The sequence below is a fragment of the Helianthus annuus genome, chromosome 5 (genome assembly GCF_002127325.2).
Source record: "Helianthus annuus cultivar XRQ/B chromosome 5, HanXRQr2.0-SUNRISE, whole genome shotgun sequence".
In the NCBI taxonomy this organism is placed as follows: Eukaryota; Viridiplantae; Streptophyta; class Magnoliopsida; order Asterales; family Asteraceae; genus Helianthus; species Helianthus annuus.
This window is the reverse complement of record NC_035437.2, coordinates 44462296-44532091: the sequence shown is the minus strand read 5'-3', so window position 1 is coordinate 44532091 and position 69796 is coordinate 44462296. Positions and strand designations below refer to the sequence as shown.

At 37.9% G+C, this 69796-nt stretch overlaps 1 protein-coding gene and 4 long non-coding RNA genes across 9 annotated transcripts; 2 read left to right on the top strand and 3 right to left on the bottom strand.

Annotated features, from left to right (window-relative positions):
• Positions 1-1794: 1794 nt before the first annotated feature.
• Positions 1795-6740, bottom strand: LOC110938963. 2 transcript variants are annotated; one of them, XM_035990477.1, is made up of 3 exons: positions 6264-6740; positions 3108-3174; positions 1795-1991 (listed from the first exon to the last, which is right to left on the bottom strand). In XM_035990477.1, exons 1-2 carry the CDS (start codon positions 6733-6735, stop codon positions 3110-3112), a joined length of 537 nt encoding a protein of 178 aa, XP_035846370.1. In that variant the 5' UTR covers positions 6736-6740; the 3' UTR covers positions 1795-1991; positions 3108-3109. The 2 variants fall into 2 exon arrangements, 1 of the variants encoding a protein (XP_035846370.1); XR_002591853.2 differs by lacking the exon at positions 6264-6740 and adding an exon at positions 3688-3824 and having other exon boundaries at positions 1801-1991.
• An 815-nt stretch (positions 6741-7555) lies between these two features.
• On the bottom strand, positions 7556-9527 carry LOC118492452. Its single transcript, XR_004893779.1, has 3 exons — positions 9401-9527; positions 8821-8887; positions 7556-7704 (listed from the first exon to the last, which is right to left on the bottom strand). It is a non-coding gene; the product is annotated as an uncharacterized LOC118492452 (long non-coding RNA).
• Positions 9528-11724: 2197 nt separating this feature from the next.
• On the bottom strand, positions 11725-13728 carry LOC118479277. The gene is made up of 3 exons (XR_002591854.2): positions 13592-13728; positions 13012-13078; positions 11725-11895 (listed from the first exon to the last, which is right to left on the bottom strand). It is a non-coding gene; the product is annotated as an uncharacterized LOC118479277 (long non-coding RNA).
• Positions 13729-26185: 12457 nt separating this feature from the next.
• Positions 26186-28650, top strand: LOC110938964. 2 transcript variants are annotated; one of them, XR_002591855.1, is made up of 3 exons: positions 26186-26791; positions 27807-27860; positions 28419-28650. It is a non-coding gene; the product is annotated as an uncharacterized LOC110938964 (long non-coding RNA). The 2 variants fall into 2 exon arrangements; XR_004893778.1 differs by lacking the exon at positions 26186-26791 and adding an exon at positions 27207-27341.
• Positions 28651-58726: 30076 nt separating this feature from the next.
• LOC110940849 lies at positions 58727-63869 on the top strand. Of its 3 annotated transcripts, XR_004893777.1 has the most exons (3): positions 58759-59090; positions 61059-63119; positions 63456-63869. It is a non-coding gene; the product is annotated as an uncharacterized LOC110940849 (long non-coding RNA). The 3 variants fall into 3 exon arrangements; XR_004893776.1 differs by lacking the exon at positions 63456-63869 and having other exon boundaries at positions 58727-59090; positions 61059-63382; XR_002593584.2 differs by lacking the exon at positions 63456-63869 and having other exon boundaries at positions 58752-59090; positions 61885-63382.
• Positions 63870-69796: the final 5927 nt, after the last annotated feature.

Below are 69796 nucleotides of genomic sequence, written 5' to 3'. Positions count from 1 at the left end.
ATCTATCTAAGCGAATACAAGACTCGATACAAGACAAAGTCGACAGACGTATGCACCAACAGACTCCCCCTCGAATGTTGACGAAGTCTTCGATGTCGAGTTTTCAATCTTCAGTCTTTATCAGTCTTCTCGAACTCTTTTGAAATATCTGACACTGTAACGCATCCTCAATCTTCTCTCTTCTCTTCATCTCCAGGATCTTTACCTGGCTCTTCCCTCACTCTAATTCTCTTGATCAGATCTCTTGATTCCTTTAGTTCATCAGCATCAGCAGCTTGCGTGAACACATCTTCCAGGATCAAAATCTGACTCTTTTCATCTACAGACTCCCCCTATCAATACGCTGGGATCAGGATTGTGACCTGGCACACACTCTGCTTTTAGAAATCGAAATCTGGCTTACCTGCACATCCTCTACCTCACAATAAATTTCACAAAATTAAAATTTGACAAATTTATATTCTCTGCTTACCACTTGTAAAAGATGAATTCAACAGACGAATTAAAACCACTTGCAGGTATCAACCAATTAATGATTTTACAATGTTAATCTCTGATGAACCACTTGTAGAAATAGAATGATTTAATATTTAAAAGCTTCTGATGACCACTTGTAGATCAAACATTCAAAATCGTTTCCTATTATGCACATACTCCCCCTTACAAAATGCCCATCATGTTTAGCACTTGAATTTTGAAAATCAGCTCTTTAACATTAGTTTTCAAAAATCTTTTTGGATTTTTCAAAAGTTTATGCTAAAACATACTAAAATCTTTTTGGATTTTTGTTTTGAAAGAAATACAGAAATATTTACAGATAATATTTTTGTGGGTTTGTGTAAGAGGATCATATCAGTTTTTGAGACAAATCACTAACACCGTTAAGCTTTATACATTTTAAGTTTTAAACAATTCGCTTAGATTGTCAGTATACTGATCCACTTAAATTTTCATACAAAGTTCAACTGTTTTGAGATACGAGATTAGTGTTTTAAGCACTTAAACATATTCGTGTGTCCCACCTCAGAATATACTCCCGTATCCAGACTTCTATATTCAGTCTTACAGGTGAATGTACACTAATGATATCTGTAAACGGGTAAATGCGAAACCGTGAGAGCTCAGGCTAGAACTTCCGTTCGTACAAAGAGATGACGGCTCAACTTTCGGTGTGTCCCATTTGGGGATCTTTTCTTCAACAGCACATGATTAGCATTTTTCAATGTTTCATCATTTTTGTACTAAGGGCTGGCTTTAAAATTAAAGCTATTGCAAAGTATTATATGAGGACTAGACAATTGCTCCCGCAAAATCAGAAGTCCAGGTATAATACCCCAGATATCACCACGCCCAAAGACCTAGTATGTCAGAAATAGAAAATCTTTCAAATAAGATTTCGGGGGTTACCCATATATTCGAGAGATGTTCCCCACGATATAAGTAAGCCTTTTGTATTTAGATTTATATCCCGAAAACAATCTACTAAATGTATAAAAACCTACTGGCATATCCTCAGTGAGATTGTTTATCATATTTTTGACTTTCCAATTCTTTAGCATGTTGTGATAGTCCACTGATGTACTATCATTTCCTCTTTTTACAACAAAACTCTTTTTCATTTTTTCTGATGTTTTTGGGATTTACAAATTTTCTAATGTTTTTGGATTTTCTGAAATTTCTTACTCCCCCTAAAATTCAAAAACATTTAAAGAAAACTGTAACACCTGTCTAATTTTACTTTAGTTTAATAATGAATCATGCCATTTTTTTTAAGGATATCTAAATTAAAACCTTAGTTTCAAGAACTAAGTTCTAAGGTAACAAACATAGTTGTCTACCAACTAATTAAAACATCCATAAGTTGTTTAACAAACGGTTTACATCACAACATTGTTTAAACAGAGTTAATTTACGCGGAAGCTTTAAAAGTTTGTGTTCGGTTCTTCAAAAGCTAGCTTGACCATCATCCGTAGTCCTTGGATACCTAAAAACTGAAATGTTTTCATTAAACATTAGTGTTAGAAAACTTAGAAATAATACATATTCGAAACTACGTCTAAAACGGATTCGATTTAACAAAGAAATACAAAATTCATCATAATTTTTAAAGCTCTACCGTAACTTACGGTAGGTACCGTAAGTTACGGTAGCTTCTGGGAATTTCTAGTTCCGCCGTAACACAGGGGAAACCCACCGTAACTATTTGTAGTCTACCGTAAATTACGGTATGTGCCGTAATTTACGGTAGACTCTGGGATGTTATGCCTTTGTTTGATTTGCTTATTTACTTGGAACAATTTCTCGGATTTCATTCCCACAACCCGACATGTTAAATCCTCGTATCCCAATATGTCATTTGTCTATAATAACAAGACTGAGTAATCATACTACAATGTATTTCCATGCCTTATTTGGTTATTCGACCCGTTTGGCTCATCTAAGGAATTCTCCATTTTGATGACTACCAACGAGGTCTGACCAGATTCTTGGCCTATTATTCAATATAGCGACTGTCATCGCTTTAATCCAACTCAACTTTTAATACTCAATCCAACTACAGATATGCTAAATATCAAAATTTACCCAAATGTAACGAATCAAGTACATACCTTCATAATTCGTCGACATTGCTTTCTAATCATTATTACCCATTCCCGGGCTTGTCGACCTTAGCGTATCCCTTCTAATCCTCGGTTTCTGCTTTTATAACTCTATTTAACGATTAATGTTCGAGTCACTCCAAACACTACCATTTCGACCATTATTTTATCACCTTCTTCATCTAGTGAATTACATCACTTTACTTACGTCCCATTATGACTAATTAAGCGGCATTATCAATTAACATATTTAACCAACTATTTATTTTGACCCGATTGGTTTGTCGAGTGAATTCCATCACTTCTTAGACTTACCAAAAAGGGTTTCAATTCCACTATTTCGACATCATACCTATTTCAACTATTTCTTTTGACCCGTTTGGTTTGTCGAGTGAATTCCATCACTTCTTAGACTTACCAAACGCAACTATTTTCGCTATAACAACATTAGACATATCTACGACTAGGCTTATCTACGTAAATGTAACGAGACGACAAGTCGCGTACCTTTAGTGCTTTTCCTTCAAGCGTGTATCAACTCCGGCTCGCCCGCTTAAAGATTCAATTCTTTTGCCTATAGAGTTCAATCATCAACTTGTTTAGAACTCTTATTATTTCGTATAACGCATAATTCACTATAACATTCAAATATGTGTTTTTACTCAAAATTTCAACATCTAGTTTTCTTTTAGGCATTTCAACAAACACCTAGAGGGCATGATTTTACCAAAATCAATAATCAAGTTCCTTGACTAGTTATTTGGCCAATTTTGAGTATTTTTCACAATTTCAATATCTAGTTTACACATCAACACTTAGGCTTATTTCATTGAGTTCGAATAACACTAGATTAATAGTTATAATTCTAGTGTTCATCATCTTTCTACAAAACCCATTTATCTCATAAATGGATGATTATGAATCTCATGTTTATTGACACTAATGCATCAAACTATTGACTAGGGTTTGTTCTAAATCATGAATTTATCATAACTTCATTCAAAAAATCAAACATGCAAGTTCAGATTTCTACTTCATGTGTTCATCAAGTAATCAAATCGAAACCAAAAGACTAAACTCGACATACCTTGTGATCCCCTCACTTGAGTGATCACTAGTTTGTGCTTGGTTTTTGATTTGAACTTGATTTGGCTTCTCAATTTGAAGAATTTGTAGATTAGGGTTTGGGTTTTAGGGAGCTCTCCTGGCTTCTGTGTTGTACGCGACCAGAACACACACTTTGTGTGTGTTTTGGTGTTAAATCTTTAATAATTAAAATCCATTTTAACTTTTGTCAACTTTAGCCCCTTTACTTGTTCAAGTTTTATTAAGGACCTTTCTTAACTAGATTTCTTATTAAATCCAAGAACTCAAAACTAACTAGGTTATTTTTCCTAGTTATTTTATCTTGGCTTTTACCGAGTTTTATTGCGTATATATATAATCTATATTTTTGGGGTGTTACAAGTCTACCCCCCTTAAAGAGGTTTCGTCCCCGAAACCTTCTTTTAAGTAGTTATTTGGCTTGGATTAAAACAACCTAGTTTTGTTTTTAAGGCATTCTTTCTTTTAGCCAAAAGCTATCCCTTGCCTTGACGCATGCGTCTTTTACGTGTAAGTCCTCACGGACCATAACTTGTGTCTCGCATTTCTTATCTTGTCGCCTATTTGTCCCGATTGCCACTTGATTACCCAATAGTATGAGTTTGCCAATATGCTTATTCCATACTACCCTATGTTGACAAGTGTTTTATATAATTCACAACACTATTTTGACTTTGGATGATCTGATCAGCTAGACTGGCTAGTCACTGTCACCTCATGCCCCGTTAATTTGGGTATATCCCTTTTGCTATATTCGGATTTACGCGAGTTTATGATCTCCTATCCCATAACTCACGCTACAACATGATTATATTCTATATCACTCCTTGTGACCATGATTGCCTCGCATCACGTCATGTTTAAGTTTTTCATAAACTTTTCATTATCAAAATCTTCTTTCTAACGTATCGCATTACGTATTACACCTATTGGTGTTAAGACCCACATTTTTTTTATTTATTAACTGTTTCCTAATTTGCCTCATAGTATTCATATTCGTTAAATGTTGTCTCTCACTAAAACTGAATTTTAGTTTAACGTTTATCTCTTCAACTTATGCCAATTACTCATACCCATGAATTAATGACGAGAATTTATTCTCTTCCGCTATTGTATTACGCGGGGGATCGTAACAAGTCCTCATGCTTAATCCCAAAGTGACCCGTAGGTTCCTTTACTTAGTCTCATAGGCTATTTTATTAGATTTTTACCCTTTTTAAGGTGAGGCCCTATAGTTTGTTTCTTTGTATTTGTGACCCGAGGGTCAATTTGGTCTCGTAGACCTTTATATTGTTTATAACCCAAGGTTATAGTGATCCCATAGGTCATCCTCTACTCGTATCTTTATTTAATTGTATATATGTATATACACATGGCGTCTAGGCACCCCCTTTTTATGTTTAGAATAATTTATTTTCGCTTTTGAAACTCGTTTGACCTTGACCGTAGTCTAAGGCTACATTCTTTTTCTTTCGAGTTATCTTTCCGACTCTTTGACTTCTTACATCGCTTTCGCATCGGTTTATCCTACTCATTCCGTCATTTGGTTTATGCCCCTACTTCCTTTCAACCCGTTACCCGGGTTCGTTATCATAATGTTTTTTTTTTAACACTTTTGTTTCACTGGTTTGCATTTTCCTTTCTATAATCTTTTACGACCTATCACGTAGATTCACTAATATTTTGCACTTTCACTATTTGGTTTGCGCTCGCTTGAAATAGCAAGTACTATACTTTATTCTAGCCCGTCCAACATTGAAATAGTTGAACACAACTATCTAAATTTCTGTTTTGCAGAATTTCAGCATCTTTTAGTCATAACTCTTAATCTGAGTCTTTTAACTTTTAATCTGCATCACCGTCTCTTTTATTAATGTCCTGAGGGTTCATTTCTTAGGCCTTGTTTGGTAAAACCATTGCTACCGTTATATAGCTCTTGGGGTTTACCCGTTTTCGCTCTAACACTTCTAATATTTTTATTTTACTAATCTTTTATTCAACTACACTTAACAATGTAATTATTGTTCTTCCTCATACGGTTTTGGTTAATAATATGTTACTTGGATGGTTACCCATACCCAATTTTCTAAATTCGCATTTGACGATACTTTCTTATTCGTAGTGGCGAATAATATGTATCGTTTATTTGGTTTAACCAAGTGTACAACCTTGCCCTTGCCATTCGCTACTAATACAATTTCCGGGTTCGGGTGTAATTACACTCCTTCCCAACCCAACATTTATTCACTTCATTAAGTTCTCGGGTTCGAGTGTACGCACACTCCTTCCCGTTATGACACTTGTCTTTCATTGCATTCCCGGGTTCGAGTGTACATGCACTCCTTCCCGTTGAAATATTTACCGAGATTACTTTTACCTCGGTTTCACATACTCTCCATTATTTATTTTCTTATCTATATATATATATATATATACCTTCATATAGGTATTTCTTTTACATAAGTTTCCCAATTCATTACCCATATATGCCTTTATGCAACTATCATTCGCACTCGCATCGGATAAATTTGTGTTAAATTAAATTTACAAGAAACATACCTGAAATGATATCGGGTTCAGTTTTAGCCTCTGCGGCTGTTATATAAAACGACCTTGTCCTTGATTTCTGGGCATCAGACATTGTGTCAGTTGCGTCTTTGGTTCCAAGCCTTTCTGGACGTTTAGACTTCTTGTGTCTTGGCTTACCACACGTGCCCTTGTGAATTTTTCCGCAAAATTTGCACTGATGTAACACAGTTTTTGTAACTCCTCTCTTGGGAGCTTTATTAGACTTGGACTTCTTTACGGAACTTGGATTCATATCCAATACCCTCCTCTCTTCTATTTCTTGTAATATGATGTCTTTCAATTCAGCCATCATACCATCCACCACCGGTACGATTGTGGTTTGTAATCTATCAATATAATGTGATAGACTATTTTCCAGAGCTTTTCCGACTGCCTCGGAAATCTTAGCTTTCATTTGCTCAGTCAACTGAGATGCCGAATCATCTCTGGTTACTGCAGACATTTCTTTAACTGAAACATCCATAATGGTTAATCAATACTTATTTAATTCATTTCCATCTTATTATACGGAATTTATATCACACTCACTTAGTCATAAGTAATGTGTTATTTTCCTTCGGTTTGGTCAAGTACATATCTTGCCTTACCTTTCTTACTTAGTGTATTTCCCAGGTTCGAGCGTATTTATACACTCCTCCCATACACTTTTCGCATATTTCATATTGTTTAATCTCAATTATAAGTAACTCTTACCGGATGTCTTGAAACTGAAATGTTTACATCAATTATTAAACATCTCATTTATAACATAACTTTGTTTGCTTCGGTCTAGCCAAGTTCGTAACTTGCTTTGACCGTTCTCATTTAGTGCACTTTCCGGGTTTGAGTGTATTAACGCACTCTTCCCATGCACATTAATTTCCAAGAAATGTTTACATCAATTATTAAACATCTCATTTATAACATAACTTTGTTTGCTTCGGTCTAGCCAAGTTCGTAACTTGCTTTGACCGTTCTTATTTAGTGCACTTTCCGGGTTTGAGTGTATTAACGCACTCTTCCCATGCACATTAATTTCCGTCTCTTTCATTTAAATAGGATAAGATCTACTAACATGAATAATTAATCCTTACCGGACGATCGATCAAGCTTGAACCGAACACTTTGTTGACAACCGTAAGCTCTGATTACCAACTTGTAACACCCGTCTAATTTTACTTTAGTTTAATAATGAATCATGCCATTTTTTTTAAGGATATCTAAATTAAAACCTTAGTTTCAAGAACTAAGTTCTAAGGTAACAAACATAGTTGTTTACCAACTAATTAAAACATCCATAAGTTGTTTAACAAACGGTTTACATCACAACATTGTTTAAACAGAGTTAATTTACGCGGAAGCTTTAAAAGTTTGTGTTCGGTTCTTCAAAAGCTAGCTTGACCATCATCCGTAGTCCTTGGATACCTAAAAACTGAAATGTTTTCATTAAACATTAGTGTTAGAAAACTTAGAAATAATACATATTCGAAACTACGTCTAAAACGGATTCGATTTAACAAAGAAATACAAAATTCATCATAATTTTTAAAGCTCTACCGTAACTTACGGTAGGTACCGTAAGTTACGGTAGCTTCTGGGAATTTCTAGTTCCGCCGTAACACAGGGGAAACCCACCGTAACTATTTGTAGTCTACCGTAAATTACGGTATGTGCCGTAATTTACGGTAGACTCTGGGATGTTATGCCTTTGTTTGATTTGCTTATTTACTTGGAACAATTTCTCGGATTTCATTCCCACAACCCGACATGTTAAATCCTCGTATCCCAATATGTCATTTGTCTATAATAACAAGACTGAGTAACCATACTACAATGTATTTCCATGCCTTATTTGGTTATTCGACCCGTTTGGCTCATCTAAGGAATTCTCCATTTTGATGACTACCAACGAGGTCTGACCAGATTCTTGGCCTATTATTCAATATAGCGACTGTCATCGCTTTAATCCAACTCAACTTTTAATACACAAACCAACTACAGATATGCTAAATATCAAAATTTACCCAAATGTAACGAATCAAGTACATACCTTCATAATTCGTCGACATTGCTTTCTAATCATTATTACCCATTCCCGGGCTTGTCGACCTTAGCGTATCCCTTCTAATCCTCGGTTTCTGCTTTTATAACTCTATTTAACGATTAATGTTCGAGTCACTCCAAACACTACCATTTCGACCATTATTTTATCACCTTCTTCATCTAGTGAATTACATCACTTTACTTACGTCCCATTATGACTAATTAAGCGGCATTATCAATTAACATATTTAACCAACTATTTATTTTGACCCGATTGGTTTGTCGAGTGAATTCCATCACTTCTTAGACTTACCAAAAAGGGTTTCAATTCCACTATTTCGACATCATACCTATTTCAACTATTTCTTTTGACCCGTTTGGTTTGTCGAGTGAATTCCATCACTTCTTAGACTTACCAAACGCAACTATTTTCGCTATAACAACATTAGACATATCTACGACTAGGCTTATCTACGTAAATGTAACGACGCGACAAGTCGCGTACCTTTAGTGCTTTTCCTTCAAGCGTATATCAACTCCGGCTCGCCCGCTTAAAGATTCAATTCTTTTGCCTATAGAGTTCAATCATCAACTTGTTTAGAACTCTTATTATTTCGTATAACGCATAATTCACTATAACATTCAAATATGTGTTTTTACTCAAAATTTCAACATCTAGTTTTCTTTTAGGCATTTCAACAAACACCTAGAGGGCATGATTTTACCAAAATCAATAATCAAGTTCCTTGACTAGTTATTTGGCCAATTTTGAGTATTTTTCACAATTTCAATATCTAGTTTACACATCAACACTTAGGCTTATTTCATTGAGTTCGAATAACACTAGATTAATAGTTATAATTCTAGTGTTCATCATCTTTCTACAAAACCCATTTATCTCATAAATGGATGATTATGAATCTCATGTTTATTGACACTAATGCATCAAACTATTGACTAGGGTTTGTTCTAAATCATGAATTTATCATAACTTCATTCAAAAAATCAAACATGCAAGTTCAGATTTCTACTTCATGTGTTCATCAAGTAATCAAATCGAAACCAAAAGACTAAACTCGACATACCTTGTGATCCCCTCACTTGAGTGATCACTAGTTTGTGCTTGGTTTTTGATTTGAACTTGATTTGGCTTCTCAATTTGAAGAATTTGTAGATTAGGGTTTGGGTTTTAGGGAGCTCTCCTGGCTTCTGTGTTGTATGCGACCAGAACACACACTTTGTGTGTGTTTTGGTGTTAAATCTTTAATAATTAAAATCCATTTTAACTTTTGTCAACTTTAGCCCCTTTACTTGTTCAAGTTTTATTAAGGACCTTTCTTAACTAGATTTCTTATTAAATCCAAGAACTCAAAACTAACTAGGTTATTTTTCCTAGTTATTTTATCTTGGCTTTTACCGAGTTTTATTGCGTATATATATAATCTATATTTTTGGGGTGTTACAAGTCTACCCCCCTTAAAGAGGTTTCGTCCCCGAAACCTTCTTTTAAGTAGTTATTTGGCTTGGATTAAAACAACCTAGTTTTGTTTTTAAGGCATTCTTTCTTTTAGCCAAAAGTTATCCCTTGCCTTGACGCATGCGTCTTTTACGTGTAAGTCCTCACGGACCATAACTTGTGTCTCGCATTTCTTATCTTGTCGCCTATTTGTCCCGATTGCCACTTGATTACCCAATAGTATGAGTTTGCCAATATGCTTATTCCATACTACCCTATGTTGACAAGTGTTTTATATAATTCACAACACTATTTTGACTTTGGATGATCTGATCAGCTAGACTGGCTAGTCACTGTCACCTCATGCCCCGTTAATTTGGGTATATCCCTTTTGCTATATTCGGATTTACGCGAGTTTATGATCTCCTATCCCATAACTCACGCTACAACATGATTATATTCTATATCACTCCTTGTGACCATGATTGCCTCGCATCACGTCATGTTTAAGTTTTTCATAAACTTTTCATTATCAAAATCTTCTTTCTAACGTATCGCATTACGTATTACACCTATTGGTGTTAAGACCCACATTTTTTTTATTTATTAACTGTTTCCTAATTTGCCTCATAGTATTCATATTCGTTAAATTTGTGTTAAATTAAATTTACAAGAAACATACCTGAAATGATATCGGGTTCAGTTTTAGCCTCTGCGGCTGTTATATAAAACGACCTTGTCCTTGATTTCTGGGCATCAGACATTGTGTCAGTTGCGTCTTTGGTTCCAAGCCTTTCTGGACGTTTAGACTTCTTGTGTCTTGGCTTACCACACGTGCCCTTGTGAATTTTTCCGCAAAATTTGCACTGATGTAACACAGTTTTTGTAACTCCTCTCTTGGGAGCTTTATTAGACTTGGACTTCTTTACGGAACTTGGATTCATATCCAATACCCTCCTCTCTTCTATTTCTTGTAATATGATGTCTTTCAATTCAGCCATCATACCATCCACCACCGGTACGATTGTGGTTTGTAATCTATCAATATAATGTGATAGACTATTTTCCAGAGCTTTTCCGACTGCCTCGGAAATCTTAGCTTTCATTTGCTCAGTCAACTGAGATGCCGAATCATCTCTGGTTACTGCAGACATTTCTTTAACTGAAACATCCATAATGGTTAATCAATACTTATTTAATTCATTTCCATCTTATTATACGGAATTTATATCACACTCACTTAGTCATAAGTAATGTGTTATTTTCCTTCGGTTTGGTCAAGTACATATCTTGCCTTACCTTTCTTACTTAGTGTATTTCCCAGGTTCGAGCGTATTTATACACTCCTCCCATACACTTTTCGCATATTTCATATTGTTTAATCTCAATTATAAGTAACTCTTACCGGATGTCTTGAAACTGAAATGTTTACATCAATTATTAAACATCTCATTTATAACATAACTTTGTTTGCTTCGGTCTAGCCAAGTTCGTAACTTGCTTTGACCGTTCTCATTTAGTGCACTTTCCGGGTTTGAGTGTATTAACGCACTCTTCCCATGCACATTAATTTCCAAGAAATGTTTACATCAATTATTAAACATCTCATTTATAACATAACTTTGTTTGCTTCGGTCTAGCCAAGTTCGTAACTTGCTTTGACCGTTCTCATTTAGTGCACTTTCCGGGTTTGAGTGTATTAACGCACTCTTCCCATGCACATTAATTTCCGTCTCTTTCATTTAAATAGGATAAGATCTACTAACATGAATAATTAATCCTTACCGGACGATCGATCAAGCTTGAACCGAACACTTTGTTGACAACCGTAAGCTCTGATTACCAACTTGTAACACCCGTCTAATTTTACTTTAGTTTAATAATGAATCATGCCATTTTTTTTTAAGGATATCTAAATTAAAACCTTAGTTTCAAGAACTAAGTTCTAAGGTAACAAACATAGTTGTCTACCAACTAATTAAAACATCCATAAGTTGTTTAACAAACGGTTTACATCACAACATTGTTTAAACAGAGTTAATTTACGCGGAAGCTTTAAAAGTTTGTGTTCGGTTCTTCAAAAGCTAGCTTGACCATCATCCGTAGTCCTTGGATACCTAAAAACTGAAATGTTTTCATTAAACATTAGTGTTAGAAAACTTAGAAATAATACATATTCGAAACTACGTCTAAAACGGATTCGATTTAACAAAGAAATACAAAATTCATCATAATTTTTAAAGCTCTACCGTAACTTACGGTAGGTACCGTAAGTTACGGTAGCTTCTGGGAATTTCTAGTTCCGCCGTAACACAGGGGAAACCCACCGTAACTATTTGTAGTCTACCGTAAATTACGGTATGTGCCGTAATTTACGGTAGACTCTGGGATGTTATGCCTTTGTTTGATTTGCTTATTTACTTGGAACAATTTCTCGGATTTCATTCCCACAACCCGACATGTTAAATCCTCGTATCCCAATATGTCATTTGTCTATAATAACAAGACTGAGTAATCATACTACAATGTATTTCCATGCCTTATTTGGTTATTCGACCCGTTTGGCTCATCTAAGGAATTCTACATTTTGATGACTACCAACGAGGTCTGACCAGATTCTTGGCCTATTATTCAATATAGCGACTGTCATCGCTTTAATCCAACTCAACTTTTAATACACAATCCAACTACAGATATGCTAAATATCAAAATTTACCCAAATGTAACGAATCAAGTACATACCTTCATAATTCGTCGACATTGCTTTCTAATCATTATTACCCATTCCCGGGCTTGTCGACCTTAGCGTATCCCTTCTAATCCTCGGTTTCTGCTTTTATAACTCTATTTAACGATTAATGTTCGAGTCACTCCAAACACTACCATTTCGACCATTATTTTATCACCTTCTTCATCTAGTGAATTACATCACTTTACTTACGTCCCATTATGACTAATTAAGCGGCATTATCAATTAACATATTTAACCAACTATTTATTTTGACCCGATTGGTTTGTCGAGTGAATTCCATCACTTCTTAGACTTACCAAAAAGGGTTTCAATTCCACTATTTCGACATCATACCTATTTCAACTATTTCTTTTGACCCGTTTGGTTTGTCGAGTGAATTCCATCACTTCTTAGACTTACCAAACGCAACTATTTTCGCTATAACAACATTAGACATATCTACGACTAGGCTTATCTACGTAAATGTAACGAGGCGACAAGTCGCGTACCTTTAGTGCTTTTCCTTCAAGCGTGTATCAACTCCGGCTCGCCCGCTTAAAGATTCAATTCTTTTGCCTATAGAGTTCAATCATCAACTTGTTTAGAACTCTTATTATTTCGTATAACGCATAATTCACTATAACATTCAAATATGTGTTTTTACTCAAAATTTCAACATCTAGTTTTCTTTTAGGCATTTCAACAAACACCTAGAGGGCATGATTTTACCAAAATCAATAATCAAGTTCCTTGACTAGTTATTTGGCCAATTTTGAGTATTTTTCACAATTTCAATATCTAGTTTACACATCAACACTTAGGCTTATTTCATTGAGTTCGAATAACACTAGATTAATAGTTATAATTCTAGTGTTCATCATCTTTCTACAAAACCCATTTATCTCATAAATGGATGATTATGAATCTCATGTTTATTGACACTAATGCATCAAACTATTGACTAGGGTTTGTTCTAAATCATGAATTTATCATAACTTCATTCAAAAAATCAAACATGCAAGTTCAGATTTCTACTTCATGTGTTCATCAAGTAATCAAATCGAAACCAAAAGACTAAACTCGACATACCTTGTGATCCCCTCACTTGAGTGATCACTAGTTTGTGCTTGGTTTTTGATTTGAACTTGATTTGGCTTCTCAATTTGAAGAATTTGTAGATTAGGGTTTGGGTTTTAGGGAGCTCTCCTGGCTTCTGTGTTGTACGCGACCAGAACACACACTTTGTGTGTGTTTTGGTGTTAAATCTTTAATAATTAAAATCCATTTTAACTTTTGTCAACTTTAGCCCCTTTACTTGTTCAAGTTTTATTAAGGACCTTTCTTAACTAGATTTCTTATTAAATCCAAGAACTCAAAACTAACTAGGTTATTTTTCCTAGTTATTTTATCTTGGCTTTTACCGAGTTTTATTGCGTATATATATAATCTATATTTTTGGGGTGTTACAAAAACTTTGAAAATAAACTGTACAAGTAAAATGACAACTTGATGTGAATTGCTTCAATTCACCATTCACTCGGCGTAAACAATCAGAACGCCCCCTTACAACAAACTATTTTCCCATTATGATTTCAAAACACTTAGGTTTGTTTTAATCAAAATGGTTTTTCCGGAAAATAAGTTTTGTTGAATTTACCACTTGTAGGTTGGGGATTACTCATCACTTTGTTCTTTTCAATCCTCTTGAAAAATTTAACAATTTTAGACTTTTATCAACACAACCACATGTAGACAATCAAGTACAACTTAATGTCCCTGATTAACTACTTGAAAATCGAAACACCACAGTTACCAACCTGTGAATTTCTCAATAAAGATGCCGATTCCTACTCCCCAATTACCAACCTGGGAGTTCCGGCAAGCCAGGTTTTTCAGTTAAAGAGGTTCTCCCAAGCCTGACGGACCTTGGGAGATTCCGAGTTACCAACACTCGGTTTCTTTCCTTTCATCTTCTTCTCATAATATTCCTTTACCCCTTTGACTTTCCCATCAATCATTTTTCCAAAAATATGTTTCACTTTGGGGTTAAAGGCTTTTTCAACATCAAATTCTTTCGTTTCAGAAAAGAATTGATTTGAAATCTCAACTTTACCAACTTTTTGTTTAAAATTTTCAGCCCTCAATGGTGGAAAATTTGCATCATCCATTGGAGGAACTGATTTTTCACCTTTTGATTCAATTTGTGGCTCCTCTGACTTTGTGGAATCAGATTCATCGCCAGAAGATAGCTCCTCTGATTTTGTCGAATCAGAATCATCGCTAGAACTATCATCAGATCTCTTAACAACCCATTTTTGGTTGTCAAGGTTTGCTTTTCTCTTGTAAAATCTTTTTGAACATTCACTAACCTCAAACTTTGAGTTTTTGAAAACTATAAATGGTTTAGTTGGTGGTTCATTTTCAACCATCTTTTCTTTCATTTTGAGAGACACTCCCTGTTTTGATTGTATTGCCTTGGGACAATTCTTGGCAATATGACCAACTGTTTTACATTGAAAACAGGTTCTTGTCTCTTTCTGTTGAACAACTTCATTCTTCATTTCATCTTGCTTCTTCGCAAGGAATTCTCTGTTGGTCTGCTTCCAGAATGAACTTTTCTCCTCTTCTTCCGAGCTTGCTCCTGAAACAAATACTGTATTTGTTTTAGAAATTTTCTCATTTTTATGATTTTCTGGTGGAATAAATCTAAGACCTTTCTTTTTGAAATTACCGTTATGGTTTGGTTTCTTTCGATAACCTGAACCAAAACTATAACCTTTTTTTCTTGTTTTCTCTTTGTTGAACTCTTGAGGTGTATTTTTTAGGTTTATCAGTAAGATTTACATCTTTTATTTCAGAAATATTGATTTCTGTTAGTTTGAAAACCTTTTTTATCATTTCAGTTTTGACACCTCTTATTGGAAATTACTCATCAGAATATAATTTGTTAGAATCATTCAAAGTATATGCCACTTTGAATGTTGCATCATTCAAATTAGATTTTGATAACAGAAATTCTTTATTGTAAACCCGTCTGTCCATTTTGACTGTTGGACTAGGAGTGCTGGACTCAGACTTTGACTCTGACTTTGACTCCTCCATATCATCTTTATCTAACACATGATCCACCACTTTCTTCATCAATTGAGATTGTTGATCAGTGTCAGACGATGTATAAGTGACATCTATGTTTTCTGGCAAGTTTTCTGATGGATCAGACTCCCACACTAAGTTGGTTGCCTTTTCGACTCTTTCATAATTTGGATTTCGTGGCGAATATCCATTTTCAAGCGGGGGTGGACACTTGTTGTAACTGACACTCTGTTTCTTACCAGAAATCTTCACTTCAGTATCCTTTTTCTTTTCAGAAGTCTTTTCTTCAGATGTTTCTTCTTCAAAATCCTTCATGCCTTCAACGGTTGGATAAATCCTGTCAATGACATAAGAAGTACATGAGTAACTTTTTAACAACCTATTTACTCTTTCTGTTTCAATTTTTTGGGTTTCCAGTTTTTGTTCCAACACAGCACATTTTTCAATGTAATGGTTGACAACTCTCTGCTCTGTCATGAAAGCTCCTTGAAGTGTTTTCATGGTTGTTGCTTGTTCACTGCTTGATTCGTTGTACTGATTCATTGCTTTATTAAGAACATCATACGATTCTTTCAATCTGTTCATGTTGTGAATCAAGGTACTGTTATGCTTCTTCACTGCTTCACAATTTTCACATATCATAGGAATCTTTTGAGCATCAACTTCTGTATCAACCTTAAAAACTGGAACTTCTTTTGCCTTTTTCCTTATCACAGGAACTTCTTCATCATTACTGCTAACTTGCTTTTTAACTTTCTTCTTTTTCTTTTTAGCTTTTTCATCATCACTGTCACTCTCCTCCATCATTCTTAAATGCTCTTCCATTCTTCTTACATAATAATCATCATCATTATCACTATCTTCAACAACTCTAGCGACAAAAGCTTTGGCTTCTAAAATCTCTTTATCCGGACAATAAGTATCCCAACTAAAGTTTTCCCAGCTAAAACCTTATGGTAATCTTTCATCATCTTGATCTATCAGAAATGCTTTGCTGTCAGCTGAAATATATTTATCCCAACTGGATCCTTTTGTTGATTTTTTATCATCTTGATTCACCATACAAGCTCTCTTTGAAGACTCCTCTATTGCCTTCTTAGCATGTGCAGTTTATGGTTCTTGTTGTTGTTGAGCAACTTGATGATAGATCGCTTTCCAGTAATAATCGTTGTTGTTGAACGGATTTTGAGCTCCACTTGCTTCGCGGTTTGTGCACTCTCTATTGAAGTGTCCTTTTTCCCTGCAACGAAAACAAGTAACTTTAGATTTATCAAATCCTAAAGTAGAAACATTAGCATCACGGAAATCATCTCTTCCTGTGATCTGTTTAAATTTCTCAGCTCTTCTTAGCACACTTGCAAAACACCACTTTATATCCATCAATTCCATCTCCTCAGCATCAATTTGATCGTAATCCTCTTTTGTCAACATTGGATTTCCGATCCTTCCTGCAACTAGACTCCCATATGACTCCAACACAGTTCCCAACAAAGACATGTGACTTTTTGCAACTTCTTCTGAATAATCCTGATCATTCTCAAGATTTAATACAATGTTGCATTGTAACTTCTTGCCATTCTTGGTTGCTGACAAGTTTGGATCAAATGACGGATATAACGAAAAACTTGTTTTGCTGTTTGATCCTTTAGATAAACCTCCCGGTGAACTCTTTGCATTGAATGCAGTCTCAACCTTTGGTGACATGTTGGTTTTATCACTGATACCTCCTTTGTAATAAAGACCGATATCTTGTTCACCATCAAAATCCTTCATTCTTGAGATCTTTCTCTGTTCCATTTCTTGAGCTTCAAGCTTTTCAATGAACTTCCTCGGTGTTAGATTCTCAAAATCTTTCTTGTTTCGCAACATCATGAGGTATGTGCCCCAAGTTTCATGTGGCAAAGCATCGGCCAGCTTCTCAATCAACTCTTCATTATCCTTTGTAATGCTCACCCTTTTCATGTTGACTAACAAATTGCAGTATCTTTCAATGATCTGCTTGGTGCTCTCAGTTCTTAAACCACGAAATAAATCGAATTCCTTTTTCAAAAGTGATTTTTTGTTCTTGATCATTTCTTTACTTCCAACAAACTTTAATTTTAATGCTTTCCAGATAGAGTATGCAGTTCCATTGTGTTGCAATAAAGCCATGATATCTTCCTTCATAGCTTGATGTAATAAACTAGTCACAATTTTCTCATCTTTGTATTTCTTTTTCTCTTCAGCACTAAGATCTTTAATTGCAATAACCTCCTTATCATCATTCATTGGTCTAACATATTTCGTTTCAACACATTCCCAAGCATCCAAGTAATTTGCTTGTACCCAATTCTCAAATAGTTCTTCCCATCCTTTATACTCCTCAATATTCATGAGCTTTGGCGGTTTCTGCATGGTGCCCGTTTCATTTTCTAACATTGTGTGTTGTGCAATGGTAATCGGAGTAGCAAAGGCGTTGTAACATTCCTCTTCCATGTTTCGGTTTTAAAATTTCACAAGATCAGACTGTTCAAACGAAATTAACTTTCACGCGGAATAGCCTTTAATGCGAAATTACCCTGTTCAAACGAAAACAACCGGCAGGACAACTTCAAATGAAATTAGTTCACACGAAATACCTTTTTCACACGAAATGACTAATTTCGTGCGGAATCACCAAATGAAATATCACTTAGATGCGAAATAGGCTGATTTCGTACGAAATGCTCACACGAAATACTAATTTCGTGCGAAATCAACAAACTTTTCACACGAAATACTAATTTCGTACGAAATACTCAACAATTTCAAGCGAAATCAATTACAAAATGTAATTTCATGCGAAATCAAAGCTCTATTTCGTACGAAATACTGCTGATGTCATCATCTCGAACTGATTTTGTCAAAAATGATCAGGTTTTTGCCCGATTTTAAGTCTGAAACTTTCAAGGCTTTGTTAAAAAACACTATTATGCGTATAATGTGAGAAATTCAAGACATTTTGACCGTGAAAACTTGTTAATTGTGAAAAAGAAGGTGTAGAATTCAGAATTTGCAGCTGAATTGGTAAGAACTCTTCCTCCTGAGCTCTGATACCACTTGTAGGATCATCTTCTGACCCGAATGAGTCGATCAGAAGAGTTTTTGCTCGATATGAAAGGCGGAAACAGACGTATCAAGTCAATTCAGCTAGATATTCACTTTAAATTGTCTTTTGATTGATTTGACAATGTTTTACAGCGAGTCGACACTTCGGCAGCAGTTCGGTACTGAAACCGGAAAGTTACAAATGACTTGGCACGAAGGGTATTTATAGAGATGATGATTTCGCACGAAATACCCCAAGCGAAATCAAGTTTCACACGAAATCAGATTTCGTGCGAAATAGCCATGTAATTTCGTACGAAATAGCTGTTTGCTATTTCGTGCGAAATACCTTCACACCCACATTTCTCGTTTTGCGTGCCCTGATCTTTCTAAACGAATACAAGACTCGATACAAGACAAGTCGACAGACGTATGCACCAACATCCGGCCACATAGGTTAAGTCATGAGATCCTTAGGCATGGGTGTGACCATGATGTGTAAACTTGCAAGAAGTCTAAAGTTGGTGAAAAGTCAATAATTTGATAAACAAAAATTCAAAGGGCAAAACTAGTATTTTGCCTGCCGCGCGTTGCGGCGGCGTGCGACGGGTGGAAACATATTATAAGACAAAACATGATTCGTAAAACACCGTGCGTAAAAGACAATTACAAAAAAAAAGTGTAAAACACATAGGTAGACACAAAATGTAAAACATAATGCATTTGCATTTGCAAAAGTAGGAGTTGTAGTCTAGGGGTTACAATGGCAATTTTTTAAAGTTGGACGGGTGTAAAAATGGAGTAATAGTGCAAGGGGTAAAAAAACAAATTCTAAAAAAGACAATGTGTAAAAGTATAGGGGTGGTGGGGGAAATATGTAAAAGATGAGGGGGTGTTGGTGGAAATGTAAAAGAAGAGGATTGGTAGCGTAACTATGTAAGAGCTAAGAGGGTAATGGTGGAAAACCAAAGTAGAGGGTTGGTGCTTTCAAAGTTTGAAAGATGAGATTGTGGTTTTGGAAATTCAAAGTAGAAGGTTTAGGGATTAAATTTTCCATTTTATGAAACTTTGAAGGTTACAAAGTCAAGGGGCTAAAATTGCAAAATCATGAAAGTACGGAGGCAGGGAGGCAAAGCCGGTGGGAAAACCTACCGACTTTGTCCTTTAAGATTGTATATAATATCATATCATGGGACAAGAAGGCTCTTTTTGTGATTTCCCTTTATAAAATATATACTTGTTACTCTATTTGTGTGCCTTGTATTTCTGTGACATATTTACTTATCAGATGTCTGATTTATTAGCATCTATATTCGTAACCAAAGTCGTGTATGCAAAATGGTTGTGTATAGTGAATGAAAGTGAGAATACCAAAGTCATGTGTATGCAAAATGATTGGGTATGATGAATGAAAGTGAGAATAGAATAGGGATGATAATGGGATGGTTTGGAGCGGGTATGCCTAATCCCAACCCTATACCCAGTTATGAAAACTTATCCCATACCAGGCCCAAAACCCGTCGGGTATCTATCGGATAATTACCAGTCGGGTATTGGGTATACCCGCGGGTTTCGGGTATGCTTGTTGGTTTCGGATTTCAGGCATATCCATCGGGTATCAACAAGTAAAAATTGATGTATGTTAAGTATTATTCTTAGTGTGGCAAGATTTAATAACATGGGTGAGGATCAAATAGGAAGTTTATTTTGGCTAGGAAGGATAGGAAGCAATAGGATTAGGACATGTGGCAAAATTTAAAATAAAGAGGAAGGGTATTTTAGTCAATCTTATCCTTTTCTTCTTCCTTCTTCTTCCCAGTAACATCAAAACCTACCATTTTCAAAACCCACCATCTTCAACCATTTCTTCACTTTCTATCTCAATAATCACTACATTATAGTCTGATTTTTGTCACCAATCAATGATTCAAACACCCGGTCAACGTGTTCTTCAGCATTTTTGAAGAAAACCCAGTTTAATTTCATACAAAATCTCGTTTTTCCCAGTGATTTTGAAGATAATCACTCGATCCATTCGATTTGATCGCTGATAAGTGTTTCAATCATTCAAATTTCGTCAATCGTTGAAGAAATCGGTTTCGATCCATGTAAGAAATTCTTTAATTTCATTTTTACGATCTGGGTTTTTGATTTAGTCATTGCGTTTTACGATCTTGGCGGGAGTCCGGGGGCAGCGCCCCTGGTAGCAGGGTCCAAGGGGCGGCAGCCCCTGGCGGGGTCCAAGGGGCAGAGTTTTAGAAAATTTAATTTTTTCAGAAATTGGCTCATTTCGAAGACAGTAATTCGTAGACAATTCAGATAATTTTCCAGAAATTGGTCCATTGCGTTTTAGAAATAAGAGAGTTTTATGTGTTTCCTGGTCATTGCGTTTTAGAAAAAACACATTTTTTAACTGTTTTAGTCATTGCGTTTTAGGTAAAACACATTTTTAGATGTTTTCAGTCCATTGCGTTTTAGAGAGAACAATTTCTTTTGTTTTTTTAGGCCATTGCGTTTTAGAAATGAGACATTTTTAAGTGTTTTCTGGCAATTGCGTTTTATAAATAAGACATTTCTTTGTGTTCTTTGTGCATTGCGTTTAGGTAAAACACATTTTTATGTGTTTTCAGACCATTGCGTTTTAGAAATGAGAAACTTTAAGTGTTTTCTGGCCATTGCGTTTTAGAAATAAGACATTTTTATGTGTTTTCAGTTCATTCCGTTTTAGAAAGTACACTTTCTTTTGTGTTTTTAGGCTATTGCGTTCTAGAAATAAGACATTTCTTTGTGTTTTCTGGCCATTGCGTTTTACAAATAAGACATTTCTTTGTGTTTTTAGTGCATTGCGTTTTAGAAAAATGTCATTTTTTAGGTTTTTTTTTTTTTCATTGCGTTTTACGCAACTGGGTTTTTTCCATTGCGTTTTACGCAACTGAGTTTTAGAAAAAAAAATTTCGAAAATATAGCAATAGTGTACTCGTTTTAAAGATAAAAAACGCTCGGTTTTTTGGTGCAATTTTTATAAAAAAATAATGTTGTACGAAAGAGTTATTAACATTTAAAAAATTGGGGGAGGGGGAATTGGAGGAGAGAGAAACTATTGCCTTGAATTGACTAGAATGCCCCTAAACAAACTCACGCGCCTCTTTTCTTCCTTTCAATTTCCCTCATTTAATCTTAGCCCTTGATTAACTAAATGGATGGTCAAGATTACTTTCTAGCCTTCTTAGCCAAATAAACTTCCTATTATATCCTAACCCACATTGATAAAATAGTAGGTTTCTACCGTCAACTAAAGTTCAATTTTAAAATGAATACATATTAATAAAAAGCTAAGAAAATTCTTGAAGCTAAAACATATCCAAAATACCAAAACATTCTTAGTTTTAATCCTAAACAAATATACATTCAAGAACACGTCCATCCTTATTTCTTCAATTCAGTCTTTTGCTTTCAGCCAAAAAGAACATGTCCAACCAAAACACTAGTCCAACAGCTACATCTCATTTCCTTAAATATTTTTCTTGCAACTAAATAAATAAACAAAATTTTACATTAGCATCTCATTTCCTTAAACATTTTTCTTGCAACTAAATAAATAAACAAAATTTTACATTAGCAAAAATAAGCATATAAATAAACAAAGATTACAATAAGCATATAACAAATTTATATAAGATTACAATATGCATATAATAAACAATATAACAAATATAAATATAATATATAAGTAAAAACAAATTTATTTTGGTAAACGGCACATATAATCGGGTAATTGGAGCGGGTAAACGGGTACATATTATCGGGTAATCAAGGCAGGTAAATGAGTGTAACATGAAATCTCATACCCGTCCTATATGTTTTGAGTATCAGGTTTTCCCATCAGATTCGGGTTTCGTTGTCATCTCTAGAATAGAAGGTTTACATAGCCACAGCCTATTTTTAAATTATGGAGTTTGCACCGTTCAAGAAAGAAAAAGAATATCATAATTTATAGGATCAGAGTGTTTGCGAGTAGGAAGAAACATCGAGGGATGCTTAGAATCTAGTGAGTGTATTTGGAGCTGTGAACATGTATTGTGAGTGTGTTTCCACTCATAGCCCATTTCTTGAGTTTTTTGTGACATTATGAGTCCAAGATAGCGGTTGCTGAAATTAAGCATGTTTACAAAACTATACGGTGTGGGAGGGTATGAAGTGTTATATGACAGCCATGTCAACACCTGTCAGACTATATGATGTAGGAGGGCATGAATCCAGTGGCAAAGTTTAAAAAAAAAAAAGTTCATGGGGCCGGAAGGTAACGGGTCTAAAAAAAATTTTATCTCGTAGTTTCTAGTTGTATGTCCGGGTTGGATGTCGATGATTCGATTAGGGTCGGGTCGAGTCGGGTCAAACATTAATATCAAATAAAAAACGTTTTCATACATTAAAACGTAAACATTGTTTAACAAACAAACGAACAAAGACACTACAACATTAAAAAGGAGATTGGAAGGTGGGTACACGGTTCTCTTCGATGAAGAATTATAGTTTTGCCCGTCTTCCCCATAGCATAATCTAATAACAAAACAAGTTAACAAATCACCCTAAATTTCAAACTCTAATTTCTATCTAAATCAAATCACAATAAAATTAAACAAATAAAATTAGACATAGTTACAGAAAGATTCAACAAGGTTAGGGCAAAAATTCGGACCAATTTCACCCCTAATTTAAACCTAAATCACATAAATTGCAGCCTAAATTAAACCTAAAGATAAAAAACACATACCTTTAACCTTTGAAGATTGAAGAAGTCGAACAAGAGTACAAGACCACAACAACGAGCAGTGTTTTGGCTTTTGTTCTCGAACAAGAAGCTGAAGGCGAACAGTTCTGGAACCTGTGTTTTTCTCCTCTTCTGCAGTTCTGGCTTGTGACTTCTGTTCTTCTGGTCGATGTCCCAAAGTAAACGAATTTGGGTTTTTTTTATAGGGTGTGATTTTAAGTTGAGCTATATAATGATTTGATTTGAGTTATATAATGGGTTTTTTTATAGGGTGTGATTTTAAGTTGAGCTATATAATGATTTGATTTGAGTTATATAATATACATTACAGTATTCTACCAAATATAATGATTTGGGCTAATTAAATATTTTATTTGGGCTATGTAAATAAAAAAATAAAACAGGGGGTCGAAAACATATATACCTAAATTTTTTTATAAACCGGGGGAGGGGGGTCAAAAACGTATATACCTACAAAATCCTATACGAAACATACATATATAACACTACTGACCGAAAAGTTCAAGGGGGGAGGGGGCGCCCCCTCCCGCCCCTTAAATCTTGCGCCCCTGCATGAAGCACCACGTGACAACCACATTAGCACCTGTCAGAAGGGTGGCGTGGTGGGATAGGGTGTGGAAGGATAACGTGGTGTGACACGTGGCATGCGCTTTTTATATTTAAAAAATAAAACAAATACCTCCACCCAATTAAACCTCGCTACATCATCATCACCAATACTTCCACGCTGGGCAAATATGTGCCGCCCCCTCGCCCACGCCAACATCAACGCCTAAGACGGGGTGGTGTGCAGCGTGGTTGAGGCCTCCAAGCCTCTTCCACGCCACCCACACCGCATGGTCTCAGAAAGGTGGCGTGGTGCCAAAAAGTGTAGGATGGGATGGAGCGTGAAAGGGCGGTGTGGTGTGACATGTGACATAAACTTTTTATATTTATTTTATATTTTAAAAATAAAATAAATCTGATAAATTAAAAAATAAACATTAATATTAATTAAATAAAAATATCATTAATAAAAAATTGCCAATCTTAAAAAACATTACATAATCTAAAAAAACAAAACTAATAAAAAAAGCGAAACTAAGTACGATGTTTTGCCTTAATTTCTTCTTTCATTTTCTCGTACATTTCTCTTTCTTTGTCGTCAAGGTGCTCGGTTTTCATAGTGAGAAATTTCATATCAGCTCGCTTTTCTTTCACCAAATTATTCTCATTTTTCAAATTTACTTTTCGTTCAAAAAACTCTCGATAACCTTTTTTTGGGTCTTTCTTTGTTGTTGGAATCTTTTGAACATAGTAATTTGTTCATTTAGGTCGGCTAAACCTTCGGTGTATTCCCCACCGAAGTATGTGATTTTTGCGCCATCTTTTTTTATTTGTCTCTACCAAGTGGGCGTTCCGCTTCAACCTCATTGTCAAGTTTATCTCAAACTCGGTATGAGCATCTGAGCGATTAGTAGAGGAACTTGTTTTCGTTCTTTTGGACAACGATTCGCTTGAGGTACTCTTGCCCATTTTGAGGAGTACCTCACGACATCCCAACAATGAATAAATTTAAACGTCGATCCTTTCTTTGCATCCGAATACATACTAAACGACCGCGTCAATATATCGGCATCGGTTTCATCGCTCTTTGGGTTGTTTTTTATGTTGCTGTAGTGCCCGTTGAAAGCGGTCATCGCGGGACTATCATTTTTCCTATATTACTCTCGTTGTATCGTTGTGTGATAAAGCTCGTTTATCCGATCCCAAAACTCGCCACCGTGTTGATTTGTACCTATTAAAAAAACAAATTATTAATATCAAGATAAAAAAATACATAATTTTTTAACCATATCCAGGTTTTAACAATAAATATAAAATAAAATGTACCTAAAACTCAGTCCTCCGAAATGGAAAGCAAAGCTTTGGTTAACACCACTCTTTGCTTTGTCTATGTCTTTCCGCAAGTGCTTTTTCCTTCTCCACTTCTTTCTCCTAACCTATATTTGTGACTAGTATGCCTTTGAGCTTGTTAATTCTAAATTACATGTATTAGGTAATATGTGTTAGCTATTTATTGGTTGTGAATTTCAAAGGTTTTTAAAATTGGTGTGTATCTTAGGCATGATAGCCATCAAGTATAAGAAACCTTTGGTTGAAAGAACGCAATCAATATACGATCTGACTGTGAATCAAGTGTAACATGTTTGTGACCATGATGATAAAGTCAATACAATGCAACCATGAATTGGCCATGCTACGTCTATCAAACTTGGTTTATTATATTACAAACATTTCTGTGCATACTTGGTTGTAAAAGCATTTATATATGGGTTATTAGATTTTGTCACCCCCAACTATTGGCTATTGGCCGCTGCCACCCTCAACTATCACTTTGACGCCTGTTACCCCCAACTTAACACTTAGTGTGTTCTGTCACCACGTCGTTAACTGATCACTAACTTTTGATCCTTGACGAGGTATGGTACTGGACCCGACCCAAGTGGTCGGACTTTCCTACTATTTATCACTTTTATATTAATATTATTATTATTGCGCATTAACCCCCGAAGCCCAGCACGTTGTAGTTTATACTACACTAGGCTGTGGGCTCGTAGAGACAACCCCTAACTGGGCCTGGCCCATTGAGGTTAGGGTTTTCCCATACCTCATATATAAGAAGGTCTCCACCTCCTTACTAGGGCATGAGATATAGGGCAACACTTTGGTAGCTGGAAATAGGAGATTCTTCCTCTACCGGCCGTCTCTACATTGCCCACGTTTCTCTCTTCTTGTTTACAGGTCTAGGATGAAGTGGAGAAGACGAGGTATGGCTGTTCATCACCGTAGAAGTACCGACCCGCTCGGTTAATGCTTCTTCATTGGCGCCATCCGTGGGACCGCACGAACCACATCTTGTTTCTTCTCCTCCCTATTTTTTAAATATGTTTTGTTGAAGTTTCGAATATAAGAATTTCGTGGGTTTTGTTCCGGTTCTGGATTTAAAAAAAAAAGTCAGATCTGGGCTATCTTTTAAAGTTTTATGTGGTTTGTACTTTGGGATATGTGCTCACCCATACTTTAAAAACTAATTTTGAATCGGAAATCTTGATATGTTTACTCATTTCAGTTATTCGTCAAGATTCATAAATTAGCTTTCCAATAAACATATTTTCGGATGAGGAAAATTGTCCACGAACCATTTTTACATAAAGTGCTATTTACGTACAAGGAAAAAGCATATTGAGTAGCCCCCACTTCTCATCTTTATATCCATGATTATCGTCATGCTAGGAGGCTCTGATGACCACGCTTCACACCATCGGCTGTGTCCGCCCCCCGCGTCCAGAATCCAGGTGTGCAAGGTTATTTTGTGTTTCACATATGTACAATGCCAAAGAAACACAATGTTTAAAAAATATATTAGAAAGGAGATATTATTCACTTGGAGTCCCTTAACATTTAGGGCTGCCATAATAAGTTGCACTGGAGGAGAAAAAAGAGTCTTGACTATAGCACACGGACGACACAAGTATTAAAACTGAAAACAAATGGCAGCTATCTGTAACGCCCCAAAAATGTTAGTAGGATAATAAGTACAAATAATAAAGAATGTAACTTGGTTAATAAAACATGACTAAATGGTAGCTAGTTAATGGGTAAAGCCTAAATTAAAACACTCTCTCAAAGTAGGAGGGGCTAAGGTGTAATTAATAAACAAAAAGGGGTTTTAATTAGTAAATCAAGAAAACACCTATGTCTGGTGTTTGGGGTCGATCGAACAAGGAGCAGGAAGGAGGGTGAAAAACCCTAAACTCAAGAAATCAAGAAATTGAAGCTTAAATCACAAGAAAATTCGATGCATGAGCCCCTTTTTGCGAAAATCTAACCCTAACTAGTGAAGTGGTAAGTTTAATTTTCTGAAATTGGGACTTGTTGAATGAGGGGTCAACCCAAATTCGATTCCTTGTATCAATTGTAAGAAATCTGAGTTAAGATTCCTTTTTTGAACAAGAATCATGCTTGATTTTGGGATTGTATGATAGGTATAGTGAAAACCCACTTTGTAGAGATGGTGTAATGGGTAGGAAGCTTATAATGATTGTGATCATGAGTTAGATTGATATATGATGTTGTTGTAACACTTGAATGTTAGATAAACTGATTCTAGGATAAAATAACTATGTAAATTCAAGGGAATGTGATGGTCGTGAGATGATAAACTAGTAGGAGTATGCTTAATAGACTTGTACCTTGAACCATAATTATGATGCCTACAACGTGTTTGATGAAATGCCTAAAAGATGAATGTATATGAAAATGGTATAATGAAACGATAAACTAAGTGAAAGAATGAATGTTCTAATGTAGGCGTAAAGGAAGAACGTACAAGCACCACGAAACCGGAAGGAGCACAAGATCGAGGTATGTTTTGTTGCATACAAATCCTTGTTATACACTCTTTCTTTTATAATTTGATGTAGGACTATTCTTGCATAATAAATGTGACAAGTAGCATGTAAGTGACAAATCCTTTGTGGATTTGGGTATGCTAACGAAAGTTGTGTTAAGCTATATATGTTGACCGATTGAAATTAAATCGTGTCAAGTAAAGATGAGCGCCATCCGTTCTAACGGATAGCTTTGAATGCCATAATGAATGTGAAATTTATAATCCATTATGCGGATATAACGAAGAGTAATGTGTATGCCTAACTCTCAATGAGAGTGTTTATGCTAAACCCAATTAAACGGGTTGAATGTGTATGCTTAACTCTCAATGAGAGTGTTTATGCTAAACCCAATTAAATGGGTCGAATGAGTATGCTTAACTCTCGATGAGAGTGTTTATGCCTAACCCAACTATTGGGGTAGTCGAATGCGTAAAAGTAAGAATATTTTTGTATGGATAATGCTAAAACGAAAGGATTATGACTTACTAGGGTGATAACTAACTTTTTAAAATTTGGATTGTTAATGTAGGTAAAACTCCACTATAGGCGATTTGGAGATATGGAGCGAGCACGTGTTCAAGCCTTATTATACCAAGCGCTTCCGCTAGGTTATATGCATACTTTTGGGTCCATGTCTTGTTACTTTGTTAAATTATGTTAGAAGTCTTACATTTGAAAACTTGTTGTTTTTGTTGGGGTATTTTAATGCTAATAGGGTCGTAGGTGAATGTTGTCTATTATGTCAAAAACAGGGGGCATGTCCGTTTTTCGAACGGGTCATGCCCAAATTTTGTAAAAATTTTTATTATATGTCAAAGTGGCTATTTTGATGTCCGAAAAATTACTCTTTTGTAAGTAATCTAACATTTTGAAAAGCGGACCTAACAAGTTGGTATCAGAGCCAAGGTTTGAGGGATTCGAGTCTTTAACGCGATGCTTGAACTCAAACCGATGGCTCGTTCGAAAGTGTGCTCGCTCCAGGATCGCCGATGAGGTAATAATGTACGTTTTCGATAAATGCTAGTAGATGTCATGAGTTTAAGATGTAAGGTTGAGTTAAATATGTGAAGTAACAATTATGGGTAGCAAAGCAAGAAATTCCGGAACCCGAGCAGCTGGTAACGGACCTGGAAATGGGTCAAAACATAAAAAAATGAAGTTACAGCAAAATGATCAGGGGAAGGCCGTTGCCGACGCCCTACACGTCCGTCGCCGAAGCCCTACACGTCTGCCGCCGACGGCTAGCGTAGGTCCAGTTCGCTGATTTGTTTTGTTTTCCACATTCTAAGTTTTCGTATTGTTTGAAAGCCTATTAAATTGTTACGAGAAGTCCATATAAGGCTTCATAGATGTGGGAAGCCATAAATAGTAATTATAAAGGGATGGACTCGAAGGAATCAAAGGTGACGAGTCGAATGATATGAACGAATAAAAAAAATTATTATTAAAAAGCAAATAAAGTCTAAAATATGGGAATGTGGATGAAGTAAACATGGATTAATGAACTATGACGTAATGAAAGCTTGTTATTTATGTTAAATGTAAACATGATTTCGTGTAGATGGCTGATGCAAGAAATGTTAATGATGATAATGATGATAATAATGACGTGGCTAGACAAGAAGCATTCGAGAATAAAGTTACGGAAGTAGCGGAAGGGGTTATGCAAGCCAATCTCCCACGATTGGCTCAAGAAGTAGAAAGCCGAGTTTTGGGAGTTGTGGATGCCATGATGACTAGCAAGATTGAAGAACTGAAAGAACTGATAGAGGGATCTAAGGGCAAGAGCAAAGAACGACGATGCACATATAAAGATTTTATGGCGTGTCATCCAACGACGTATGACGGTAAAATCGATCCAATCGAATGTCAAAGATGGATCTCGAATATAGAGGCGGTGTTTATACGAAGTCGGTGCGATAAGGAAGATCAAGTGATGTTCGCTACCGGTCTACTAACCCATCAGGCGAAAGATTGGTGGGATGCGCACAGTAAGGAAGTAGGTGAAGATAGACTGCAAATTATGACTTGGCAAGAGTTCAAGGGGCCCTTCATGAGATATCATTGTCCTCAGTCGGCTATCGACAAGATTCAGGAGGATTTCTTGCGCCTCCGGCAAAAAAATGAGTCAGTAAATGAAATATCAAATGCTTTCATGGATAAGATGAAGTTCTGTGGGGAATTGGTGACAACCGAAAGAATGAAGATAAATCGTTTCTATGGCGTGTTAAAGGCAGAAATTAGAGAGTTCATCACTCCCTCAAAATGTGAAACCCTCAATGAGCTCATCAATTTAGCTCGGGATAGAGAGATTGAAATTAAAAGGCAAGAAGAGCGAGGTGAAAAGAGACCAAGCGAAAAGGGTGCAAGCTCTAGTCCAGCTAAAAAGGGGAAATTTCAGGATCAAGGAAGGAAGGGTAAGTCGAAAGGTGGAATTACTCCATGCAAGACTTGTGGGAAGCTCCATACCGGAGAATGTTTGTTAGGCAAAAAGGGGTGCTTCAAATGCAGTAAGGAGGGGCATTCGTCTTATCAATGCCCGAACAACCCGAAGACTTGTTTCAATTGTTTCGAAAAGGGGCATATCAAATCGGAATGCCCGAAGCTGCAGCAAGAGTCAAAGAAAGAAAATAAGAAGCAAGGAGGTTCTAGGGCGAAAGGGAGAATGTTTCAAATTACATCTGAAGAAGCAAAATCCCAGCCGAATGTGGTCTCAGGTATCTTTCTAATAAACTCAATACCGGTTTATGTTTTGTTTGATACCGGGGCCACTATGTCGTTTATCTCTAGTGAAATAGTACAACATCCTTCCTTCAAGATTGAACGAATGTCGATGCCCTTAGAAGTAGAGATAGCCGATAGTAAAAATTATTTGTTGCATGAAATATGTAAGAATTGTAAATTAACCATTGAGGATGAGGAGTTTGCTATTGATCTTATACCCATGATCTTGGGGGAATTTAAAGTAATAGTGGGTATGGATTGGATGTCTCAAAACCACGCGGAGATAAATTGTGAAACCAAAACTATATTTCTCCAAACTCCAAGTGGAAGGCAATTAAATATACAAGGCGAAAGAAAGATGGAAGCGAAGTTATGTACCCTCGTTCAAGCTATTAAGTATGTGCTTAGTGGGAACAGAGCATATTTAGCTTACGTGGTAAATACTCAACAAGGCTCCCCGAAGCTTGAAGATGTTGAAATTGTGAACGAATTTCTGGATGTATTCTCGGAGGAATTGCCGGGACTCCCTCCCGAGCGAGAAGTAGAATTTAATATCGAATTGAGTCCGGGTGCGAAGACTCCCTATAGGTTAGCTCCCACGGAAATGCGGGAATTAATGACACAATTACAAGACCTCCTAGATAAGGGCTTCATACGCCCAAGTGTGTCGCGTTGGGGAGCACCTGTCTTATTTGTTAAGAAGAAAGACGGGTCGATGCGCATGTGCATCGACTATAGGGAGTTGAATAAGCTGACCATAAAGAACCGCTACCCTTTACCTAGAATTGATGACCATTTTGATCAATTACAAGGGGCGAGTTGGTTCTCCAAGATAGATCTGCGATCAGGGTACCATCAAGTTAGGGTACGAGAAGAAGACATTCCGAAGACCGCATTTAGAACCCGTTATGGACATTATGAGTTTTTAGTTATGTCCTTCGGGTTAACTAATGCGCCGGCGGCATTTATGGAGCTTATGAACCGTGTATGCCGACCCATGTTAGATAAGTCTGTGATCGTATTCATAGATGATATTCTGGTTTATTCACGAAGCAAAGATGAACATGTAATGCACTTGCGTGAAGTACTCGAAGTTCTCCGTAATGAGAAACTCTACGCAAAATTCTCAAAATGCGCCTTTTGGCTCAGGGAAGTGCAGTTTCTGGGGCACGTGATCAATTCGGAGGGTATTTTAGTTGATCCTTCAAAAATCGATGCTGTAATGAAGTGGGTTTCTCCGAAAAACCCAACAGAGATAAGAAGTTTTCTGGGTCTTGCGGGATACTATAGAAGGTTCATACAGGATTTTTCGAAGATAGCCTTACCCTTAACAAAATTGACAAGAAAGAAAGAGAAGTTTGTGTGGGGTAAAGAACAGGAGGAGGCCTTTCAAATGCTGAAGGAGAAACTATCCCGTCCCCCGGTCTTGACATTACCGGATGGAACTGAAGACCTGGTGGTCTATTCAGACGCCTCACACCAGGGATTAGGCTGCGTTTTGATGCAAAGGGGAAAGGTTATCGCTTACGCTTCACGACAATTGAAGCCACATGAAGTGAACTACCCAACCCACGATCTAGAATTGGCAGCGGTAGTATTCGCCCTAAAAATATGGAGGCATTATCTATATGGCACGAGATGCACAATTTACTCAGATCACAAAAGCCTCAAGTATTTCTTCGAGCAGAGGGACTTAAACATGAGGCAACAGAGATGGCTGGAACTTATTAAGGATTACGATTGTGATATCCTATATCACCCGGGAAAAGCAAATGTGGTGGCCGATGCGTTAAGTCGAAAAGAATATCCACCTTCCATCCAAGTGAAGTCCATGAAGATGATTGTTACGCCCCGTTTATTTGATGTGATAAGAAATTCCCAAATAAAGGCTCTCGGAGCAGAAGATTTAAAGAAGGAAAGACTAAAAGGTGTGATTGATAAGCTAGAAGAAAATTCGACCGGACTCCAGACACGATTCGGCCGAATTTGGATACCCCGATTCTGTGAAGTCAAGGCCGCTCTACTCGACGAAGCACATAAGTCACGATATTCGGTCCACCCTGGGGCTACAAAAATGTATCGGGACTTGAAAACCAATTATTGGTGGCCGGGCATGAAACGTGATATAGTCAAGTATGTCGCGAAATGCTTAACATGCTCCCAAGTGAAAGCAGAACATCAAAAGCCGTACGGGAAATTACAACCCTTGGAGATACCGGTATGGAAGTGGGAGGAACTAACTATGGATTTGATAACCAAGCTTCCTAAAACAAAGAAAGGGCATGATACAATATGGGTTATCGTAGACCGACTTACAAAAAGCGCTCACTTCCTGCCCATCAAAGAAGCTTACTCTTCAGAGAGGATGGCAGAAATTTATATGAACGAGATTATATCTCGTCACGGGGTGCCCGTGTCGATTGTCTCGGATCGGGACACTAGATTTACTTCTCGTTACTTGCAAAAGTTTCACGAGAGTGTGGGTACAAGATTGCACATAAGTACCGCCTACCACCCTCAAACTGACGGCCAGTCAGAAATAACCATTCAGACACTTGTTGATATGTTGAGGGCGTGTGCCTTAGATTTTGGGGGAAGTTGGGATGAACATTTACCACTAGTGGAATTTTCTTATAACAATAGTTACCATAGTGGTATTCAAATGGCACCTTACGAATTACTGTACGGAAGGAAATGTAGAACTCCCGTATGTTGGGGTGAAGTGGGGCAAAGGGAGCTTGCACCAAGTGATTTAATAGTAGTAACGAATGAAAAGATTGAATTGATTAGAACAAGGTTGAAAGCAGCCCAAGATTGGCAAAAAGCTTATGCAGACAAGAGAAGGCATCCTATTGAATTCCAAGTCGGAGATGTTGTTTTGCTGAAAGTGTCCCCATGGAAGGGTATAATCCGTTTTCGCAAACGGGGTAAGTTAGGTCCTCGTTACATCGGACCGTTTAAAATCTTAGCTCGGGTGGGAAGGGTTGCATATCGATTAGAATTACCGCCTGCTCTAGACAGGATTCACAATACCTTCCACGTGTCGCAATTGAGAAAGTGTCTTGCGGATGAGACAGCACTAGTACCTCTCGATGATATCGAGTTGGACGAAGGGTTAAATTATGTCGAAAGACCCATAGCCATTAAGGACTTCAAGGTGAAGAATCTCCGCAACAAAGCTGTTAGACAAGTGTTGGTACAATGGCAGCACCGAAAGGGTTCAGATCTCACATGGGAAGCAGAAGATGAAATGAGGAAACACTATCCTTTTCTTTTCGGTATGTCAAAAATTTAAACTAGTTATGTGCTCAGGTTTCGGGGACGAACCTCCTTTAAGGGGGGGTAGACTTGTAACGCCCCAAAAATGTTAGTAGGATAATAAGTACAAATAATAAAGAATGTAACTTGGTTAATAAAACATGACTAAATGGTAGCTAGTTAATGGGTAAAGCCTAAATTAAAACACTCTCTCAAAGTAGGAGGGGCTAAGGTGTAATTAATAAACAAAAAGGGGTTTTAATTAGTAAATCAAGAAAACACCTATGTCTGGTGTTTGGGGTCGATCGAACAAGGAGCAGGAAGGAGGGTGAAAAACCCTAAACTCAAGAAATCAAGAAATTGAAGCTTATATCACAAGAAAATTCGATGCATGAGCCCCTTTTTGCGAAAATCTAACCCTAACTAGTGAAGTGGTAAGTTTAATTTTCTGAAACTGGGACTTGTTGAATGAGGGGTCAACCCAAATTCGATTCCTTGTATCAATTGTAAGAAATCTGAGTTAAGATTGCTTTTTTGAACAAGAATCATGCTTGATTTTGGGATTGTATGATAGGTATAGTGAAAACCCACTTTGTAGAGATGGTGTAATGGGTAGGAAGCTTATAATGATTGTGATCATGAGTTAGATTGATATATGATGTTGTTGTAACACTTGAATGTTAGATAAACTGATTCTAGGATAAAATAACTATGTAAATTCAAGGGAATGTGATGGTCGTGAGATGATAAACTAGTAGGAGTATGCTTAATAGACTTGTACCTTGAACCATAATTATGATGCCTACAACGTGTTTGATGAAATGCCTAAAAGATGAATGTATATGAAAATGGTATAATGAAACGATAAACTAAGTGAAAGAATGAATGTTCTAATGTAGGCGTAAAGGAAGAAGGTACAAGCACCACGAAACCGGAAGGAGCACAAGATCGAGGTATGTTTTGTTGCATACAAATCCTTGTTATACACTCTTTTTTTTATAATTTGATGTAGGACTATTCTTGCATAATAAATGTGACAAGTAGCATGTAAGTGACAAATCCTTTGTGGATTTGGGTATGCTAACGAAAGTTGTGTTAAGCTATATATGTTGACCGATTGAAATTAAATCGTGTCAAGTAAAGATGAACGCCATCCGTTCTAACGGATAGCTTTGAATGCCATAATGAATGTGAAATTTATAATCCGTTATGCGGATATAACGAAGAGTAATGTGTATGCCTAACTCTCAATGAGAGTGTTTATGCTAAACCCAATTAAACGGGTTGAATGTGTATGCTTAACTCTCAATGAGAGTGTTTATGCTAAACCCAATTAAATGGGTCGAATGAGTATGCTTAACTCTCGATGAGAGTGTTTATCCCTAACCCAACTATTGGGGTAGTCGAATGCGTAAAAGTAAGAATATTTTTGTATGGATAATGCTAAAACGAATGGATTATGACTTACTAGGGTGATAACTAACTTTTTAAAATTTGGATTGTTAATGTAGGTAAAACTCCACTATAGGCGATTTGGAGATATGGAGCGAGCACGTGTTCAAGCCTTATTATACCAAGCGCTTCCGCTAGGTTATATGCATACTTTTGGGTCCATGTCTTGTTACGTTGTTAAATTATGTTAAAAGTCTTACATTTGAAAACTTGTTGTTTTTGTTGGGGTATTTTAATGCTAATAGGGTCGTAGGTGAATGTTGTCTGTTATGTCAAAAACAGGGGGCATGTCCGTTTTTCGAACGGGTCATGCCCAAATTTTGTAAGTTTTGTCCTTTATGTTTAAATTTGACGAGTTTTGTCCTTTATGTTTAAAAATCAAGCACGTTTTACCCTTTATGTTTAAAAATCAAACACGTTTTGTCCTTTATGTTTAAAAAATCAAGCACGTTTTGTCCTTAAAAATCAAGCATAAAGGACAAAACGTGCTTGATTTTTAAACATAAAGGACAAAACTCGTCAAATTTAAACATAAAGGACAAAACTTGCAAAGTGGCCTAAAGATAAAGGACAAAACTTGAAATTCACTCAAATTTTTATTATGTGTCAAAGTTGCTATTTTGATGTCCGAAAAATTACTCTTTTGTAAGTAATCTAACATTTTGAAAAGCGGACCTAACACTATCTCGGGTTAAACCCATAACTCAGATATAGCTCACATTCAAAATTTTCTTGCCAACTCGTGCTCTTGTCGTAACACCACGTGTTCGGGCAGAGATAAGGCGCGCATCATCCCGGAGCATCACGTGTGTAAACCGGGTCATGCAGATACACTCCGCCGCCGCACGAGTAATCTCCGCCTGCCGGACACACTCCGCTGCCGCCCGAGTACACCCGCTGATGCGCGAGCACACACTCCACCGCCGCACGAGTAATCTCTGCCTACCGGTCACTCTCTGTCGTCGCGCGAGTACACCCGCTGATGCTCGAGAACACACTACCTCGCCAGACAGGCAACGAACCACGCTTCATTATTCTCTACTCGATCTCCAGATCTGTGCACTTCTTGGTCCAAGCATGGCTAGATTAATAATCTTCATATATGTGCCATCAATTTCCCCTCATGATCCGGGTTACCAGAAAGGGAAAAAACGAACACAAAACAACTCAATTACTCAACGCCGTAATTAAACAACCGGAATCCGATTATCGTTAGGGTTCTACCACCGGTTCCATCGTATGGATCAACACAACAATTCTCCGCGGTCCTACGACAACTCCGCCCTACAACGACGGCAGCCCCTTCAATCACGGCGGCCACTACAATCGCCGCCGTAGATACCAAAACAATAACTACCAGGACGCCGGTAGTGAAACAAGTGACTTATTTGGATACTCCAATGGCACTGCATTTTCGGGACGAGAGAGACCGTTCTCTCAATCTGTTCACGGACCTCCTGAATTCTTTGATGGTGGGAAGTGTAACAAGCTTTATGTTTCTAGTGTTCCAAGAGAAGGCACAGAAGAAGATATCTGTTCCTTATTTGGTGAACATGGAACCAACACCGAAGTTGTTCTTTTCAAGCAATTTAAAAATCTCCAACAGCATGGCTGCTGTTTGGTTAAATATGCAACGATAAAGGATGCTTCACAAGCTATAAAAGCTTTAAATAATCAATATACTTTTCCTGGAAGATTGCGCCCCATTGAAGTTAAATATGCCACAAAGAAACCAGAACGTCTAGCTCCAGTTTTTTTGAAGACACGTGAAAACAAGTTGTTGAATGGCGGCCATGAATATCAAGTTTTTGTTAGTTTCTTGAGCAAGCATGCATCAAAAGCCGAAATTGCAGAAGTATGGTCGCGCCATCACCAGCGGATAACTGCATCTCCTGCCACCTCTGGCGGACCATCATCTTTTTCCGCCATCTCTGGCAGGGTACAGTCATGTTATTTAGAACTTGACTGCCTTCCCTCCGCCATATATGCCACCCGCCTTTGCGTCACCGGCGTGTTTACGCACCCGCCATCGACAACCCTATTATATTCTTCACCGGCGTGTGTCCCCTGTCACCGCCACACGCAACACATCCCGGCCACCTCCGGTGGACACCTTTATTTGTCGCGCCACCCCGGCGGACACCTTTTCTTAGTCGTGCCACCTACGGTGGACATCTCTCTTGGCTGCGCCACCTTCGGTGGACATCTTTCTTAGTCGCGCCACCTCCGGCGGACACTTTTCTTGGTCGCGCTACCTCCGGCGGACACCTTTATTTGTCACGCCATTTTGGCAGACACCTTTATGCGCCGCACCATCTCTGGCGGATGAAACCTGCTAAGGGACAACAATCCGTAACCACATGTTACCCCTGTATATACTCTTTTTATTTTCAAAACAATGTTGCACCTGGGTAAATGCATAGTGAATCATTTGCCGTTGTTCAAAGAAGATGCCAACATGAAAATTACGGGATCTTGTACAAGACAGGGAAATAGAAGATTATTTCGAGGTCTACATATGAAAAGGCGCGCAAAGCACACATATAAAAGGTGAATGACATATGTCGTGCCAACGCCTTGATCTATATATATAACCTAAAAAGACAAGCAGGTTAGGTCATCACCGGTGGAGTACGTCGTATAAAGACAACTGACCAGCCATAATGTCGCTTCCTTCACATCGTCAGCATTTACGCAACACCTTTGTTGGGTTACGCTTACTCGCCGTGATCTCTTGGACACACAACCTATTTTGCGGGAAGCCCTGCGTTGCGCCATTACCTATCAGCCAGCCTTCAAAACAGTCACACACTCGAGATGACTCGATGCTGCATTTTATAAGCCATATTTGTCTTCAAAAAAGGATTTATCAAGTTTATTTAAATTCAATGCTACTAACATTATTTACCAACAATGAACTGGGGGGCTAGCAGGGTACAACGCTGCTACAACTCAAAGTTCAACAAATACCAAAACAAGGATGGGCGATTCAAATCGTGTAGACGTTCAACTCTGTATACAGCTAGACGACCCTAAGCGTTTGTGGGTTTTGCTATAGATTGAATCATTCACCAGGTACGCAACATATCACTATTTGCTTATCAGCAAGTAAAACAAACGATGCCACGAAATTTGGAAGGCATATTTGAATTACTCACCAGGTACGGATATGTAAACCCACACGCCATAAGCGACAGGGATTACATTACTCAGCCATAGGAAAAACAGGTGATAACTCAAGTAAAGTGTTTATTCACGCCAACCGCGTAAAACACTTTATTATTTTGGGCAAGTGTCTCAAACGCCCTAGCGTGATAGAGAGGTTTACTTGTCGAAGTTTAGATAAACATTCTCCACACGCCACTAAGAAGAGCATACGTAAATCATTTTCTTCAAGTCATCTCGAGACTACATAAATATTATCGTCGCAGTATAATACCGCCATGGGCAAGATATCTTAAATAACAACCAAGCTCGATCATTTCGACTCGTACATAAAATAGTCCTTGTCTAAGTAGGACGCGCTTTGGTAAAACTTATGTATACATGTCGATTCTATGCAAATAATGCAATTTTCTACCTTGTTATTTCAATACTACTAATGTTTATTTAAGCAGCAACAGACCGGGAGACTAGCATAGCGGGCTAATCATTCATGCCCCAGCTACAATTAAGTCTTGAAAGCTGACACTTAGTAAAACCGAGTGGCACAGCGGTAGGAGTTAACATCCTCAAGCTAGACAGTCTTCTTGATAATGTTCTCGCCATATTTCGGATAGACCTAAGCTGAAGGTCACTAAGCTGAGCTATATAAATATTTTGGAACGCAATTCCAGATACAATCCTATTTTATTGCTTTATTTAGTTGGGCGATACACTTTTATTTGTTCAAACGCGCTTGGCATCTCATTGCACGCCTTTGGTTCACTTGACTATATACATATATCTATATGATGATCCGTGTATAACCTGATATGACAATGCTACCTTAAACATACAAAATCCCAAACGCATGAACAGAAGGTTTCATTACCACACATGCATTGGGCAACGCTCGATCGGCCATCAGGCATGTCGTATGCGCCTATATCATTACTTTGGATACTTAAGTCCTAACATGCTTAACATTATTGAACTGGGCAATCTTCTCGGGACAACACGGCTATGAGCGAACATGGTCACAATATTTACACGTGTTATACTATACGTCGAATAATTCTTATGCAAGCACGCGGACCTAGCTAGGTAATTTCTCACCATGTCGCCTCGATCGTTGGATTATTAAATTCGATAGACAATCTCAAACTCGGCATAAGCGTTATGTCAGACAACTAAGCACAAGACTCGCGGGTGACAGGTTCTTAATCTCATCCTTAAATATGATACTCATTCATAACCTGATAGCTTGACGGAATACTCCATAAGTTATATATTTGCTTTTCAAAATGACCTGATAATTCTTGCATATATTAAAAGGGTACCTATTAGAATGGCCCACTAAACAAAAAGTGTCGATAAAGGTTTCACCCCTATTGTACGCACACTTATCTACAATACGTTTAAATCGATTAATAAGCATCTCAGAGTCTTCTTCGCATGTTATACTTGCTTGTCGATTTCTTTTTAGTACTTATCAAGTTCAAAGCTACTAACATCCTTTAGCAGCACTGAACTGGGGGGCTAGCAGGGTATAGCGCCTGTACGCCTTAAAAGTGATCATTTTCTCTCAGGCGGCCCATTAAGGTGATATCCACTACACATTAACCCGCATCGGCTCTTATATAATGTGGATGTTTCAATATGCCAGACAATATTTATACTTTTCACATCATTTGGCCTATGACTATACCACTTGACACGCATATGCAATTTGGTAGTCAAGACAAACGCACGACAAAACTAGTATACTTGATTATTCGAATAAGTATTCCACACTCTATGCGACAGGAAAAATACTTATTCAGATATGTATTCTCCACACCAGTCTGCGACATGGATAAAAGAAAATCCTCACGCCACAGTCGGCGAGGTAAACAGACATGCCACCTACTATAAGCATTCCACACGCCAGTGCGCGTCCAGGAAAAGCACGTAGTAGCTTACATAAAGTGCTCATTCACGCCTAACGCGTATAAAGCATTTTATTATCTCAATGAGTGTTCACTCACGTCAAGTGCTTAGAAAGCACTTTGTTGTTCAAGTCTTCATTAACGCCGCACGGGTTATAAAGCACTTTCTGATATCTACAAGTGTTCATATAAACATTTGTAAACACAACATACCACCGCATTTAAACTGCATATTACGGTACAAAATATTACCACCGCATTTGAAATGCATATCACGGTAAAAAACAACTCTGACACGAAATATTTTTCATAATAACAAAGTCAGATAATCAAATTATACAGCGCTAACAGTGGGCATCTTGGTAATAGGTGTATTCAACCACTACTACTTCAGTGGGTATCTTGGTAATAGATGCACAACCACTGATGAAAAACCAAGTACTTGTCCCACAATTATAAAAACATTGTGGGGAACATAAATAACGCTCTAAGCACCCTTCCGATGTCACTGAGCATAGCAAGCACCTCTGCAGGGGTGCATTGTCACACACCGATTTCCACGTGTATCACCGGTGGGCCCGGTGGGGGATTACCGTGACGTAGTTGGCAACAATATAGTCAAACCACACAATTATATGAATGCACAGCGGAAGCAAAAAGATAAATATAATTCAACCTTTTGAATGTAATATCAAGTGTATTACAGAAGTCGAATTGTATCCACAGGGGATCAAAATAATAATAAAGTATTGTTCAGTCAGATACAGCATCAAGCTTGCGAGACTTATCACGATGCTAGGAAGCTACTACCAGCCAATTTCGTGTAGTACCTGCACTTAATCTTTTTGGGAAAATACGTCAGTTTACACTGGTAAATACGTTCAACTGACACATTTGAAAATGTTTATTAAAATTGATTTGAATGCACGAGGCACAAACTCTTTTATAACTTGGGAAAATTATTAAAATCTTGTGAACGAATTACATGTCCTTTTATGCGTTCAGTAGCCCGGATCCTGTCCGGGTTAAAGATTAATAGACACACCACATTGCGTAAAACCGTAGTGTAAAAACCAACGGCTACGTCTTTTATTAATAATAATGTCGACATAATATACCGGGTGTACGCCTACACCGGGATGTCGAGGTCGTGGCCATTTCGTAAAATGATGCCAAGGATATCCGGGACAACGGTCATTAACCCCCCAAAGGCTTTTAAGTAACAAGACTGTTTAAATGAGCCGATCACATTATTCAATTAACCACCTAAGCGATGGAAGATATGATGCTCAATCAAGCGGTATTAATATACCGTATCCCAAGCCCGTATAAGGGAAAATAAGTTAAAGTATTTACCTTTGCAAGTATATTCCTTAATGGATTACGTCACAAGTAGCTTTTACTGGGGCTCCTATTCTGGAACGAAGGTTTTAATTAACCTATTAGAATCCTAACGGGTCCTTATATTGGCCGTAGCCTAGACCGGTTGGTTCCGAAATATAAATATGGTTTAATCGCGCGAAAAGGCGAAAACCGAGAATGGAGTGTGATTCCGGCCCAACAAGTTCAGAGACTTGTTTTATATGGGTTCAAGGTTCACACTTTGGATTTTGGGGTCAAAATAATATGGTTTGACCCATGTCGGCTAATTTATGAAAACTAGTTCCATAAGCCGAACCATGCGCACAATAGGCGAAACGGTTAACTATGAGAGTCTTATGCTTATTTCCTAAGTCAATATGCCTTAAAGAGGTTGTGGTATCAGTAGGATACCTTCCGTGATGCCCGTAACGAGTTTTAGTTAATATATCGCCCCGTAGGGGTTTTTCGATCATTTTAAAGACTTTTAAAGAGCTTTTCGAGTTCTACAGGAAATCTGAGTTTCCCGAACAGTTTATAAGGTCTAAAATACTTTATTTATTATTTAAAATCAGTAGCAACTGGAATCGGGTCAAAAGACCTTGTAGAACTCAAGTTTTGGCCGAAAAGGGCATATTCGGTATTTACCGAACCGTAGCCATAACCGCAGGTTATGAGCAAGGTAAAAATTATTAAAAATCTTTAAAATTCCAAAAATGTTATTTTACAACAGTGGGTAAAAGTTTTGGTGACGAAATCTTGGTTTAGATAGGCGTTATGCTAATTGCGCCGTTTATTACAAAAGTTTCTTATAAATGCGCCTTTTAGCATAACTCTCCTTCTAGACCTCGGATTGACGTGAAACTTTAAGGACATGCTTATAATTTAGTAAGCACGGTTATGGTCCGTTCACGTGTCCGAAATACTCGTTTTATTTTAAAAAGGCGTTACGGTCAACTTTTAGGCGATTAACGGAAATGCGTAAAAGACTCGGACAATTCATGAACCGGTCACAGAGGGTTAAACCCTCATGTAACCTGGTCCTAAGAGAGTCCTAAGGCATATCTATACCTCACTAAAACGGGTCAGAACTGAAGTCAAAGCAAAAGTCAAACTTTTGCGACATTCGGCTCCGAACCGGGTTAATATAGCAAATGGTCGATTCAAACGAGCGCAAACAAGTTTGTATACTTAATATCATGTTTTATGAGTGTCTAAACAGGTTCCATAGCATATGCATTACAGATTATGTAAGAATCGCAAAAATAGTTTTCTGTTGACTTTTTAAGCATTCGTTTGACTCGACATTTGAGCTAGTTAGAGTGGTGATCAGAGGGAACCCTTTTAGAGGTTTATTACCCACATAAATACCAACTCATAACTACTTTTGATCCGTCATAAGCCTGAGCCATTACGGATTTATTTTGAAGTCAAACCGTATTTACGACGGTTTGGTTTTTAGCTATTTACTAAGTATAAATTGAACTACAAAAGATCTAAACGACTTACAGAAGTTGAGACTTGCTTATAGAACAAAGAAGAGTGCTTGAGAGCTTTTAGAAGTGACCAGAGAAGTGTTTTGAGTTGTGATGAAAGTTATGAACACAATGTGCCTATTTATAGTCAAAGGCAAGGTCCAAGATCATCACACACCATTCTACAACTGATCATGGATGGATGGCATGTGTCCTAGAGAGTTATGGGTCGAGTAGGGGGCACCCATACTTCTGAGAAACCCATTACTCCTTGTTTGGCCGTTTAAATCAGCCAACAGCCAACAATCTGTCGCTGGGCGTCGCTTACGGACCGTATGGCTTCGGCCTTGCGGTCCGTAAGCCATAGGCGGATCATCAGCAATCATTCCCCCTCCTTACGGTCCGTAAGGCATACCCTTTACGGTCCGTAAGGGGTTAAAATAAATCTTTTTAAATCTTTTAGTAATGATTATAAAATCTTGGTAATTAATTACCTGACCTTTTGGGTTTGAAGGGGTAACTTTGCGATATGGCCCTTGATTAATTACAGTTAAGGACCTCGCGTTATTTACCCACATTGTTAAGCCCTCGGTTAAATTTATTTATTATCCGGAAGGCCTTAAATTATATTATTGACGCTTTTAACCCTTCTCACACGAATTCGATCGTAACTTTCTCGTTTTAAAACGGAACTTCGCAAAATTTATATATTGCATTCTAGTGAGTGTATTATACTGTTACAAAGCCTCGGGAACGTTAAAGGGTCACTCAGAGGTATAATTAAACATGTTGACACAGTTAACCCCTGTGGTTTGTAATCTCTCACTTTCTTCCGCGTTTCGCTTCCGTACGATCTATGATTTATTCGTTTGAAGGTACAAGCATTATTTAGGGTTACTATACAGAATATTTACCCTTGGTTGACATTTATAACCCTCGAATTTACATACTTTCAAGGTTTGTCAAAATTAGTCCTTTATTTAATGTAGATGCCACGTGTAATCAAATGACACGTGTTAACACATCATTGGACACAAAAATTCGAGGTGTTACATCCTCACCCCCTTAAAATAAATCTCGACCCGAGATTTACTCAAATAAATAGGGGTACTTTTCTTTCATTGTGGCTTCGACTTCCCACGTATATTCGGGACCTCTACGAGCATCCCATTTGACTTTTACAATCGGTACGTGCTTTCTGCGAAGCTTTTTCACCTGTCGATCTTCAATCGACAACGGTTTCTCTACGAATTTTAAGCTCTCATCTATATGCACATCTGTGTGTGGGATCACCAATGATTCATCGGCGAAGCACTTCTTGAGATTGCAGATGTGGAACACATTGTGAATTCCATTGAGCTCTTCAGGCAAGTTCAGCTTATAGGCGACTGGCCCGACACGTTCAATGACCTCAAAAGGTCCTATGTATCTCGGACTCAGTTTGCTCTTCTTGCCGAAACGCATCACCCCCTTCCAGGGCGACACTTTAAGCAACACCTTTTCACCTACATCAAAGTGAAGGTCCTTACGCTTCGGGTCAGCGTAGCTTTTCTGCCTATCACGGGCAGCCTTGAGACGTTCCCGGATCTGGACAATCTTGTCCGTTGTCTGGAAAACTATCTCTGGTCCTGATAATTGGACCTCTCCTACTTCCGCCCAACAAACAGGCGATCTACATTTCCTACCGTATAATGCCTCGAAAGGTGCAGCCTTTATGCTGGTATGGTAGCTATTATTATAGGAGAATTCGATTAGGGGTAGATTCTTATCCCAGTTACCACCTAAATCGATTGCACATGCACGAAGCATGTCTTCTAGTGTTTGGATTGTACGCTCACTTTGACCGTCCGTCTGTGGATGATAAGCCGTACTGAAGTTCAAATGCGTGCCCAAAGATTGCTGGAAACTCTTCCAGAAATGAGACGTGTATCTAGTATCCCTGTCGGAGATAATAGACACAGGTATGCCGTGTAAGGCTACAATCTTATCAACATAAAGCTGGGCTAGCATATCGGAGCTATACGTCTCCTTGATGGGTAGAAAATGAGCTGATTTAGTCAGCCTATCGACTATAACCCATATTGTGTCGTTTCCTTTCCTTGTTTTGGGTAACTTGGTTATGAAGTCCATAGTTACGCATTCCCACTTCCACTCGGGAAGTGCAGGCTGTTGTAGCAAGCCAGACGGCTTTTGGTGCTCGGCTTTGACTTGAGCACAAGTCAAGCACTTTGCTACATGGGCGGCTACAGACTTTTTCAAGCCTATCCACCAATAGTTTGCCTTTAAGTCATGATACATTTTGTCGGCTCCAGGATGGACCGAATATTTGGAACTATGGGCTTCCTGGAGGATAACATCCCGTAGCCCTCCATAAATCGGAACCCATATTCGTCCGTTCAGTCTAAGGATTCCATCCTTGCTAAGAGTCAACTGTTCTTCAGTTACTCCTAACTTTTCCTTAGGATAATTAGCTTCTAACACAGCCTCTCGCTGTGCAGCTAATATCTTCTCAATCAAATTGTTCTTGACTTCAATGCTCTTGGCATTGATCCGAATAGGTTTTACCCTTTCTTTCCTGCTCAAGGCATCAGCGACTACATTCGCTTTGCCGGGATGGTACCTGATCTCACAATCATAATCATTCAATGTTTCCATCCAATGGCGTTGCCTCATGTTCAACTCTTTTTGGTTGAACAGATGTTGAAGGCTTTTGTGATCAGAATAAATCACAAATTTAATACCATAGAGGTAATGCCTCCACAATTTTAGTGCAAATACAACGGCACCCAACTCCAAGTCATGGGTGGTGTAATTCTTTTCGTGCACCTTTAATTGTCGTGAAGCGTAGGCAATAACCTTGCCCTTCTGCATAAGCACACATCCCATGCCTGTGTGTGATGCATCGTAGTAAACTACGAATTCTTCTGTACCCTCAGGTAAGGTCAACATAGGTGCGTTGCTCAGCTTTTGCTTCAGGATTTCGAAGGATTCTTGCTGCTTTGGGCCCCAAATGAACTTTTCTTTCTTCTTGGTTAGGGAAGTCAAGGGCGCAGCAATCCTCGAAAAATTCTCAATAAATCTCCTGTAGTATCCTGCTAACCCCAGGAAACTACGAATTTCGGTAGGCGTCTTTGGCTCTTGCCAGTTCATGACTGCCTCCACCTTAGCGGGATCCACCTGGATACCACGCTCACTTACAACGTGACCCAAAAATTGAACCTCTCGTAGCCAAAATTCGCATTTAGAGAATTTGGCGTAGAGTTTCTCACGCTGTAGCAATTCGAGAATACAACGGAGGTGTTTCTCGTGGTCAGCTTGGTTCTTTGAATATATGAGGATATCGTCGATGAAGACTATGACAAATTTGTCCAAGTACGGCTTGCAGACGCGATTCATGAGATCCATGAACGCAGCCGGTGCATTCGTGAGCCCAAAAGGCATCATTAGGAACTCATAATGACCGTAGCGAGTCCTAAATGCTGTCTTATGCACATCTTCATCTCTGACCTTTAGCTGATGATAGCCCGACCTTAAGTCGATCTTCGAGAAGTAGCTCGCTCCTTGCAGCTGATCGAACAGATCGTCGATCCTTGGTAAAGGATATCTATTCTTGATGGTAACTTTGTTCAGCTCACGGTAATCGATGCACAACCGCATCGATCCGTCCTTTTTCTTTACAAATAGGACAGGTGCTCCCCAGGGAGACGAACTAGGTCTGATAAAACCTTTTGCCAACAATTCATCCAACTGGGTCCTTAATTCCTTCATTTCAGTCGGAGCAAGCCTGTAAGGCGCTCTAGCTATAGGAGCTGCTCCAGGTATGATATCTATTCTGAATTCCACTTGTCTATCTGGTGGTAAACCAGGTAGTTCTTCGGGGAAAACCTCGGGATATTCAGAAATAACAGGAAGATCCTCTATCTTCGGCTTGGGCTCTTCAATTATCACTTGAGCCATGTAAATGACACAGCCTCTCTTCAAACATCTAGAAGCTTTGAGCATAGATACGTCCTCGGGTAATCCATACTGCGTGTCTCCTCGAATGGTAAGCGATTCACCACTCGGAGTCTTTAGCACAATATGGCTTCTGTTGCAAATGATTTGGGCCTGATTACGGGATAACCAGTCCATGCCTAGAACAATGTCGAAACCCGCTAGTTTGAAGGGAAGTAGAGATAGAGGAAAAGAGTGGTTCTTAATGGACATTTCACATCCCTCTAGAACAGTGGAGACGGTTTCTATCGTGCCGTCTGCTAACTCTACCTCGTATTTCACATCTAGGGTTTTGATAGGCATATCCAATAGTTTGCAAAATTTTTGGTCTACAAAGGATTTATCAGCGCCTGAATCGAAAAGTATTCTTGCAAATATATTATTTACGAGAAAAGTACCTGTAAGTACATTGTCGTTCAGCACAGCCTCCTTTGCATCCATACGGAAGACTCTCGCATTTGTCTTCTTGTTCTCTTCCGGTTTCCTGGCATTCTTGGGACAGTTACTCTTGATATGCCCCTTTTCGTTGCAACCATAGCATGTTGCATCCTTGATTTTCTTGCAGTCCAGCGTCTTATGGTCCTTGGACTTGCATAGTCCACAGGCAAAAGACTTTGGCTGGGACTGTGAATTTGACCCAAACCTACACTTCCCAGAGTGGGGTTTCTGGCAGATTTTGCATTTGGGCCTTTCTCCAGCTTGGCCATCTTTCTTTGCTTCCGCCCCTCTTTTTCCATCACCGTTTCCACGGTGTTTCTTTCCTGACCTACGTGAGGTGTCGTCCTCACGTTTCCTCTTTTCCGCCTCCTTGCTCGTTAGCGTCCTCAGACGGACAGCATCTAAAGTGAGAGACAAGGAGAGGTCAGTTACTGACCTGAAGGTCGTCGGCCGAGAGGCCTTCACACTAGCCTTTATCGCAGGCTCTAAGCCCCCAATGAAACGGGCGATTCTTCTGGACTCTGGTGTCACAAGGTACGGGACCAGGCGAGACATCATATTGAAGCTCGTCAAATAGGCCTGGCAGTCCAGGTTTGTCATCACCAGTGACACGAAATCAGACTCGATCTTCTCTACCTCATGCTGAGGACAGTAGTTTTCCTTAATGAGAGCAATAAATTCCTCCCATGTCATCTTGTATAGAGCAGACTTACCGGATGCCTGTACCAACGCTCTCCACCACGCTAGGGCCTCGCCCTTAAATGATTGTGACACAAATTTCACCACATCCTTCTCCGCACACCCACTGATGTCCACAATAGTGTCCATCTCATCCAGCCAGGTGATACAATCCACAGCACCCTTCTCCCCTGTGAATTCCCGGGGCTTACAAGACACGAAGTACTTGTAGGTGCAACCCTTGGCACCGGACGCATCAGTATATTCTCGTTCACGACGAATACTATTCTCAGCGGACGAGTGATTATCGTCATCTTTCTTGGGTTTGGAGAGTGGTTTGGATTGTGATTTTGGTTTGGAGGGTGGTTTTGATACGGTTCTGCCTTGAGACTCAGTATATTGACGATCCAGAGCTGCCTGAACAGCGTTGTCAATCAGAGCCTTTAACTGTGCGCCTGTCAAATGCACTGGCGCATTGTCGTAGTCATCTTCATTTGTATGGCTATTCTCTCCATTGGGATCCGTCATTGTAACTTGAATCTGTTACAGAAGATAACAAAATTTTATTCAGGAGCTTATTATAGAATTATCTTTTATGACAATTCGTTAACCATGGTAACAGAGACCATATTTGGTTAACTTATTACTCACTTAATCTTAGGATTTGAATATATCCTATTTTAGCTATAATAATAATATTGGCGGCGTAAAGCCTAATCACGAGGATGTTTTATAATATTAGCCGAGATTTCAGAGAATCAAAGGCATAGAGATTTGAACCGTAGTTCTTTTATCTCTTTCTGACAGGGAGTCATAGACCACCGCTGTCTTTTGTCGTTATAAGACAATTATTACGGCCCATAGGCACTACACCACTAATGGATGTTTTAATATGGTTGGCCCGTAGGCACTACATCACAAATGGATGTTTTAATAAGGTTGGCCCGTAGGCACTACATCTCTAATGGATGTTTTAACATGATTGGCCCGTAGGCATTACATCTCTAATGGATGTTTTAACATGATTGGCCCGTAGGCACTACATCTCTAATGGATGTTTTAATAATTTGATCACCTTTATTGATGATCCTTGCCCATGACTTATAAATCATTTAGTTGGGTCTTTGAAATCCTTTAAAGGATTATTGTATAAGAATGACGTGTGTGATTTTAACGAATCACATCTGCCATGATTGTCAACATGCTTGCAGAGGTTAACAGGGAATCTGAATCTTTTAATTAGGTCATACCATCTTGGCCGGATCTTAAAAGACACCAGGCTAGGTTTCACCCTTAAGATTCTTTATTTTGGCAGATCAATTTAAAAGGAATGGTTTTGATTTATTTCATACATATTAAAACAAAACTCATAACATACATTCCATAATCTCAAATACAATCACATATTGCCCTAAACGGGTCTTTTAAATAGTACATACCTCCATAGAGGTTTTAAAATGAGTGACAAGTCCACGCAGGGACTAATATAAGATAGGTGTCCATGCAAGGACTAAAAGATAAGTCCACGTAGGGACTAAAATACGATAAGTGTCCACGCAGGGACTTATTTCAAAGTAGAAATTACATTAGTACAACTATTAAGGGCTAGTGGTCACGTTTCTTCTTTTTGCCCTTTAGTAGGTTCGCCAAGCCTTTGAGAAATCCTCGGTGGCTCTTTTTCTCTTCCTCGAACTCTCTCTCCACACGATCTAGTCGTTGGAGTATCTCTTCCTGTTCAGGAGGAGAGAATCGTGGTTGTGGCGCTTGTTGCGGAACTGGAGGTCTGGGAGGTATTGGATACCCATGAGCTGAGTAGTCCGGTGCTCCCATGTTCCCATGAGCTCCGTCAGGATAGCGTGCATTATATCTAGCCGACACCACATATGGGTCGTGCTCGTAATTGTAGTTGTAATGTGCTTGTGACGGTTCGAACGGGTTGTAAGCCGTTGGACCCGTGTAAGCAGGTATGGGTTGGTCATACCCAAATGGTGGCGAATTTGGTGCAGCTGGTGCGGAGTTCGCCTCCTGTATAGGACTTGAAGGTCCTTCTTCTTGTAGTGGCGGATAGTGGCTACTACTAGAGTGTCGAGGGGTGCTGAAGTGGATACCCCCTCCTCCTCGTGTGGACATACGAGCATTTGTCCTCCTACGCCTTGGCGGATCAGGCATTACTGGTTGCGCCGGTGGCGGAGGTGGTGGCGTAACTGCCACAAAGCGTGAATCCTCAGAGGGATCCTGTGGATGTCGCGGTTGTTGTGATGTCTGTTGAGGTGGTGTGTAGTACCACTCATGTCGGTCGAACAACGCTTGGAAACTATCTGGTCCCTGATAGGGTGTGCCATGGAAGGATGACCCATCAGAGACTTCTATCGGATGCGTGGGCGTACCACGAGCAGGTTCTGTTGGATCAGTATCTTCATCCATATGATCTTCGGAGAAGTGATCTTGTGGCCCTAATGGAACAAAGCCTGAAGGTTCCTGTATGTAGTCAGCTGGATTAAACTGACCTATGAAGTATGGAGTAGGGTCGTCATAATTTCGGTGCGATACCGAACGTTGTAGAGGTATGAAGGAGGGTTGCGGGTTGTTGGGATCATTCTCTGAATTTGGCCCGAATGAGTGCCGGTATGATGGCGTCGAGCTGTGCGAGGTGGAATGCCTCGCAGGTTCGTAAAGGTCTCTTCGCCTCTACGGTTCTTCACTCCTTGTAGTCGAAGGAGCTCGCGTACCTGAAGGTCCGGCTTCGTGATCGTGATGAGTAACGATCTCTCCTCTGCCTCTTCTTCCCCTTCCTCTTCCTCGGAATATCGCTGGCGGCATGTTTCCTGCTTTATAAAACTTTAAATACCAATAATAAAAGAAAAAGACAAAATTGGAATAACAATTCGAATTTGTCCTATGTTCTTGTCTAGACTCAAGTATGTGCAATTGTGTCACTGAGATTAAACATAATGCCTAATGTGTTTAATTCACTCAATGTTGGCTCTGATACCAACCTGTCACACCCCGATTTCCACGTGTATCACCGGTGGGCCCGGTGGGGGATTACCGTGACGTAGTTGGCAACAATATAGTCAAACCACACAATTATATGAATGCACAGCGGAAGCAAAAAGATAAATATAATTCAACCTTTTGAATGTAATATCAAGTGTATTACAGAAGTCGAATTGTATCCACAGGGGATCAAAATAATAATAAAGTATTGTTCAGTCAGATACAGCATCAAGCTTGCGAGACTTATCACGATGCTAGGAAGCTACTACCAGCCAATTTCGTGTAGTACCTGCACTTAATCTTTTTGGGAAAATACGTCAGTTTACACTGGTAAATACGTTCAACTGACACATTTGAAAATGTTTATTAAAATTGATTTGAATGCACGAGGCACAAACTCTTTTATAACTTGGGAAAATTATTAAAATCTTGTGAACGAATTACATGTCCTTTTATGCGTTCAGTAGCCCGGATCCTGTCCGGGTTAAAGATTAATAGACACACCACATTGCGTAAAACCGTAGTGTAAAAACCAACGGCTACGTCTTTTATTAATAATAATGTCGACATAATATACCGGGTGTACGCCTACACCGGGATGTCGAGGTCGTGGCCATTTTGTAAAATGATGCCAAGGATATCCGGGACAACGGTCATTAACCCCCCAAAGGCTTTTAAGTAACAAGACTGTTTAAATGAGCCGATCACATTATTCAATTAACCACCTAAGCGATGGAAGATATGATGCTCAATCAAGCGGTATTAATATACCGTATCCCAAGCCCGTATAAGGGAAAATAAGTTAAAGTATTTACCTTTGCAAGTATATTCCTTAATGGATTACGTCACAAGTAGCTTTTACTGGGGCTCCTATTCTGGAACGAAGGTTTTAATTAACCTATTAGAATCCTAACGGGTCCTTATATTGGCCGTAGCCTAGACCGGTTGGTTCCAAAATATAAATATGGTTTAATCGCGCGAAAAGGCGAAAACCGAGAATGGAGTGTGATTCCGGCCCAACAAGTTCAGAGACTTGTTTTATATGGGTTCAAGGTTCACACTCTGGATTTTGGGGTCAAAATAATATGGTTTGACCCATGTCGGCTAATTTATGAAAACTAGTTCCATAAGCCGAACCATGCGCACAATAGGCGAAACGGTTAACTATGAGAGTCTTATGCTTATTTCCTAAGTCAATATGCCTTAAAGAGGTTGTGGTATCAGTAGGATACCTTCCGTGATGCCCGTAACGAGTTTTAGTTAATATATCGCCCCGTAGGGGTTTTTCGGTCATTTTAAAGACTTTTAAAGAGCTTTTCGAGTTCTACAGGAAATCTGAGTTTCCTGAACAGTTTATAAGGTCTAAAATACTTTATTTATTATTTAAAATCAGTAGCATCTGGAATCGGGTCAAAAGACCTTGTAGAACTCAAGTTTTGGCCGAAAAGGGCATATTCGGTATTTACCGAACCGTAGCCATAACCGCAGGTTATGAGCAAGGTAAAAATTATTAAAAATCTTTAAAATTCCAAAAATGTTATTTTACAACAGTGGGTAAAAGTTTTGGTGACGAAATCTTGGTTTAGATAGGCGTTATGCTAATTGCGCCGTTTATTACAAAAGTTTCTTATAAATGCGCCTTTTAGCATAACTCTCCTTCTAGACCTCGGATTGACGTGAAACTTTAAGGACATGCTTATAATTTAGTAAGCAAGGTTATGGTCCGTTCACGTGTCCGAAATACTCGTTTTATTTTAAAAAGGCGTTACGGTCAACTTTTAGGCGATTAACGGAAATGCGTAAAAGACTCGGACAATTCATGAACCGGTCACAGAGGGTTAAACCCTCATGTAACCTGGTCCTAAGAGAGTCCTAAGGCATATCTATACCTCATTAAAACGGGTCAGAACTGAAGTCAAAGCAAAAGTCAAACTTTTGCGACATTCGGCTCCGAACCGGGTTAATATAGCAAATGGTCGATTCAAACGAGCGCAAACAAGTTTGTATACTTAATATCATGTTTTATGAGTGTCTAAACAGGTTCCATAGCATATGCATTACAGATTATGTAAGAATCGCAAAAATAGCTTTCTGTTGACTTTTTAAGCATTCGTTTGACTCGACATTTGAGCTAGTTAGAGTGGTGATCAGAGGGAACCCTTTTAGAGGTTTATTACCCACATAAATACCAACTCATAACTACTTTTGATCCGTCATAAGCCTGAGCCATTACGGATTTATTTTGAAGTCAAACCGTATTTACGACGGTTTGGTTTTTAGCTATTTACTAAGTATAAATTGAACTACAAAAGATCTAAACGACTTACAGAAGTTGAGACTTGCTTATAGAACAAAGAAGAGTGCTTGAGAGCTTTTAGAAGTGACCAGAGAAGTGTTTTGAGTTGTGATGAAAGTTATGAACACAATGTGCCTATTTATAGTCAAAGGCAAGGTCCAAGATCATCACACACCATTCTACAACTGATCATGGATGGATGGCATGTGTCCTAGAGAGTTATGGGTCGAGTAGGGGGCATCCATACTTCTGAGAAACCCATTACTCCTTGTTTGGCCGTTTAAATCAGCCAACAGCCAACAATCTGTCGTTGGGCGTCGCTTACGGACCGTATGGCTTCGGCCTTGCGGTCCGTAAGCCATAGGCGGATCATCAGCAATCATTCCCCCTCCTTACGGTCCGTAAGGCATACCCTTTACGGTCCGTAAGGGGTTAAAATAAATCTTTTTAAATCTTTTAGTAATGATTATAAAATCTTGGTAATTAATTACCTGACCTTTCGGGTTTGAAGGGGTAACTTTGCGATATGGCCCTTGATTAATTACAGTTAAGGACCTCGAGTTATTTACCCGCATTGTTAAGCCCTCGGTTAAATTTATTTATTATCCGGAAGGCCTTAAATTATATTATTGACGCTTTTAACCCTTCTCACACGAATTCGATCGTAACTTTCTCGTTTTAAAACGGAACTTCGCGAAATTTATATATTGCATTCTAGTGAGTGTATTATACTGTTACAAGCCTCGGGAACGTTAAAGGGTCACTCAGAGGTATAATTAAACATGTTGACACAGTTAACCCCTGTGGTTTGTAATCTCTCACTTTCTTCCGCGTTTCGCTTCCGTACGATCTATGATTTATTCGTTTGAAGGTACAAGCATTATTTAGGGTTACTATACAGAATATTTACCCTTGGTTGACATTTATAACCCTCGAATTTACATACTTTCAAGGTTTGTCAAAATTAGTCCTTTATTTAATGTAGATGCCACGTGTAATCAAATGACACGTGTTAACACATCATTGGACACAAAAATTCGAGGTGTTACATGCATTGTACATCATTCTTTCCGACTGCAACGATGACTGCTATAGTCAGATCATCAATAACAACGGCTGGTACAACCGCCAGCAGTCCTACATTCGCCTAAGGTGGCATAACATCTGCATGTGCATCTATGACCACCAATGGCTGCACATTACGACACCGGAGATCCCGATGACACGGACGCGTGGTAGGGACCGCCGTTACATCAACATTAACTCTTTCAATGAGTTGAACGCCGCTAGCGCACCATATGTTAACCAACAAAAGTCACACCACAGGGTGGATATTCTATAGCAGCCCACACAACTGTGCGCACACCGCTAAGGCAGGGCCACACTCGTAAAAGTCATCCAAGGGCGAGACACTGAACTACCAAAACTCAGCCTGTTCCAAGGCTCATACGCGGGACCTAACCGCGTACACACAACCTTAAGAAGATCATGGTAATTCAAACGACAATTGTCTATAACCAATCAGCGTGCGTCAGGTTTACCCAACCAATTTCCACGATGAGCAATCGTATACTATTCATTGCTCCATTATCTCTACTCACAGCCGACAACAACCACAATAAACATGGCCAGCGACTTTCTCGCACCCGGACGACATGTAAGCCTAAAATTAGTGATCTTCACTCCCGAGCTCCTAATAAGTCTAAGTGCTCCTCCCACGCTTGCACGCGGGAGCAACACTAGACTGGGGGACATGACGAGGTATGGTACTGGACCCGACCTGAGTGGTCAGACTTTCCTACTATTTATCACTTTTATATTAATATTATTATTATTGCGTACTAACCCGCGAAGCCCAGCGCGTTGTAGTTTATACTACACTAGGCTGTGGGCTCGTAGAGACAACCCCTAACTGGGCCTGGCCCATTGAGGTTAGGGTTTTCTCATATCTCCTATATAAGAAGGTCTCCACCTCCTTATTAGGTCATGAGATATAGGGCAGCACTTTGGTAGCTGGAAATAGGGGATTCTTCCTCTACCATCCGTCTCTACATTGCCCACGTTTCTCTCTTCTTGTTTACAGGTCTAGGATGAAGTGGAGAAGACGATGTATGGCGGTTCATCACCGTAGAAGTACCGACCCGCTCGGTTTATGCTTCTTCAATCCTGTTATTACACATTTTTGGTGTCATGGGGATCTTGGGAAGGTTTTAGGGATCTTAGGACACCCCCAAAAGTATAATAACATGATCAAAAGTTAGTGATCTGGTGACAGAACACACTAAGTGTTAAGTTGGGGCGGCGGGCGTCAAAGTGATAGATGGGGGTGGCAGCGGTCAATGGCCAATAGTTAAAGACTGATAAAATCCAATAAGCCTTTATATATTAGTGAAAAAATTATATGTTGTGTAATGTGTTGTTGGGTGCATAGCAAAGAGATATGCAGTTATAGTCGTCTAAAATCGAATAGCGGTTAAGGTCCGCTATATGATATATAGGTTATAGCGGTGATATAGTAGTAATTTTTATACAATCATAATTTATGTATTTATATATATATATATATATATATATATATAGGATTAGGTTCAAGAGTGAACACTAGTGTAGCTTGCGAACTGAGTGAACTAATCCTGGTCATACACGTGTGTAGATCAATGGTCATGATTTGATGTTGAAATACACTAGTGTATTTTACGATTTGATGATGAGATCCTGGCCATACACGTGTGTAAATGGATTTGTTCACTCAGTTCGCAAATACACTAGTGTTCACTCTAGAACTCCACCCTATATATATATATATATATATATATATATACCTTTGAAAAATATTAATAGTAATATCAAAATTCATAGTAATATCATTCCAAATATTAGTAGTAATGTCTCCACTTCAAAACATAAAACCATAAAAGTGTCGATGTTCGAAACACGATCTAGTTATAAGCAATGAAATCTTCCTCCGAGTCTACATCAACCAAGGAATCCAGATGATGAACTGTGAGTAACAGACGCGGCACTAGCTTCCAGCGATTGAAAGATTTAGCTTCGATTTAGGTTCAATTTAGCGTCTAGATGACGAACAGCTTCCAGCGAACTCAGAAGAACCAGTATGCGTCCAATGACATTGGTCGTACATAATAAATTTAGGTTTTAATTGGTCGTACATAATAGATTTAGGTTTTATTTTGTATACCGCTAAAATCGATGCTTTAACCGATATATAGGTTTCCAAATAGCGGTATTTAGCGCCGTTAATAGTAGAATCGCTATAGGCCACCGCTATTTGGACCGCTACACGCCCTGAGGTCCGCTAACCGCTTTAGAACGCTATTGACTGCATAGGCAAAGAGGCCACAGTTGTGACATAACATTCATTTTTTGTTGTCAAGTATTCCTTGATTTGTAAGGCCATGTGTAGTCATAAAATCCCATAAAGCCCTTTGGTGGGGATTATGCGACAATTGGTGGAAAAGTGCAAGAGGAGGTTTTATGGGGGGTTATATCATAAGAGGGTGTAGTGGTAAGGGAGTTATATAACCCCTTCAATTATACATACATAGTGGAAGGTTCAAATGAGAAGAAAATTTTTGTAAGAATAAAAAGAATAAGTTCTAAACCAATAGAAATGCTCCATTTTAGTTCATTTAATATGTGTATTTAATGTTATTAATAAGGGCATATAGGTAAATTTCTAATTGTAATTAATTAGCTAATTTATTAAACTTGTAACTCCCATTTTAAATATACTTTCAAGATAAAATAATTTAGGGTGAATGACAATTTTCGACGTGTAAGATAAATTTTAGTATGTGAAGGATAAATTTTAGTATGAGTAGGATAAATTCTTAAATATATATGATAAATTTATATATGCGTAGAGTAAATTTCGGTAAGTGTAAGATATATGTAGGATAAATTTTGAAATGTGTAAGATAAAATGCTTTTTTTTTTTGCTTTATTAATGAGAGATAACATAATTAATGGGAGGAGTTATAAACTATTTAATGTTTTACCATTATGCCATTTCTTCTTTTTCTTCTAACATTAAATTTCTTCTCAAATGAACCTTCCCCTACATACATATGTATGTAAATATATGTGTGTGAGTGGGGAAGGAAGGGGCATGATGTGATAATTTTCGCGAGGAATCAAAAATCAAACCCTATAGCGCCGACTGTTAGGGATGGCAAAAATATCCGAGCCCGACGGGTATACCCGAAACCCGACACAAATGGGACGGGTATACCCGATACCCGACGGGTATTGGGCAGGGTATGGGATTAGTTTTAAAAATTTTCGCGGGTATGGGATTAGGTGATACCCGACCCGATTACCTGAAACCACATACCCGTTTACCCGAACTATATACCCGAAGTTTTTAATTTATATTTTTATTTTCCATTAACCCTTATCTATTAGTGATTTATTTTAGTATGTTCATAACGAGGAAAAAGAAATTTTCTTTTAGCATATGTATTTGATTGTATTTATATTTTATATGTTGTGAAGTGTATAAATATAAGTGTATAAATATTATAAAGTTATTATTAATTTATGATAAAAGTTATATGTATGTAATGTATTTTTAGTTTATAATGGTTGTTGCATAAAAAATTATATAATAATTATAATAGTAAAAAATGTATTTGGAAATCCCAATGTATATCTTTTAACAAACTAATGGGTATACCCGATACCCGCGGTTATACCCGGTACCCGACGGGTAATTACCCGACAAATACCCGACGGGTATTGGGTCGGGTATGGGACACAATTTTACAACCGGGTATGGGTATGGGATTACCAATACCCGACCCGAACCCGACCCATTATCATCCCTACCGGCTGTAATGATGTTGTCGGGCACTATAGAGCGCTATACCACTCTCCATCGTGATATAAGGCCCCATTACCGAGGGTCTAATGGAAATGTATTAATAATCTAAATCCTAACAGGTCTTTTGCTATGAAAAATTCGAGGCAAACAAAACAGAACCTTGGCATATAAATTCCACAAGAAAAATGTATCAAGAAATCACATACGTTATGGTGATATATTAAAATTGGTTAGGTATCAAGAAGTCAAATACATTATAAGTTATACATTACGGGCGGGGTTGATCCTAATCGGTCGGCTTCGGTTCTCACACCAATTTTTGTGCATCTTTATCCGATTTATGCAATTCTTCCTGCTGAGTTAATAAGGTCCAATATATGTTGCACCATGGGCCGTGACCAGTATACCCTCTGCAGCCCATGGCCCGTATTTCGCATTTGCAAATTTCAATTCTGAAGGACGCTATAAGTATAAACACCGTTACAGACCACAGGCAAACCAAAATTGGGGATCTGAAGAAAAGATGTTCGGAAAAACAAACGAGGCTCCGGCGAGGGAGTAGGGGAGTTTTTAAAGGGTTGTTGCCCCTCTCTTGCCACAACATCATCATGTTGAGCCGGTGAGTTCATCCCCATTTCTTGCTGAAAATCAACAACCCTTCAACAGAAATAGAAAATAAAATATATAAAAGAGTAAATTACAATTTTCGTCCTTTGAAATGTTTTGAATGAAAGGGTACTTCCTACCTCTTTCTCTCTCTCTCTCTCTAGAACATACACTGTGTTTCCGAGTTTACTAAGGGGGTGTTTGGCCTAGCTTTTATTTCTTTAGAGATGGCGATGATGTTAATTTCTGTATGGATTATTTTCCGAACATCGTAATCGGGCTTAGGGTTAGATCCGGCCCGTATCTTGGCGGGGCAACCCGGATGGTATGTGAGATGCAACCGGTGTTGCAGCCATGACGGTGTCCGACCCCTTTGTCTGATCTTCAAATTACAGATCTGAGCCTTAATTCTCTTCGATTTGAATCATCAAATGCTTTGTTTTAAATTTATCTTATCGTTATGGTGATTTTGCTCTATCTTTTATGTGTTGGTGGTGGTGGTGATGGTGCTAATTGTTTGAAAGTACGAGGCAATGATGATAAATGTAGGTTGAGCAAAATAGGAGTTTGTGGAACCGATCTATATCTTGGCTGGGCAATACAGTTGGCAATTGTTGCGTTTGGAGATTCTCTCTGGAGTTTGCAACTGCAATTGCAGCCATGGTGGATTGGGCAAAAACAAGCTCCAATTCACAAATCAGAGTTTGGGGGAACCGAAAACTCAGACAATACCAGTGAGGCAGCAGAGGGAAGGGGTGTTGCCCTTCTCAGCAGTCGATGATCTTCGATTCCCCCCCAAGTGATGAATTTGTCGTTGTCTGAGTGGATCGAACGAAGGTTGAAACAGACCGTATCTTGGCGGGGTAATATCTGGAGGCTTCTATTTGAAGCAAACGTGATGTTTGCATCCATGGCGGTAAAATGCCATTTTTTACACCGCATAAAAAAGAGTAAAATGTCATTTTTGTCCCTGAGGTTTGGTCAGTTTTGCGACTTTTGTCCAAAGGTTTGTTAATTCCATCCATTTCTCTGTTAAGTCAGAGGTGTTTTCATACTTAAAATGAAAAAGACCGAATTGCCCTTTGTTGCTGTTGTTCCATATATAAAGGCTATGACGATGAAAATTATTTCCGAGCAAACTCGGAATTTATGGATTGGATCCGTATCTTGGCTAGGCACTCTGTCTCTGAGTTTGACACATGCAATTGTGATTGCAGCCATGGCGGATTTTGACGATAAATTCCGATAATAACCTATCTGAGCCTCAAAACCTTTATTGCTGGAGATAAGAACTGTATAAGAACATCTATACCTAGAGGTGCACATTTGGGGGGTTTTTTCCAAACTGGTTCAGGTTGAAATTGTTTCGGTTTGGGTCAACAATGGTCAAACTAGTATTTGGTAAAACCAATTTACAGGTGGAAAAGGACCAGTTCAGTTTAAAACTGGATCTGGTTATTAATGGGTTTCAAGGGAGGAGTTCTCAAACTGGTGGTCGGTTTAAAACTCAAGGGAGATTGAGGAGGTTTTGAGGGTAACTTACCTTTGCCATTTGATCCTCCGATCAACTATGAGTCGATGATTTTGATGCCGATTCGCCCTAACCAACTTAGCTACTCTGTCTTATCTTTCAAACAAACAAACAAACAAACAAACACTTGATCGTCATGTTGTTCTATGTTTCCGAATCTTAATCTGGCGCCTTTGCTGGTGCAATGTTGTTCTGCGGCGGTGACGATGAAATGCTTTTTTTGAGCAAAGTCGGAGTATGAAGACCGGATCCGTATTTTGGCGGGGCAATCCAGATGGCAGCTGCGATTGCAGCCATGGCGGATTTTGGCATCATATATCCAACTACAACAGATTTGAGCCTCTTATCTGTCAGCTGATTACCCAATTTGTTTACTTTTTACTCGATTTATGAAGTTTTTAAAAGACGTGGTTTTTTTTTTTTTTTATCCAAAAAGGGTTTGTGACGCAGCTTGTTACCCGTTTCCCTTTTACTTCGATGATGAGATGTTGCTGCTGCTGCTGTTGTAGTTACATTAGAAAAGGCTGTGACGATGGAAATTGTTTTGAGCAAAATCAGAATTTACCGATCGGATCCGTATCTTGGCTAGGCAAAATCAGAAAATCTACTGTGATTGCAGCCATGGCGGATTTCAACAATAAATTCTGACGATAACATATCTGAGCCTCAAAACCTATATCCTTGGAGATAAGAACATCTATCTCTACCTAGAGGTGCACGTTTCGGGTATTTTTTTTTTCCAAACCGCTTCGGTTTGGGTCAACAACAGTCAAAACCGGCCCTTGGAGAAACCCTTTAATAGGTGGAAAAGGATTGTTTTGGTTTGAAACTGGTTCTGGCTCGGCTCTAACCAGCTCCAAGCCACTTTCATAATCGGTTTCTCAAACCCTTTTAGAGGCGATGTAGAATTTGTCGGTGTCCGAGTGAATCCGAGTGAATGGAACGAAGGTTGAAACAGAGCGTATCTTGGCGGGGTAATATCCGGCTGTTGAAGTAGCCGCGATGTTTGCAGCCATGGCGGTTTGTTCTTTCTTCTCACTATTTACATATCTGAGCCTCTCTTAATTCGACAACAGCTTATGATTATAATATAATAAAATCTGAGGTGTTTGTGTTATATTGTGTTTTGAATTTTGATCAAGCAAATGAGGATTTCGTCTGTCTCAGTTTTCTGCTTTTAATTGTGTGAAAAGTAGGAGGCTGTGATGATATAATGTAGTGAGCAAAAGCGGTGTTTGTGGATCTAATCTGTATTTTTTTGTTTTTTTTTAACTAGAGTGGGTTTAAAAGCCGGTTCTTATTTGGTCAACAAAGTTGAAATCGGATTAAACCCGAAACAGTTTTAGATGGCAATTGTTGTATGTGGAGGTTGATATTCACTTGCAACTGTGATTGCAGCCATGGCAGATTTCAGCAATTCAAGTTCCATTGCAACATATCTGAGCCTTTTAAATGTTTGTGCAAAGTTTGATTATCATACTAATTGTATACGTAAGTTTACTACAGTTTTGAATTATGTTCGTGCAAAGTTTGATTATCATACTAATTGTATACGTAAGTTTACTACAGTTTTTTTTCTGACTGGTGCAAGCATGGGTCTGTTTAAATGTTTCACGGTCTGACTGGTGCAAGCTCGGCTTCGGCAATTTTTTTAACTACAATATGCTGTTTGCATTCTGTATTAGTTTCTTGCTTTTTTTTTCTTTCTATTTTGTTTTGCTTCAGCTCCCCGTCGTAGCATATTTTTGCCTTGGTTTTGAATATTTTTGGTGAAAAGGACAAGTGTGTATGGTTCGTTGACCAGGGAGAGGCTTCTCAACAAGATCCTTGAGGCTGCTAATTGAGAACAAAATTTGCTCGCATTACAATTCATATGGAACAAATTAAACATGTTTGGGGGCGGTATTAAACATGCTTCCGACAAACGTATCGTTAGTAAATTAGGGTAGGGTTATCTCTTCTACACTGTGTCCTTTTTGTGGAGTTACCCCCGAAGAGGTCGATCACCTTTTTTATCAATTGTGGACTGGTGAGTGATTTGTGGCGACAGGTTTTATTGTGGTGCAAAATTCCCATATTCTGCGCAGCCTTAACAAGGGAGTGGGTCGATTACCATCTTTCATATGAAATCACATTGGAAGCTTCTTTGAATCTTCGAGCAGTTTTTCCTTACAGTCTTGTGGCGTTGGGGAACAAGGAATGACCAAGTTTTTAATAATGAGAACTCTATGAAATCACATTAGAAGAGGCTGAAACTATGTCTTCTCTTTATAGATCAAATACAGTGGAAATTTAATCTCATTAGATTGGGCTTGCTACTTTGCTTAATGTGTAATTGTGTACTCTTTTCTAGTTTCTAGCTCCTGGCTAGAACCTGTTCGTCATCTATCGGCTTATCACTACTTTCTGGTACAATTGGGCGGCGAGGAAGGCGATGGTTGAAGCGTCGACATGTGTGGCGGTGATGGAGAAGCTTTGATCTAATGACTTTCAGGTGACGAAGAGAAAAAGGTATCTGATTCTTTTAAGAATTACGAGGTGATTTCTACCTATAGCTTTTGGTTGTCGTCTCAACACTAATCAGTCTGTTTTGTGTTTGAGTTGATTAATTTTGTGTTTTAGAGTTCTTAATTAATTTCAAATCAGTTCATTAATTTTGTGTTTCACAAGATGTCTTTGACACCAACACTGAGAAAGTAGGCAGAGAATGACTTCTCTTTGTAATGACGGTGCATTAGATGAATGTGGTTTGGATAAATAATGTTTATAAGTTTTTTCTCCGTTCATTTTTGACTGGTTGATCCTTTGTAAGAATGCAAGCTCACCATTTTTGGCTGTCACAATCAGTGGTGCTGGTGACTTGAGAACATGGGATGGCGAGGACCAAGATGACGACGGTGTTAAAAGTATACTTTTTCCGGCAACCATTGGACCAATCAAACAAGATCTTGGTTTTCAACAATTCATCAGATTTACCGTGAACCCTCTTGACGTACCTCCCATCCATTGCCGTCAGCCCTCACCATCATTCAACCTTTTTTATGTTACTTGAGATATCAAGGTGAAGCGTAGAAGAAATTTTACAACTCTAGCTTGGGATGATTGGTTTAAGTTCAACGGTTGTGCTAAACTACGATTTTCTTTGTGTGTGTTTTTTTTACCGAATGTATTATCTTCATCCTACTAAATCAATAACATCATTTCTCCAACTTTATTCATAGGAGATGCGTTCAACATAAATGGAAGATAGATTTAGCCTCAGCCTAGTTTTATATAGTTTATTTAATTTTTCAGGTCATCCATCCAGTGGTGTTCAGAAAATGAGTGTTCTTTATTACATTACATTACACCTATAACATTTACGAATATGCATGTACAGTAGCTGCCACCTGCATGGCAGGTGGTCATTGGGTGCTTTTTGTTTTATCATTTTCTATTTTATATAGTAGGTTATAACTTATAAGCAATATTTCATCAAACAGTTGGTACAACACACTTGCGTATACTTAGAGGGCGTTTGGTTCGCGAATGTGTAGGAATTGGAATTCCTATCGGAATTGGAATTCCTATCGGAATTGGAATTTGGTGGATTCCTTTGAAATCCATAGATGTGTTTGGTTGATAAATGTATTAATGGAATTAGAATTTAAAAATACCTAAAAAGACAAAATTACCCCTAGTTATAAACAATTGGCAAAAGTTTTAAAAACAACTATCTTAGATAAAAATTCTAAAAAATCCAAAAAATTCAAAAGTATCAAAAAAATTAAAAAATAAAAAAAATCTAAAAAATCATAAAAATTTCAAAAAATCAAAAAAATTTCTAAAAAATCAAAAAAATTCTAAAAAATAATAAAAAATTCAAAAAAATCCTAAAAATAAAAAAATTCAAAAAATTCTAAAAAATCAAAAAAATTCTAAAAAAAAATCCAAAAAATTATAAAAAATAATAAAAATCCAAAAAATTCAAAAAAATCGAAAAAAATCAAAAAATTATTTTTTTGAATTTTTGAATTTTTTTATTTTTAGAATGTTTTTGTTTTTTTATAATTTTTTGGATTTTTTATTATTTTTTGGATTTTTTAGAATTTTTTGAATTTTTTATTATTTTTTGATTTTTTTGATTTTTATAGATTTTTTGTTATTTTTTGGTTTTTTAGATTTTTTTTGGATTTTTATTATTTTTTCAATTTTAGAATTTTTTGATTTTTCAGAATTTTTTGGATCTTTATTAGATTTTTTTATTATTTTTTTGATTTTTTTAGAGTTTTTTTATTTTTTATATTTTTTTTTGGATTTTTTATTATTTTAGAATTTTTTTGATTTTTTAATTTTTTATTATTTTTTTATTTTTAAGAATATTTTGGATTTTTATTATTTTTTTTATTTTTAGAATTTTTTTACTTTTTAGAATTTTTTGGATTTTTTATTATTTTTTTGGATTTTTTAGAATCTTTTTAATTTTTTGGATTTTTTATTATTTTTTTGGATTTTTTAGAATCTTTTTAATTTTTTGGATTTTTTATTATTTTTTTGATTGTTTAGATTTTTTTTATTTTTTAAATTTTTTTTTTTGGTGTTTTAGAATTTTTTGGGTTTTTTAGATTTTTTATTATATTTTAGATTTTTCAAATTTTTTTGGATGTTTATTATTTTTTTATTTTTTTGGATTTTTAAGAGTTTTGTAGAATTTTTTGGATTTTTTATTATTATTTTTTTGATTTTTTTATTATTTTTTGGTTTTTAGACAAAAATAAAGAGGCGAGGGGTTATTTCCGTAACTTTGAAAACATTCCCGTGGTTTTTTAGACTTTCCTTTAAAATTTAGAAGGAATCTGAATTCCATTAAATAAGGGATTTTGTTGGAATTGAAATCTAATTCCTTTCAACTAATTTATCCAAACAAACACACAAATGAAATGAATGGAATTCAATTTCCAATTCCCTTGAAATCCTAAGGATTCCTGTCAACCAAACAAGCCCTTAGGCTTGCTTGGTTTTGAATCCCTACAAAGTTTCTTTTTTTAATTACGGATTGTGCAACCTAATAAAAGTTAAAGAATAAATTGTGTAATTTATTATTTTTTGTCTTTTATCTCCTTTTCCTCTATTTTTTTTTGTTATTTATTTCCTCTGTTTTTTTATATAGTTTTCTCTTCTTCCTAATTTGTTAATTTTAAAATCCTATCTTTTTAAACAAATAACATGTTAACGCTTTTTATCATACATTCTTCCTGTAGCATGCTTTGAACCTTACTAGACGTAATGTTTTTGGTTTGTAGAGTCTAACAATTTTTTTTTTCAATTGGGAGTTTCTATTTCATTCCACACGAAAAAGGGCAATTACAAAGCAATGGCAGGTAGTCGGGCAACAAGTTGCGCCGCCACCCACTTTTGAATAGAAAAACCAATTCTACTAAATACAAAGTTTGAAACCTTTAGCGACGAAGAATTACTCTTAACGACTTTTTGAACCCGATTCAAGAGTCGCACAGCGTCAGGAGCGAGACCACCAAAGGTATCAAAAGCAAACGAGACAAACACATGTTGATTCTCCCGGCAGGCTTTCTCATGTTTTGCCACTTTGCTCGCCTCTGCCTTGAGCACCGCTTGCCCTACGACAAAGCCCTTGTCCTTGAGCCCGACAAGGGGGGAGACTCCAGTTAGATCTACACAAGCGTGTTTCCCCCTTCCCATCCAAACAGAAGGATGTCCGCTGGGCGTAAAGTGGACCTCCCCTCTAAGGGGCCAGTCAGGAAATTTACTGGAGCCTCCTTTTTGGCAGAGATCCCGGCCCACTTAAGAACATCGCATAACACATCTCTCACCCAATCATGCCGATATTTAAACCCCGGTAACTCTTTACAGTGGATTGCGTGCTCGCCGAAAGAATCCAAACACGCTTTGCGGCATACCGAACATGGCTCGTCAACTGGGAACAAAGGAATCATCAGTTGGTCTCTAAGGATAGCACGGTATTCCACAGCCGACATGTGTTGCCCCAAGCCTTCAATAGGTGCGACATACAGAAAATCCTGAGCATGTAGGGCACGTAGACATTCAAACACAGCTCTTTACCGAGGGGATAAAACAAACTTCTCTTCAAACCTCTTGACAATTTCGCCATATAAGGCATTCGCCAGAATTTTCTGGGATTTAGGAGGAGCGGTGTCTTTAATGTAGAAACCGCCAATATCAAGGTCGGGAAGAGAACTATGCAAACGGTCCAACGCACTCCTGTAATCGGAGTCTAAAACATCCCCACCACATTCTCGAAGTATGTGGTCTTGTAAACCCCAAGATTGGGTCCTTGAAGCCACGAAAGCATATGAAGAGGCATCCTCAGCCGTACAAATCCCTAAGCCTCCGAACCGGGTCGGGAGAGAAGCCACAAACAAAAATTGAATTTGAATTTTTATTTCTTAATATGTTTTTTAACATGTGTTTGGTTTGTAGAGTCCAACAAAAATTGAAATTGAATTTTTATTTCTTAATAATTTGTCTGAAATAAGAACCTAAATTTCATTTTTGTTTGGTTTACAAATAAAACAACCACCATACCCAATAAATCCCCCAAATAGCAAAGCAAACAGTAGGGTCTGAGGAGGTGGATGTAGGTAAACATTACCTCCATCCCTAGGGACAGAGAGACCGCTTCCAGACAGAACCCCCGGCACTAGTAACATAAGAAGAAAAAAAAAGATATAGACATAGGCAACGACCAGATAACAAACATAAGGTTGTGGTGCGTAAAATAGTAAAGTAGAAACATATAGAGAAGTCATAAGACCACAAGTGGATGGGTAAAACAGTAAAGTAGAAACATATAGAGAAGTCATAAAACCACAAATAGCCATAGATGCAGAAAGATAATCACATCCAAATAGGAACTCTAAGCCCCTACAAATCAATCAACTTAGGAACCCCCATCCCTTCTCTCTCTCTCTCTCTCTTAAAAGTCTTTAACCTTAATCCTACGTCTCCATAGACCCCTAACGTGTACCATGTCACACCCTGGCTTTGCGGAAGCGTGGTTAATTTGGTGTGACTTCTTAATACCATAGCTTAATCATAACAAAGCTATATGAATTAAAATATGCAAGATCATCCATTAAAATAAAAATATCAAAACATTGTCTTAACGGGTTAACACCCTTTCAACCATAAACTTGTCCCACAAACATTACAACCCTAAACATAACATAACATAACATGATTCGAGGACTGTGACTTGTCCAGGAAAGAGTCACATTCCCCAAACCCTGGATGACCTCGGTGACTAATGCAGCGGAAAACATGCCATACCGTGCCAGATCTTTAATTCCCTGAAATACATGTAAGTTGAAAAATCAACAATAATGTTGAGCGAGTTCATGCGAAAAGTGAGTAAATAAACCTTTGTATTTATCAAAAACCCTGGTATGTAGCAAATAAGGAAAAAGAGATCACCAATGGTTTGCAAGGCCATTGATATGTGTGAAATGCAAGTAGGAAGGCTCAAACCTAGCAAATTTATGCGTCGGGAACAAAGTCATCCCAAGGTCCGTTATGCTGGACCTGGGACTGGGCTCGCTACACCCAAATAGATCTACCGCTCCTGCCCCTCGGTCCTACCCTGAGGATTAATGACCTCAAGTTTCCGCCTACCCATTCACATGATCTAAAAGTAACAAACCTCCTTACGCTAACCATACCATGTATAAAGTATTCATAATCAATGTAACATGTATTTCACCCCCGCAGTTTAGAAAACTGAAAACAGTTAAGAGAAAAGGGGGACATGAACTCACAGTCAGTGCGTCGCTATACCAAGTACTCCGAATGTCAGGCAGCTGTGCAACGACCTACATGTGCTAATTCTATTAGACGGATGGCCGTGCCTTAGCTTTATAGTTTAAGTTTTGGGAAACAGTTAGACAACCGTTCCTTGTATATACTTGGTAATTAATTTCCTTCCCAAGGATGGGGGATTTAATACATGTGTATTTGTATCATCTCATTAAGTCCCACTTAATATATTTTTACTTCTCATTCCAAAATATAAATATTTTTCTCAAAAATATTATATTTTCTCTTCACTTAATACTTTCCAAAATAATACGTTGACAAAATACGCGTTCATGAGTATTTCCGTATAAAGCGTAAGTTACGTTTTAACGATTAAGTGGTAATAATAATTACCGGTGTAACTTATATGTTCGTCGTGTAAGCGTTTGTATTATTTTGGGTTCGTCAACGTTTGTAAATATTATTTTTACTCTAAAAATAATATTTATATATTTTCACAAAATAATCATAAACAGTGTGGTGAAAAATATATTTATCGCATAAATATTTATCACGTTTAGTTTTTGTGAAAATCCCACCTCTGATTATTTAATAAATAAAGTCATGGCGAACTATATTTTGAAAACATCTCAAAAATAGTTTAACACTTGTAAATAATTCTAAGTGTTAGATTTTAGAAAAATTTCGCCAGAGTTTCCCCTGTAACTGGAGGTGGCCACGCTTTCAAGCGTATCATTTTCTTTTACAAAATCACTTCAACAATTTCTTGATTCAATCAAACAATTTCCGACACATCAAACTAATCGACTAGTATGTAAATCGCATTATTACATGAACTTGTAGTTTTTCCGAAAACTATAGTGTAGATCTCCTTATATTTGGTGGATCTTTGCATAAAATAGTTTAATCTTGTAAAAACCCCGTTTTTAGAATAAATCATTCTTTACAATTTCCCGTCATCTTTCTCAAAGATTGTTATTTTGTCGAAACTTCTTATTTCACAAGTGTTTATACACTTGTGGTTTGTAAAATCATATTCATTAGTTTGTCATCCGACTTTTTATAAAACATGATTTTCTCGACACTTGGTTCTACGAAAATACCACTTGCACATACGTAGATCCGCTAGTTTTAAACACCATTTTACTAGTAAAAATACTTTTACACAAGTTCATGTTTCTCGTGTGGTAGAGTTTCACCTTTTAACCCTCGTACCGATAGAAAGAAGCTTATGTCAAGATCTATGATCTTAACAAAGTCGGGTTAAACGATGATCAGAGCCACCACAACAGATCGGGCCTCAATATTCACCATATTCAAATACTACAACTTTTACACAAGTTATGATCTTTTATCCAACAAAATTCAAGTTTTAGTAAACTTTAAAGATTCAAAAGATG

Bases quoted from the DNA above. Each gene is read 5' to 3' on its own strand.
- LOC110938963 (XM_035990477.1), bottom strand. From the start codon at position 6,735: ATGTCTGCAGTAACCAGAGATGATTCGGCATCTCAGTTGACTGAGCAA. The intron at 3,175-6,263 runs GTATGTTTCTTG...TGAACTCTATAG, and splicing joins TGAACCCGATATCATTTCAG to GCAAAAGAATTGAATCTTTA.